A 72089-nucleotide genomic window follows, 5' to 3' on the forward strand; every position below is an offset into this window, starting at 1 on the left:
TGACATTTCTTCGAAGAAAAGTGACAGTTCAGCAATACTGGCAATATACAAGAGCTGCAGTACCGCTTGAAGACAAAAGGTGGAGATACTTCTCCAAACTACTGTACTGTATTCTTCCAAATCTTCCAATCTTTGTTACAAACTATCCACTCTAAGTTTGTAAAACGAATTACGAAATATAAGCTACGTCAATAACTTCCGGACTTTTTTGTCTTATTTAGTTTTGAATCTTTTTGTTTCTATATGCTTTTCTTATCTTGGGCTCCTATTAAGGATAAAAATGACACTCGCAGACAGAGAAGACACATGCTTTTTATGTTACAATCCTTTCTCAGGTAAAAAAAAAGGATCCTAATAAAATGAGTGAATTCAGTGAAAGTCCCCATATCGCAGTGCAGCGAAGCAGGCAATGACATACAAGCCACTGTGCTATTTAGCACCTGTTGACAAAACTTTCTATGTGTCCTGGAACAAATACATGCAACAGTGCAATTCACTGAGCCTGTCTCCAAGTTAAATGCCCTGTAACTATCTCCCATTGTACTGCTGGGAATTACAGTGCTCCATCTGTCATTCAGAATTGCTGACATGACAGAAACTGTCTGGGTCACTGAGTCAACTGGCACCACAGGTAATAGCTTTTTAATTTGCAGGGAACGGCTATTTATTACAACTGGAATTAAATCCATGCTGAGAGATGACAGGAAAATCCCATGGTGAAAATTGGGAAATGCTTATAGTATTAGCTACAGAAACTTGTTGCCAATTGTGGTCATATAGGTAGTTACACTCATTTCTGTAACACCGTCCCTTGTGCACTTTGCACCTTTCAGCTAAAATGCAGTACCTGCTTCTTTCTTTATATCCATATTGTAGATGTAATTAGTCATTGATAGAACTATTAAGAGTTTTAATAGCAGGCTAGTAAACCTATGTGTCCTCTAACTGTATACAAGACGTAAAGCTTTAACATAACCTAGTAAGTGGAAGTGCTGCTTCCGATAGTAAGATGTTTACAATTATATTTTTTTCCAAATCCCTCTTCCTCCTCTCATTTTTGTCCCTCTTGATGTGGTCTACAAAGCATCCGGGGGGCAAAATTACTCTCGTCCTGAGAACATTTATAGAGGAGCCACACTCTTTGGGAGAGGAGATCGCTTTTATCCACTACCAGGAGGAATGGAAAACAATTCCGTCTATTAAATGAGCCATTGATGCAGGTTTGGAGTTTTAATAGAGGTTTTATTAATATAATCATTTCCAGCGATGCCCAGTAGCAAACTCTGAAGTTTTATGAGTGTTCAAAGGAACAGACGTAAGAATGCAAATCTCACTGCTACTTCCTCTAGAACAATATCTTATAGGGAATCTGTCATCGGTAAATAATCTATTGTTTCAATAAACCATTTATGTTAAAATATTTTACTCATAACTTTGGTGTGTTTCTTCTTGTATTTACCTTGTAGACGTGATTCTATATTTTCCCATTCTGCCCCTGTTGGTAAGCTTCAGAGCCCCATTTTAATGTAAATTGCCGTTTTAAGCACATGAATAAGCTCAGAAATCTGGAACTGAGGCCAAAGGCCAGGGAAACTAAGGCGTGCCCAAAAGCACTTTACCCTCATTTGCATATGAATGAATACTTACATGAAGACTTACATTTACATGAAAATGAGGCTCCAAAGCTGAATTACAGAGGTATATTGGGCAAATGTAGGATCACCTTTACAAGGTACTAGGATTAGCTAATTTTCTGAATACTGAAATATTGTTTTTATTTCTTTGTTTCCTTGTAAGGATCATTTTACTTTTCATTATCATCACAGGGCACAATTACATAGAAGGTAACACCCATAAATTATATAAAGTACAGGTTTGGTTTGACCCAAGGAAGTTTAGTCAAACACTATGTATAATCCTATTCTTACTACTAGTATGTATACTTTGCTTACAGTATGTTATCTAAATACTGGAATATTTTTAGCCTAAGGGGCTATTCACATCAAGTTTTAAGCATCCATTTAGTATATTCATTTAGTATAGTGTATGCAGCAAAAAATGGGTAGAAACTATATATAAGTGAATAGCTTTCGTTCGAGTACATGTTCGATCGGATATCAGGATGTTCGAGATGTTCAATTTGAGTCGAACACCAGGTAGCAAACTCACTAAAAATTCGATTCCACTCCCACCATCCCTGGTGCTTTTTTTGCACCAATAACTGCGCAGGGGAGGTGGGACAGGAACTACGACAATGGAGGCATCGAAAAAAAAATCTGAAAAAGTAATTGGCTGCCTAAATTAGGTGACCTCCAATTTATACGAACAGTGGATTTAATATCCGGGTCATATGAGACTGTGACTGTGAGACAGGGATAGATGTACAGGCAGTAGAGATGAGCGAGTACCGTTCGGATCAGTCGATCCGAACAGCACGATCCATAGACATGAATGGATGCACCTGGTACTTCCGCTTTGATGGCGGCCGGCCACTTAACCCCCCGCGTGCCGGCTACGTCCATTCATTTCTATGCGAGCGTGCTGTTCGTATCGGCTGATCTGAACAGTACTCGCTCATCTCTAATAGGCAGGGTTAGCTAGGGATTAGCTTTATTTAGGTGGGAATGTCACTCACCCAGCTCTTTTGGGCTCTATCTGGTCAGGATCCCTGTCAGCTTGCGATATGCGCGAGCTGACTTTTTCCCATAGGAATGCATTGACCAGCGTTGATTAGCTGAATGCCATACGGAGTACAGCATTCGGCCAATCAACGCTGGTTCTGCTGGAGGCTCATCTGTGAGGAGGCGGAGTCTAAGATCGGACCAGAATGGAGACTGCTCTGGACCAATCTTAGACTCCACCTCCTCCGGCAGAACCAGTGTTGATTGGCCGAATGCTGTACTCTCTATGGCATTCAGCCAATCAACGCTGGTCAATGCATTCCTATGCCGAAATGTAGCAGTGCTGGAAAGAGGGTTTATACATACCCACAAGTGTTATAGACATATAGCAGAATAAATGAATGTGAAGTTTCTTTAGTTTGCCATCATTTTATAGATTTTCTTGTCTTATATGTATGTAACGTTTTTGTATTGTCATTTTGTTTCTCTTTTTTTTTTATTTTTGACATGAATTTAGTTTATTTTACTTCCGGTTCTGTCACAGGTGTAGGATCAATGGGATCCATATATAAAGAGCACACTATGGAGATCAGGCTATGAGTAAGGGGTTGATAAAGGCACTGAAATGTGTCAGCCAGACGGTCCCTTTTTTCTGTCATCATGGGCTACCAAATTTAAAGTTTTACGAACTGTATGATGTTCCGAGATTTAAAATAAAAGCTAAGTTTTAAACGACGGGATTGACTGCTGGATACGCCTGTTTTTTTGTGGATTTGACCTCAGGCCGAGAGGCTGCTATATCCGTGCATCTCCCACCCACATGTGACCAACCACAGCAGAAAAATACGTACCTCGACCAGGATACGTGAGTGAGCTGTCACACAAAAAAAAAATTTTTTTCTTGTACATAGTTTTAGTTATTGGCCCTTCGGATAAGTTGAGCATTTAACCAGCAGTGTTTTTGGCCCTTGAGGTGAATTTAGCCTTTTACCAGCAGAGTTTTAGTTTTTGGCCCTTTGGGTGAGTTGAGCCTTTAACCAGCAGTGTTTTTGGCCCTTTGGGTGAATTGAGCCTTTAAACAGCAGAGTTTTCGTTTTTGGCTCTTGGGATGAATTGAGGATTGTAGGAGCATATGGATAAATAGAGCCTTGTCGGAGCATAATATTAGGCCCTTGAGGTGAGCCTTAATGAGGTGATTTAAAATTTTGTTTTTCAACTGTGATGGTGGAGGAGGAGGAACTGAAGACCTGAAGCACACACATCCAACTTCATGTTGGGGTGCTTGACACTGGCGGACATGCAAATGATGTGTCAATCCAGTGGCAGTTCTTTTTGATCAGCATCAGCCGGTCAGTACTGTCAGCTGACAGACGGCTGCGCTTTCCGATAGAACACTGGTGGCAGGGCAGGACAGCACCTCCAAGGCGTAAAGCGCAAGTTCCAGCCACAAGTCCAACTTTGACACCCAATAAGTGTAGGGCGCAGAGGGATCGGAGAGAACAGGGCTGTGGTCGGCCAGGTATTCCCGCAACATGCGCCTATACTTGTCCCTCCTAGTGACACTAGGCCCCTCAATGGTGGTAGTTTGGCAAGGGGGTGCAATTAAGGTATCCCAGACCTTGCAGAGTGTGCCCCTGCTGGGTGTGGACTGGATGGCAGTTGTTAGGCTCTTGGAGGAACTCTCCTCTCTGCCACCAACAAGAGTTGATGGAAACATTTCCATCATATTTTGCACAAGTTGCTTGTGGCAATCATTAATGTGAATGTCCCTCCCCTCTACCAGAATGAAAGACGATATATTATTTTTATACCAGGGGTCGAGGATTGCAAAAATCCAGTATTGATTGCTCTCTAGGATTTTGACAATGCGTTTGTCATTGGAAAAGCAGCCCAACATAAAGTCAACCATGTGTGCCAGAGTGTTACTTTGCATGACTTCAATGCCCCCACCGGAAGGGTCACTCTCCATTTCCTCCTCTTCCTCCTCCCCTTCGCCCCATCTGCGCTGGAACAATGAGACACACCGAACTTCCCCGCTAGCCTCCAGTGTGACAATGATCTCATCTGCCACTTCATCCTCCTCCTCCTCTTCCTTCATCATTACAGGCTGAGACACTGATAGGAGTGTGCACTGACTATCCTGCTGGAATGGATCTGCTCCTATCCCGACTCCTCAGTGTGTAATGCGTTATCCCTGATAGTGATGAGGGATTCTTGCATAACACACAGGAGTGGGATGGTTACACTCACTAGTGCATCGTCACAGCTGATCCTCTTGGTGGACTCCTCAAAGACACATAGTATCTTGCATAAGTCTGCCATCCATGGCCACTCATAGTGCAGAAACTGTGGGAGTTGACTTTGAGGAACCCTTGGGTTTTGGAGATGGTACTCCATCAAGGGTCTCTGCTGCTCACACACCCTGCTCAACATATGGTACGTCGAGTTCCAGCCTGTGGGGATGTTGCACAACAGCCGCTGTTCGGGCAGATGTAGGCATTGCTAGAGGGTTTGGAGGCTAGCAGCAGCTACTGTCAACTTACAAAGTGGGCGCACAAGCGCCGCACTTTCACCAGTAGCTCATGAACATTGGGGTACGTTTTTAAAAACCATTGCACCACTAAGTTGAAAACGTGGGCCAGGCATGGAGCCGCTACCAGGTTCCGGCCATTATCGCACACAACCATGCCTGGGCCCAGGTGCAGCAGCGCAAACCACATTGCCGTCTCATTGAGGATGGCATCTCTCACCTCGGAGGCAGTGTGCTGTCTGTCCCCCAAGCTGATGAGCTTCAGCACGGCCTACTGACGTCTCCCCACGCCAGTGCTGCAGCGTTTCTAGGTCGCAGCTGGGGTGGAGGAGGGTGGTTCAGAACCCCTGCCAGGAATCTTGGGCGGGGAGAGGAGGTAGGTCGCCCCACTTTGCGATCCGGTCCCAACCTCCATTACATTCACCCAGTGTGCCGTGAATGAGATTTAGTGTCCCTGTCTGCATGTCCATGCGTCGGTGGTCAAGTGGACCTTAGTTCGAAGTGCTAAGGGCACGCCTGATGTTACGTGACACGTGCTGGTGCAAGGCGGGGACGGCACACCGGGAAAAGTAGTGAAGGTTAGGAATGGCATAGCGAGGTGCTGCAGCTGCCATCAGGTCACGGAAGACCTAAGTCTCCACAAGCCTGAACGGCAACATCTCCAGGGCCAGCAGTTTGGAGATCTGCCCGTTTAAGGCTTGGGAATGTGGGTGGGTTGTGCTATATTTTTGCCTGCGCTCAAACGCCTGGGAGATGGTGGGTTGCTGGGAAGAGACACATGATGGTATAGGAGAAGGAGCAGAGGCAGGAAAAGGGGAGGATGAGGGTGAAGTCCACAAAGTGATAGAGGCAGAGGCAGATGTGGAGGTGTCCTGGCTGGTGGTCTGGACTGCAGCGACAGCACTGGACATAGTAGAAGAAGCAGTGGCGGCAACGCCGGACAACGATTGTCCTGCATTTGCCCTCTCCCACTGAGCCCAGTGCTTGCCTTCCAAATGACAACACATGTCTGAGGTGGTAAGGTTGCTCTTTTCAGAGCCCCTACTCAGTTTAGAGTTGCACAGTGTGCAAACCGCACTAAATGTGCCCTCATTTGCATACATTGAAAAATCTCCACACCATCGAGGAACATGGCCTCGATGGGGGAGTTTTTCGCGAGTGGTTAGGACAGGGAACATCTTGGGCCTTGCTGGGTCTGGCCTGGCTTCTGTGAAGCAGCTGTCCTGTGCCTCTTGACATGCCTCTGCCTTTAGCCACCTTTTTGGTGCTGCGCTTGCCTCCATATCTATGCTGCTTTCCCCACTAGACATCACCCCTGCCCAGTTCGGGTCGGTCGCCTCGTCATCCACCACCTCCTTTTCCAATTCCTCAATCTGCTCCTCCTCTTGCACACCGCACATGACAACAGCCTGCCCTGATGGCATCTATGTCTCATTATCATCACTGATGACGGATTGCGGGTCCACAAGCACAAAATCACCAGGAGATGGCGGATGTTCCAGTGTTTGGGCATCAGGACACAGATAGTCGTCTATTAGCTTCTGGGATTCGGGAAGTGGTTGAACAGAGTGTGAGATGGTAAAAGGACCCAAAAACAGCTCCTGGGAGGGGGAAAGATTGGGCATTTTGGGACGAAGGAGGGGCAGACTCTTGGCTGGGAAGACAACTGGAGGTAGTGGCTGACTGGCTGGTGGAAAAGCTTCTGGAGGCGTTATCCGCTAGCCACTGCAACACCTGTTCCTGGTGCTTGGGCCTGGTTAGTGTTGTACCCTGCACCCTGCTTAATGTATCCATCAAGCCAGGGATTGTGGAGAAGCACGATGCTGGCTGCCCCTCACAAGTAGCCTTTGGATTCGCTGTAGCTTGACCGCAACCTTTCTCCCCAGCTGCATTTACATGTCCCCGGCCTCGTCCCCGTTCCTTTGCGCTAGTCTTACGCATTTTGAGATGTATACAATTTTATTTTTTTTGGTATACATAGAGGGTAGATATATTGAGCGTATATGCTGCCGTATATACCAGATGACAGTATACAAGAATGAGTGAGTTCACAAACTGATGTATTGTATACAATTTTTTATTTTTGTATACACAGAGAGTAGATATTTTGAGCATATATACTGCCGTATATACCAGATAACAGTACACAGTTTTCTTCTCACCCCTATGGGACAGTTAGAATGTATACCAGTGGTAGGGAATTTGAGCCCTAAAAAGGGCTTTTGTGTAATTTTGGCAGGTTAAGTCTGTATACTGCAGGTGTATATACACTCTTCCTGCAGTGTAGCTCTGAAAAGAGCTGTTGGTTTTCAGTTTTCCTGCCTAGAAGAAGCTACAATCTCTCTCTGACCCTGATCACGATGTCTCCCCCTATCTCACCAAACCGCATCTGACACGAATATGGCTGACACTATTCTTATAAATCTGAGGTCACCTGATTTAGCCAGACAATGACTTTTTCCTATTTTTTTTGATGCCTTCGTTTTCCTGCTTCTTGTCCCACCTCCCCTGCACAGTTATTGGTGCAAAAAAAGCGCCAGGTAAGGTGGGAGGGGATTCAAATTTTTACTGCGTTTACCGAGTGGTATTCGATTAGAATCGAATATCTCAAATACCGTAATATTCGATCGAATACCTAGTTGATCGAACGGTATTCGCCCATCTCTAATTGTAACAGCTCTGCCTGTTTGGGTCTCTGCACCACTCTCCACTCGCACACTACGACACAAGAGGCGTGTTCAGTTTGATTCATTGCTTAGTGTTTTTCGTTGCACTGTGTGAACACTGTTCTCTCAGTAATTGAATTTCCACCACAGTCATCTCCTGCACCTTGTTTCCCTTTTTTCATGAAATGGTTAATTCTAGACTTGCCTGTGTGATTGACAGACTGTCTTCCAATCAAGTCTAGGGTTGTTCCTGGGCTTTCTGTATACAGGAGATTTGCCCACACTGACTTGCTGACTATTGAGACTCCATCCTTTGACCTTGTCCCTGCTAGCTCCTCTGTCTGCTGCTATTGTATTACTGACCTATGACCTCTGGCTTACCCTATTGACTATTCTATTGGATTTTGTTGTTGTTTGTCTTCATTCTGTGTTGTCACATATATAGGAAGGGCCCGTCAACCAATTGCCAACTATTTCTTAGGATAGGACCGGCAAGCAGGTAGGGGCAGTGGTTGGGTCAGGTTAGGGCTCACTGTCTATTTTGCCCCTCCCCCAGGGTTCTCCAGCAGCTACTGGCAATTGCTCCTATTGCAATTCCCTTACGCATAGTTACATAGTAGATGAGGTTGGATAAAGACATCAGTCCATCAAGTCCAACCCATAACCCTACAATCCCCTACAGTGTTGATCCAGAGGAAGGCAAAAAAAAACCCCATGAGGCTCATGCCAATTTCCCCATTTCAGGGGGAAAAAATCCTTCCCGACTCCAATCTGGCAGTCAGTATAAAAATCCTGGATCAACGTGTCCTTAAAATCTAGAGACCATAACCCATTATATTTTTCTCTTCAAGAAAGGCATCCAGGCCCTCTTTGAACTTGTTCAGTGAATCCGCCATCACCACTTCCTGGGGCAGAGAGTTCCAGAGCCTCCCTGTTCTTACTGTGAAGAATCCCCTTCTATGTTTCTGGTGAAACCTTCTCTCCTCCAGACGTAGAGGATGTCCTCTTGTCACTGTCACTGGCCTAAGAGTAAAAATATCCTTAGAAAGTTCTTTGTATTGTCCCTTCATGTATTTGTACATTGTTATTAGATCTCCCCGTAGACGTCTTTTCTCTAAACTGAATAACCCCAAGTTTGTTAATCTATCGTTGTACTCCAATCCACCCATTCCCCTAATCATTTTGGTTGCCTGTCTTTGCACTTTGGGCCCCTTCACATGGCTGATACGCTGGCTGCTTTAGAGCGTGTAAACGTTCCGTAGCAGCGGCGTCTAAAGCAGATCGCATTGTTTTCTATGGGAGCCGGCAGATGCGCGCTCGCCAAAGAAATGAATGGGCTGCTTTTTCTATTCATTTCTATGGGGAGCACACGTATGCCGGCTCCCATAGAAAACAATGGGAACTGCTTTAGACGCCGCTGCTACGGAACGTTTGCACGTTCTAAAGCAGCCAGCGTATCAACCATGTGAAGGGGCCCTTTCAAGTTCACTTACCGTATATAATCGAGTATAAGCCGACCCGAATATAAGCCGACCCCCCTAATTTTACCACAAAAAACTGGGAAAACTTATTGACTCAAATATAAGCCTAGGGGGAAATGCAGCAGCTACTGGAAAATTTCAAAAATTAAAATGGCCGAGTTCTTGGGTGCAGTAAGTGCTGGGAAAGGGGAGGGGCATCTCTGCTGTAAGCATTACAGCGGAGGTGCTGGTTTCTGCAGAGCGGCGCCATTACGTTTACAGCCCGGCATCCAGACACCGCGGCGGGTGCCGGGGCCCACAGCATCGCCACGCTCATGCCAGGACATGCTGTACATTAAAATCTGCAGAAGTACTTACGGTACTTCTGCTAGCAGGGCAGGAAGCAGACATGCCGGGTGCGGGCCTGAGTTTACGTGGCTACGTCACCCGGCGTGTGATGGAGCGGTGGGGGGGTGGAGTCTGCTATCCTGGCCTGCTAGCAGAAAATTACCGTAATGACCCAAATATAAGCCGAGGAGCACTTTTTCAGCACAAAAACTGTGCTGAAAAACTCGGCTTATACTCGAGTATATACGGTATGTCATTCTTGTATATTGGGGCCCATAATTGCGCACAATATTCTAAGTGTAGCCGTACCAGTGATTTGTATAGACGCATAACTATGTCCTTGTCATGAGAATCTAGACCTCTTTTGATGCATCCCATAATTTTATTTGCCTTGGCAGCAAGCTGCCAGACACTGGTCATTAAAGGTAAGCTTGCTGTCCACCAAAATCCCTAAGTCTATTTCATTGGCAGTCTTACCCAGTAATTTACTATTTAGTACATAGTTATACATGTTATTACGTCGCCCAAAGTGCATTACCTTACATTTGTCAACATTAAACTTCATTTGCCAAGTCTCCGCCCATGCTTCCATTTTCCTTAGATCCCCTTGTAATATTCTATTATCCTCCTCATTATTAATTACCCTACAAAGTTTAGTATCATCATGATTTGTAAACCCTCTACCAGGTCATTAATAAAGATATTAAACAAGAGAGGACCTAATACTGACCCCTGTGGCCCCCACTGGTGACTGTGGCCCAGTCTGAATATTTACAATTGAGGGTCCATTCACACAGAGTAAACATGCGCTGCCGGGAAAATGGCGCCTCCAGAGGCGCCATTTTCTTGGGGACCGATCGGAGACATTAGCACCGGTTGTCTACTGCGTAAAGCAGTAGACACCCGGCGGCTATGGCGCTCGCCATACTTACACACCTGGCATGTGCCGTACTATTACAGCGGATGACGGGAAAGGGTTAATATAGTAGGTTTTAGTCAGTAGCAATTAGGGTTGAGCCAATCTTGAGATTTCAAGATCGTTTTTAAAATCCGATTTCTGATAATTTTCCATCTGAACCTGATCCAATTTCCGTTCCTAATGCAAGTCAATGGGATTTTTTAATGATCGAAGATCGGATTTTAAAAACGATCCTATTCGCTACACAGCATGGAGTCCAAAAATTGAACACTTCAATTTTTGAACTCCACGCTGTGTAGTGATTAAAAAATCCCCCGGCTACTTAGTCCCCCCCCCCTTACCTGCACAGAATCGGTGCCACTGCCGCTCCCTGTTGGTCTTGTTCCTCTTCTCTCTACTTCACATGCCTGCAGAGCACTGTGCGTGCCCTCCTCTTCCAAGGCTAATGTTACTGATGCTGGGAGTAAGCGGGGCTTGTTGTGGCTTAGGAGAGTGTGGGCAAGTACAGGGCAGGGAGACGTGAGTGATGCACTCACATCTCCCATCCCAGTACCCACCCATACTCTCCTATTTCTGATCATTTTTCCATCTGAACCCGATCCCATCTCCGATCCTAATGCAAGTCAATGGGATTTTTAATGATCGAAAACCAAATTTTTAAAAACGATCTTATTCACTATACAGCGTGGAGTCCAAAAATTGAAGGCTTCAATTTTTGGACTCCACTCTGTGTAGTGATTAAATAATCCACTGGCTACTTATTCCCTCCTGCTGTCTGGTTACCTGCACAGAACCGCTGCCGCTCCCTGGAGCTCCCAGTTATTGTTCTCTGTCTTCTCCTCAATGGCCAGGAGCTCTGGGGAGTGGCAGCGGTTCTGTGCAGGTAAGGTTGAGCAATCGGCATCGGAATTCCGTTCCCGATCTTTTTTAGGCAGGATCAGAACCCAATCGTGATAGTGAAATTTACTCGATCGCCAATCGAGATGTGATCTTTTCCGACCCCGATCGCTCAACTCTATATAACACACACATTGTATCCACCCTTAACTGACACAAGCTATCTCTAGCTAACTAACTGGCTACAGAAGAGAACTCCAGATGGTAGATCCAAAAGATTCAGGAAAAGCAACTTTAATGGGAGACTACAAGACTCAAAAACATCATCATCAATGAAACAGCTAATAGGTGCAATTAGTTTCATCATCACACCACCCTCTTTCCTAGATCAAAGATGCTAGATCGAAAGCAAAATGACTCAGCAGCAAAATAAAACAATGATAGCACAAAATGCTAAAATTGTAAAGAGTCAACACAGGTAAAGCAGTGCAAACAAATATACAGAAATACAACTCACCGTTACATTGTACAAACAGAACATATGGATCATAACAGCACATAAAACGTAGTCTTCCACAAGTATGGAAGGTGGTGGTTTCCATCCTACAAATCCATACCCATTTCTCAAGATGCCACACCAAATTTTTTTAATGAGTTTTAAGAATTTGTTCACAAACTCGATGCATCAAAATGCACCAGATTTGTCTCATTTTATGAATCTTAACTTCAAAAATCTCCTCCAGGGAGTCTCATAAAGCACTTATGGAGATATTTCTAGTTCTAAAAGATGCCAAATAGACTCCATGTAGAGGGATCTGTCATGTACATGAGCCATAAAAATCACAACCAAATGAGACTGTTCTTGTGTTTTCATTATAATTCTCCCATCTGTATACAATGACTGTCTTCCAATTAAAAGGTTCTCTATCCTGATTTATCTTCCGTATTCTGAATCACTCCGGAATCTGGAGAGAAAGGACCGGAGCTGAAAGACTTGAGTATGTATAGCAGTCTGTGATGCACTAATAGAATTATAACATTAAAGAAGGAGAGGGTTACTGCCTCGGGAGAGGTCACTTCACTTTGCAAATCTTTGACTTTTTTAAACTAGCAAAGTCAGCGTCCCATGTGTTTCATATTAGTCTTTGTCTATAGATAACTTTTGAAACTCAAGCAGGTATTGATCAAGGGCATTTTCGCCTACATACTCTGCGGGGATGTGAGGATCAGCACTTTTGATATAGCCACTACCTGCAGAGAACTAATTATTTCAGGAGCTTTTTAAATGTATTCTGCATTTTAAGTTTTTTTCTTTTGTCGTTTACAAGTGGCTGTCCAGTTGAAGTCTAGAAACCAAAAGTCAAACTGGAGTTCATGTTTTAGAGAACAACAGGAGGCATATGGAGGGGTTAATGGTACATGAATGATTTCTGCTGAGAACATATCTCCATAAAAAATGTACGTAGTATTGAGTTACAGACTACCTCCTGATTAAAGGAAGTAATAGAAGGATGATATGGTTTTCCATCGGGATCAAGGGAAATTAGAATGTAGCCTTGGTGTGTAATGGTATGTACGGAATGATGGAAAATGTAGGACATCCCTCTCAGTCACTGCATTCCTTCATGATAGCTTGTGAAGTTATGATTTCATCTATTTTTTATTTTTTTTTAGATAATTATCACATACACTGATATCTGTACTTAATTATATTACAATATGTTATTTATTGTGTGGAAGCACCTAGTGAAAAGACTCTAGTGAAAAAAGACCCTAAAAAGGGCAACCTTCCCATGCCATGTATATAGTAGATGAAGATGACGTTGGATTACATAGGTCTATGAAGTCCAACCTACAGTGTTGGCCAAAAGTATAATACTCAGTTTCTTCGAGAAAATGATTGCAATCATAAATTCTTTGGTATTATTATCTTCATTTAATTTGTCTTCAATGGAAAACCACAAAAAGAATTGTCAAAAAGCCAAATTGGATATAATTCCACAGCAAACATAAAAAAGGGGGTGGACAAAAGTATTGGCACTGTTTGAAATATCATGTGATGCTTCTCTAATTTGTGTAATTAACAGCACCTGTTTCTTATCTGAGGCACAACAGGTGGTGGCAATAACTAAATCACACTTGCAGCCGGTTGAAATGGATTAAAGTTGACTCCACCTCTGTCCTGTGTCCTTGTGTGTACCACATTGACCATGGAGAAAAGAAAGAAGACCAAAGAACTGTCTGAGGACTTGAGAAGCAAAATTGTGAGGAAACATGAGCAATCTCAAGGCTACATGTCCATCTCCAAAGACCTGAATGTTCCTGTGTCTACCGTGCGCAGTGTCATCAAGAAGTTTAAAGCCCATGGCACTGTGGCTAACCTCCCTAGATGTGGACGGAAAAGAAAAATTGACAAGAGATTTCAACGCAAGATTGTGCGGATGGTGGATAAAGAACCTCGACTAACATCCAAACAAGTTCAAACTGCCCTGCAGTCCGAGGGTACAACAGTGTCAACCCGTACTATCCATCGGCGTCTGAATGAAAAGGGACTGTATGGTAGGGGATGGTAACAAGGCACATGTTCACAGGAAATTCCAGCCAAGCAGCTATCTTCCAAGCTTAAAGGGATCCTTTCTTTTAAACACTATTTTTTCTACCTAACATGTCGGAATAGCCTTAAGAAAGGCTATTCGTCTCCTAGCTTACCTTTTCTTCTATGTGCCGCTGTTCGCCTGCAATTCCTGTTTTTCTCTGTATGTAAATAAGCTCTCTTGCAGCACTGGGGGCGGGCCCCAAACAGCACTGGGGCGTCCCCAAAGCTGCCAGAGAGTTCTCCAGCGCCGCCTCCATCTTCTTCTGCAACGAGGTCTTCACCACGTCTTCTTACTTCTAAGCCTCGGGCCCAGGACAAACCGACTGCGCATGCCCACGGCCACAAGAAAAATGGCCGCTTCCACAGTATTGTAAGCGGCCATTTTATCGTGGCTGGCGGGCATGTGCAGTCGTCTTGCCCTAGGCCTGAAGCCTAGAAGTAAGAAGACGCCGCCAGAAGAAGACACGGTGAAGACCTCATTGCAGAAAAAGATGGAGAGCTGTAGAGCTGTAGAGCTCTCTGGCAACATTGGGGACACCCCCAGTGCTGTTTGAGCACTGGGGCCCACCCCCAGTGCTGCGAGAGAGCTCATTTACATACCGATAAAAAACAGGATTGCAGGCAAACGGCAGCACGGAGAAGAAAAGGAAAGGTAGAAGACGAATAGCCTTTCTTAAGGCTATTCCGACATGTTAGGGAGAAAAAATTGTGTTTAAGAGATAGGATCCCTTTAAACAATATTCACAAAGAAAATAGTCTGCAGGTTCTTCCATTCAATATAGTTAGCTAATTCACAGTGCTAGAAAAAAAATGCTAGCAGGAAAAAAAAACAAGAGACTCTCATTGAAATGAATGGGAGGTCTTTTTGCAGGCAGATTTTGAGGCAGATTCCACGTCACAATCCACCTGCAAAAAAGTCAGTGTGAACTGACCCAAACAAAGGTAATGTGGTAATGATATCTTTATTTAACATTAAAACTGTTGTTTTTGGATTACATATGTCCTTAAAAAAACATCCATCCATCTAGTTCTGCTTCTGAAATAGAAGGGAAAGTAGCAAACAGAAGTCAATTTCCTTACATTAAATTTTCACTAAAACTTGGCTGCCAAATTTAGAACTAGAGCCCCTAATTACTACTTGAGCCCTTGGCTTATATGCCGCAGTTTGGCTGCGACTAAGCTGCAACATTTTACACTCACTGCAAATGGATGGGATTCTAGTGAATCCCATCCACATATTGCAGAAAAATACATGGAGCAGAAATTGCAGCATGTCGATTATACCTATGGAAACAATGACAGTTTCCCTATAGACATAATGGAAGTAGAAAGTCCACAGAGGAAACCAATGTGGACTTTCTGTGAAAAACTCTATGGGGAAAAAAATGTGATGCGTTGCAGTCGTGGTTTTTTTTGGCTACATGAGACCTTAGCCTAAACCTGAGACCCCACATTGCAGTACCAGCAATACGAATGAGATTTCCTTAACACATTGTCGGAAAAAGGTGGGAAAAAGCGGCAAGTACAAAAACACGTGTTCTTGAAAGATACAGCTTGTTAAGTTTAACTGCAGTGGCTCAGTGGTTAGCACTATTACCTTGCAGCACTGGAGGCCTAGGGTTGACTCTGACCAACATCTGCAAGAAGTTTGTATGTTCTTCCCATGTTTGCAGGGGTTTCCTCCCACACTTCAAAAACATACTGATAGGGAATGTAGATTTGAAATCCCTATATGGGACAGTGATCGACAATGTTTGTAAAGCTCTGTAGAATATCACGATGCTATATAAGTAAGCTAATAATAATTGCGGTAAGGCAAATTGCCAGTGTATTCATTAATTTCTAATAAGATAACAGGGTATGGCAAAACACAGAGCTATAGAACTGATATGTAATATAAATATCTGGGAATGTATTTACTAAAACAGACAATTTGGCAATGTGCTTATCCACTTTATCATGTTAGTATGATTGGTGTATATTTGATTTCATGTCAGCACTACTTGTGTATTCAAGTATTATTTATTGGTTTGCTCATCTATTTTATGGTTTGGGATCAAGAAGACCTCATTCACACCTTCATTTTTTTATTGTTTCATTTTCTATGTTCTGTATGTGTCACTGAAAATCGGATGGCATCAGCATCCGTGAAAAAAAGGAGTTTGCAGGCTGAAGGGGGTAGTCGAAATTATTGTGGCGATCCCTCGAGCGTAGGGTTTTGCGCGACGGGCCCATCGCTCTAGCAGGGCGGGTAGTGCGGCGTCCAGGGGCTGCTCTGATTAGCGTACTAATCTCCTTTCTTCTGAGTCTTCTTCTTCAGGGAGCAGTCCTCACCACCACTATCGTTGGCGTCGGGAGAAGTCTTCGCGTCATTCCCGCAGTCGGAGGCTCCACCGCAGGAAACGCCGTACCCCGCCAAGCCGTTCGTCCTAAAAATCCAGGCAGAGCCATGGCCAACGGACCGGAGGCCCTCTGGTGGGTCACGTCATTGTTCCTCATCTTCTCTGTTCAGCCGTGGTCGCGAGACGTCCACCAAGGGGTTGCCTAGGAGGGCTACCTCTTCTGCTGCAGCTCGTTGCCCGGAGCCACAGTCTCCATCCATCCCCCCAGTCGCCGAGCCTCTGCAGGTCACGCCTGGGTCGAAGGACAGTGAGTACGACTGCCTTCCTGCATGGACACCTCTAACCGCACCTTGCACCATCACACAACGGGGATTTTGCATCCGTTTTGAAACACGCCTTAGAGTTAGGGAAGGAAAGAAGATAGCTTCTTCAGAGAGTGTAGCTTCACCTAGGTGGGCGGCCCCTCCCCCGGCTGGAGATCCGCCTTCTAATTTCCTATTTAGGGATTCCATGTTTTGTGGAGTGGCTCCGTTGGGAACACATGTTCCCGCGGAGTTGAGGGAGAAAATATTGAAAAGGGAATACATAGATAAGGAGAGAGCCTTTGAGAGAGGGGCGAATAAAAAACAGAAGGTGGCCAAGACCTTTGGCATTTGGCTATAGGCCTTTGCCGCCTTGGCGTATATAACTTGTCAGGTGTGTCCAGCTAAAGGTCCGGACCTGTTTGTGTATCTGGACACTATTTATAACACCCATAAGTTGCAAGGGGGGTCAGCCTGGTGGCGTTACGACGAGGAGTTTCGTCGCCGCTTGGCTATCACCCTTTCTATCAGCTGGGCCTCTAAGGCTGCCGATGTCTGGATACAGTTGATACTTTCCCAATGGTCGCAGCGCCCCTTTCAAACCGGTACCGCTGGGTCGGGTGGTCAGCCCGGCGCAGCGGTACCAAGACCGAGAGGAGCATGTTGGCTGTATAATGAAGGACACTGCCGCTTCTATGCATCGTGCCATTTCCGTCTGTGGTGGTTCGCACTCCACCTTATGATGCTTTCGCTGTAATCGGCAAGGAGGCAAGTTGGGTGTGCCCGGTGTTCCAGAGAACGCCGGTGAACGTGTGAGTGCTGGGACAGCGGCTCACACTGTACCCCAGGAAGCAGGAGGCAAACCTGCTGCTTGATGGTTTTAGCTTGGGATTTTTTATACCACATGTTCCTTCTTCGGTTTTGTTTTTGTCTCCAAACCTGAAGTCTGTCAGGGATAACGAGGAGATGTCTTGGGAGAAGGTTTCTAAGGAGGTGGCGTTGGGATGGATGGCGGGCCCGTTTTCGGAACCGCCTTTATCCAATTTGAGTGTCTCTCCTTTGGCCTGGTACCCAAAAAGGAGGCTGGGAAGTTCCATCTTATACATCACCGTTCGTACCCTCCCAGGTCATCTGTTTATGACGGTATTTCAAAGGAGGATACGGCCGTTTCATATAAGTCCTTTGATAGGGCCGTGTCTTTGCTCTGTTCGGCCGGTCCGGGTGCTTTGTTGGCAAAGTCGGATATTGAACCGGCCTTCCGGATCCTGAGCCCATGGGATGCTCTATCTCCTGTTATTATTTCGAGTTGTTCAGTTCATTTCTTGAGTAGTTTCTCCGCTTCAAGACGGACATCCCATCGGTTTTACACTACTTGGACAATTTTCTTTTTGTCGTGCCTGGGTAATTTACTATAAATGTGTGTGCTTATCTTTTGTGTACGTTTAAATCCCTGATGAGGCAGTTTGGTGTTCCCTTGTCCGCCGAAAAAATGGAAAGCCAGTCTACGTGTTTGTCTTTCCTAGGGGTCGAAACTAATTCAGTGGACATGGTCTTCCGGATTCCGGCTGATAAGTTGGATCATTTAGTTGGCTTGGTTGCTAAGTTCCTTCGTGTTAAGAAAGTCACATTTCATCAGATGCAGAGCCTGCTGGGCCTGTTGACATTCGCGTGTAGGGTGATGCCAATGGGGTGCGTCTTTTGTCGCTGGCGACAAAGGGGATGTGTTGCAGGCCCACCATTTTATTTGTGTTACGAACCCTCTGAAGGAGGATTTGCGCTTTTGGCAAGTCTTTCTCCAGACGTTTAATGGTCAGACTTTTATGTCAGCAGGCCGAGGTGTGTAATGTTTATCATGCTTTGTTTACTGATGCGGCCGGTGGTGACGGTTTCGGGGATGACTGGTTTCAGAGGGTCGTGGCCGGGGAGTTGGATGTCTTCGGTTTTAGTTAGGAATATGACCCTCTTGGAGTTGTTCCCTATAGTGGCAGCGGTGGTTCTTTGGGGCAACAGGATGGCAGATCATAGGATTTGCTTTTAGTGTGATAACCTTTCTCTTGTGCAGGTGATAAATGGGCAGTCCTCTTCTTCACTCCCGATATTGGCCCTGCTGAGGCACCTGGTCTTGGTGTGTTTACGTAATAACATATTTTTTAAGGCGCGCCATGTACCCGGGGTGGAGAATGGTTTGGCTAACGCATTGTCTTGCTCCCATTTGCAGGTCTTCTGTGCCCTTCACCCTTTGGCGAACCCAGAAGGTTGGAGTTGCTCGGATCTGTTGTGGGAGCTGGTAGAGAGCAATTGTTATTGCAATGCCTGGGCTCTATGGTTATCAGTGTCTGGCGGTGTAGTACCTGCTGTCAGGGTCTGGGGTTGCTATTTGGAGTGGCATGGACACAAAAGTCCAGTTTCTTTAGTCCAAAACTAAGGTAGAGTTTATTTTCACTCAGAAAGGTAGTGCAGCAACAAAAGGAAACAATACCTGACCAGCCATGGGCTTACACCGTGGACAGTGTCATTTTATTGGATGTCTCCCTGCAGTTCTTATTAGTTATGCACCGGCGGGGTTTTACAATATAGTCATTAAAAAGTTGCCTGGTGTGGCTTTTATATTGACGTTGTTTGGCCAGATGGATGTGACTAACCATTTTGTTGTTCGTCAGGTCTTGAAAGGTTGGAAGAAGAAGGGTGGTGGTGATAAGCGTCGTCCTGTTTCCCTTAGGGCTGGTTCACATGTGGGGCGCCCGTGCGGGTTTTGACATAGAGAGAGACGCGTCAAAACCCGCCTGCCGCGACCATCGCGGTCGCGGCTTTCCCCTCCTATGTCGGCTCAAATCAATGAGCTGACATAGGAAGGCGCTGTCGCTAGGCAGAAGCCGCGCTCCAGCGCGCCGCAGCTTCCGCCTGAAGAAAGGATATGTCTGCATAGACCACCATTGTAAAGGGGCAGATTTTGAAGTGAAATCCGCTGTCAAAATCCGCCCCTTTGTTCACGTGTGAACGAGCCCTTAGTCTCTTGGGTCGCCTGTGCGGCATGTTGGCGGTGGTATGTGGTGATGATTATGAGGTGCTTTTGTTGAGGGCTGCTTTTTCTTTAGCCTTTTTGGCGGCTCTCCGATTCCGGGAATTGGTTAGTCCTAGTAAATCTCGTCCCGGGGGTCTTTTGGCTGGGGATGTTGTTGTTTCGGACGATGTGGTTAAATTGTGTATACGTCCGTCTGGTTGATCGGGCATTCGTTTCTTTTGTGGGCCAAACGTAGAACGGAGGTTCGGCCTGGCGGCGTCACTTTGGGGATCGATGGTGCGGAGGTATTCTGGCGTGGCAGCTGTGGGCTGCGATGGCGGCAGGTCCTTCCAGATATTGTGGCGGCCAGTCGGCTTGCCAAAGGCCCAGCGGTGGTCCTAGTCCATGCGGGTGGAAATGATTTGGGTAGGGTGAAATTGGCAGAGCTGATTAGTATTGTAAAACAGGTGGTGAATAATTCATTATTTTGTGTGGTTTTCTATGTTTCTTTTTTATGACGTTCGCCGTTCGGGTTAAATAATGTTTTAATTTTATTGTTCAGGTTATTACGTACACGGTGATACCAAATATGTAATGTTTTTTTCTATTTTTCTTTATTTTATATAATAAAACATTTTATATAGAGAAAAAGGGATTTTGGGGGCTTTATTTGTTTATAATTTATTTTAAACTTATTTAAACTTTTTTATTTTTACATTTTTTTTCTGTCCCCATGGCGGATTGAAGCAGTGATCGGCTGATCACTGCTTCAATAGATATACGCTGCAATACACGTGTTACACGTGTATTGCATTGTATAGGAATCTGTCAGCCTGTGTAGACGCACAGGCTGACAGCTTCCTTTGGGCAGGATCAACCAGGTACGAGGAGGGGGTAAGTGATGGGGCATACCCGGGGTCACTGATCAGACCCCGGGCTGCCCCCTACGAACACCATAATATACAGAAACCCCGGTCATGTTTGACTGCCGGCATCTCAGGGGTTAACACCCGCGATCGGACCCGGTTCCGACCACGGGTGTTACGGGGCATTGTCAGCCGTATGTTACGGCTGACACTCGCAGTGAATGGTGCGCACACAGTTTCTTTGCGGGAGGTCCTTCCCGACAGCGCCGTACTATTACGGCGGATGTCGGGAAGGGGTTAAAGAAAGTTATGAAAATCTTCAACTAATTCTAGACAAGTTAAAGTATCCAGAACATGAATGGGTGCTCTGTGGAGATTTAAAGGTACTATGTAGAGATGAGCGAACAGTGTTCTATCGTACACATGTTCGATCGGATATCACGCTGTTTGCCATGTTTGAATTGAATCGAACACCATGTGGTAAACTGACTAAAAACTCGATTCCCCTCCCACCTTCCCTGGCGCATTTTTTGCACCAATAACAGCGCAGGGGAGGTGAGACAGGAACTACGACAACAGGGACATTGAAAAAAATTAGGAAAAACCCATTGGCTACCGAAAACATGTGACCTCTGATTCAAAAGAACAGCCTAGCCCAGCTTCGCGTCATTCTGAGCTTTCACTTGGTCACAGACGGAGGTCTCCGTCAATTTAGATAGGGATTAGATTCTGCTAGGCAGGGATAGGATAGGATAGGATAGGATAGGAGAGGAGAGGAGAGGAGAGGAGAGGAGAGGAGAGGAGAGGAGAGGAGAGGAGAGGAGAGGAGTGGAGAGGAGAGGAGAGGAGAAGAAAACCAACAGCTCTTTTAAGAAGGGAGAATCAAAAAAAGAATTTCACAGTGTCTACTCACTAACGCTAACATGGGATTCACAGCCTGCATCAGTGCTACCCAGCACCTAACTTGTATACACTGGAATATTCCCAAATGTAAAGCACCATGGAATTAATGGTGCTATATAAATAAATAATAATAATAATAATTCACCTGGGTTGTCAGTGTTAAATCCCCAAATTATTTGGGGATACATGCACCATAAATCTCAGGCTATTGCTATATTCACCCAGGTTGTCAGTGCTAATTTCCCAAATAATTTGGGGATACATACACCCTACATTTCAGGCTCCTGCCATATTCACCCAGGTTGTCATTGTCAATTCCTTAAAGAAATTGGGGCCTTCATACCACCCTCATTTGTTGCTATTGGCATATAGTGCCAGGTTCTGACTGTTAATTCCCCAAATAATTTGGGGATACATACACCCTACATCTCAGGCTCTTGCCATATTCACCTAGGTTGTCAGTGTTAATTCCCCAAATTATTTGGGGAAATATACATACATTTTAATTCTCAGGCTAATGAAGTTTCAGTAAGGTTGTGACAGTGTGTAAACCCCCCACCCCCCCAAAACCTTGGCATACATACATTCTAATTGTCAGGCTATAGAAGCTTTAGCCAGGTTGTGACGGTGTATAACCCCACCAACACTAAGTGGGATACACATTAATTGTCAGACTATGTACGCTCAACCCAAGGGATACAGGTCCAAATTATACACCCAATTAGTGTAATTCATAGAGGGATCGGAGAGGACAGGTCTGTGGTTGGCCAGGTACTCACACAACATACGCCTATACTTTTCCCTCATGATGACACTAGGCCCCTAACTGGCAGTAGTTTGGGCAGGGGGGGGCATTAATGGGTACCAGACCTTGTACAGTGTTCCCCTGGTGGTTGTGCAGCAGATGGAAGTTGTGAGCCTCATGGAGGAAATATTCTCTCTGACACCCAAGAGGGTTTACGGAAACATTCCCATCATAGTCTGCACCAGTTGCTTGTGCCAATTATTTTTGCAATTTTTTTTTTCCTCTCCCCTAATATAACAAAGGAACAGACATTTGACCTATACCGGGGGTTGAGGCTTGCAAAAATCCAGTATTATTTGCTCTCCATGATGTGAAGTATGCGTTTGTCTCTTGAAAAGCAACCAGACATCAAGTCAGCTATGTGTGCCAGTGTGTTACTTGCATGACTTTGCTGCCCCCAACTGTAAGGATCACTCTCCATTTCCTCCATTTTCCACTCCCCTTCACACCATCTGTGGTAAAGCAATGGGATGCACTGAAGTGCACCCTCAAGCCTCGTGTGGGACAGGGACATCAGATGCCACTCCACCCCCCTCGTCTTCCTCCGTCAGCCAACGGTGCGAAGATGAGAGGAGTGTGCTCTGAATGTTTTCTGCCTAGCAGAGGCTACTTCTCACTTACGAAAATGGCCACACTTTGACCAGTATATCAGGCACAATGGTGTAGGTTTCAAAGAACCATTGCACCAACAAGTTGAAAATGTGGGCCATGTGTGGACCGTGTTTGAGTCTGGCAAGCTCCAGATCTGCTACCAGGTTCCGGCCATTATCACAGACGCAAAAATGCCAGGCCCCAGGTGTAGCAGGGAAAAACACATTGCCATCTCAGCCAGGATGGCATCCCTGACCTCGGAGGTAGTATGCTGTCTGTCCCCCAAGCTAATGAGCTTCAGTACGTCCTGCTGACATCTCCCCACGCCAGTATTACAGCGTTTGCTGCTAGCAGCTGGGGTGGAGGTTGCAGCGTAGTAGGCTTTCAGTTAACTCCTGCCATGAATTTTGGGCTGGGAGAAGAGATAGGCCAACCCAGTTTGCACCCCAGGACCAGACTCCACTACATTCACCCTGCCTGTCATTAAAGATAAGCAGCATCCCTGACCACAGGCGCTTGTCCATGTGTTGGTGGTCAAGTGGACCTTGCAGCAAAGTGCGGAGCTCTGGGCCCGACTGATGTTATGGGACACATGCAGGTGCAAGGCAGGGACAGCACACCAAGAGAAGTAGTAACGGCTAGGCCCAGCATAGGGAGGTGCCCCAGCTGCCATCTGGTGACGGAAGGCCTGGGTATCCAGAAGCATAAACGCCAACATCTCCAGGACCAGCAGTTTTGAGATGAGGCCGTTAAAGGCTTGGGCATGTGGGTGGCTTGTGCTGTACTTCTGCCTGCAATGAAATGCCTGGGAGATGGGGAGTGGCTGGGAAGAGGTGCATGATGGTGCAGGCCATGCTGGATGCTATGGTAGCTGCCTAGAGTAGGTTGCTCCAGGGTTCTCTTACAGCAAATTGCCAAGGGAACTCAGATGAACAGCACTGAGGCCAACTCCTCTGAGATCCCAAGGGAACTTCACAGGACATGTGTATTGCAGAAAAACTTATGAGAAAATAAGTGTAGGGCACAGAGGGATCGGAGAGGACAGAGCTGGGGTCGGCCAGGTACTCCCACAACATACGCCTATACTTGTCCCTCCTGGTGACACTAGGCCCCTCAGCCTTTTTGGTGATTTAGCTTCACTCCACATCTACACTGCTTTCACCCCTAGACATCACCCCAGTTTATGCCTCTGTTTCTACCCAGCTTTTTTGTTGATTTAGCTTCCCTCCACATCTACACTGCTTTCGCCCCTAGACATCACCCCAGTTTATGCCTCTGCTTCTACCCAGCTTTTTTGTTGATTTAGCTTCCCTCCCAATCTACACTGCTTTCGCTTCTGCCCCCTAGACATCACCCCTGTCAATGTGGGCTCGGTGGCCTCGTCATCCACCAACTCCTCTTCCAATTGCGCACTGTTCCCTTACTGCAAACCGCACATAACCACAGCTTGCCCTGATGGCAACTGTATTTCATCATCCCCACTGAGGTCCAGAAACATCGGTGGCGGGTCCACAACCACAAAATTGGAAAGAAATGGCGGATGCTGCAGTATTTCTTACACCTGTTCCTGGTGCTCGGGCCTGGTCTGTGTTGTACCCTGCACCCTCCTTAACGCAGCTTCCATATCCGGAATTGTGATGAGCGCATGCTAATGTTTCATGTCCAGTGGAAAGGATAGGAGCTGACTTTGATGAACCCTTGAGTTTTGGAGTTGGAACTCCATCAAAGGTCTCTGCAGCTCACACACCCTGCTCAACATATGGTATCTAGGGTTTCAGAGTGTGGGGGCGTCGCACAACAGCCGGTGTTCGGGCAGATGGAGGCATTGCTGGAGTGTTTTGAGGCTAGCAGCGGCTCCTGTACACTTGCAAAAGTGGGCGCGCAAGTGCCGCATTTTCACCAGTAGCTCGTTTACATTTGGGTATGTTTTCAAAAAACGTTGCACCACTAAGTTAGACGTGGGCCAAGCATGGAACGTGTTGGAGGCTGGCAAGCTCCAGAGCCACTACCAGGTTCCTGCCGTTATCACACATGACAAAAATGCCTGGCCCCAGGTGCAGCAGGGAAAAACACATTGCCATCTCAGCCAGGATGGCATCCCTGACCTCGGAGGCAGTGTGCTGTCTGTCCCCCAAGCTGATGAGCTTCATCGCGGCCTGCTGACGTCTCCCCACGCCAGTAGCTGGGGTCGATTCAAGGGTGGAGGAGGAGGAGGGTGGTGTTTCAGCACTCCTACCAGGAATATTGGGTGGGGAGACAAGGCAGGCCGCCACAGTTTGCGACCCGGTCCCAGCCTCAACTACATTCAGCCAGTGTGCCGTGATTGAGATGTAGCATCCCTGGTCGCATGCACTTGTCCACGCGTCGATGGTCATGTGGAACTTTTGTGCAAAGTGCAGAACTTAGGGCCCGCCTGATGTTATGGGACACACGCTGGTGCAAGGCTCAACTCACCCTAAGGGCCAAAAACACTGCTGGTGAATTTTGTTCATTTCAAAAGGACTCTGTGTTTAGATTTTGCTCAGTCACAGCTCCAGAACATGCCTCTGAAGGCAAGGTTTCCATTAGTGGCTCCATCTCAGCAGGATGATGATGGTGAAGCTTGGTTAAATCTGGTGTCGGAAGGGAAAGTGATTTCAGATCTACATGTAAAGTACTGGAGCATGTTGTTTGGACTATTAACACCTGATCAGAACCCTGTATAGGTATTGTAGAGTCCAATATTAGAGGACCATTACCGCTAGTAGTGGTTGCAGCCAATTCTCCCCCTTTGCGGTCCTCTAAATCAAAGTTACCCCCAGGACTTGATGCCAATATGTTATCAATTTGACAGTCAAAATGAAGGTCAATGTCTGGGTCCTCAGTACAATCCACTGCATCAATCCCACACAATGAGAGTGATGGTTCTGGAACCACTGTTTTAGGGGCAAAGAGTTTTAAAGGGGCTAACACTCTGCTGGTGCAAGGCTTTACTCACTCCAAGGGCCAAAAACACTGCTGGTGCAAGGCCCTACTCATGCCAAGGGCCTCAATCTCTGCTGGTAGCTCAACTTAAAGGGATTCTACCATTAAACTACTTTTTTATCTAATTACTACGTCGGAATAGCCTTAAGAAAGGCTATTCGTCTTCTACCTTTAGACATGGTCTCCGCCGTCCTGTTCCGTAGAAATACCGGTTTTAACCGGTATGCAAATGAGCTCTCTGCAGCAATGAGGGCGGGCCCCAGCGCTGAAAGGCCGATGAGCGCATCACCATTGCTGCCTGAGAGCTCTTTCCTGTGCCAGCGGCCATTTTGGGGTAGCCGCTCTTGCAGTTCAATACAGGAGCTGGCCGGCGGCCATTTTGGGGTAGCCGTTCTTGCAGTTCAATACAGGAGCTGGTCGGCGGCCATTTTGGGGTGGCCTCTCTATGCTTCTGTATAGAACTACAAGAGCAAGAGAATCCAGAAGAGGCGGAGTTGCAGCAGAAGAAGGAGGTGGTGCAGGAAAGAGCTCTCGGGCAGCAATGGGGATGCGCTCATCGGCCTTTCAGCGCTGGGGCCCGCCCTCATTGCTGCGAAGAGCTCATTTGCATACTGGTTAAAACCGGTATTTCTACAGAACGGCACGGCGGAGACCACGTCTAAAGGTAGGAGACGAATAGCCTTTCTTAAGACTATTCCGACGTGGTCATTAGAAAAAAAGGTAGTTTAATGGTAGAATCCCTTTAAGGTCCTGTAACTTTGTTTGGAAGGGCTCATGTTAAGGGCTAGAAAAGTGAATTTTGGAAGGTCTTACCACATCACACACAGACACACACACACACACACACACACACACACATCCACAATGACAGTTGAGGGTGAGGGCTTTTGGAATTCCCATTGTCTATTCCATCTGTGGTTGTCATGGGGAACGTGATTTAAAGGGGTGGTTGTTACTGTTTGTTGAGCTTAAATTGGGGTTTGTGTCCATCCATTTGGGGAGTAAAGAAGGTTTCAGGTATTTTCCCACTTTGATAGAGGTTTTTTTGAATGTGTAAAGTGTGTAGTTGTTAGGCTGTGATGTTGGGGTAATAGAGGGTCTTTGGTGTGTTAGATGCCCCCAGACATGCTTCCCCTGCTGTCCCAGTGTCATTCCAGAGGTGTTGGCATCATTTCCTGGGGTGTCATAGTGGACTTGGTGACCCTCCAGAGACGGATTTGGGTTCCCCCCTTAATGAGTATATGTTCCCCATAGACTATAATGGGGTTCGAAACCCACTCGAACAGTGAGCGGCTGTTCGAATCGGATTTTGAACCTCGAACATTTTAGTGTTCGCTCATCTATAATAAGGGGTAGAAGTCCTCAGAGATTTTGTCAGGCCAGATTAAGATTTCAGAGCGGTTTTGGATTGCAGAACAGAAGGGCTGCACGTAAGAACCCAAAGATCCCACGTTCAAGGCCCTTTGGGGTACAGGTAAAATGTATTTAAAAAAATTTCAAAAAAAGGTATAAACAAATAATGAAATGTTAAAAAAAAAAAAAAAACTCTTAATTTAAAAAACACAATGTAAAAAAAAAATATGGTAGGTATCCCCATGTGTGCAAAAGTCCTCACTGTTCAAACATAGTGCTATTTATCCCGTATAGTGAATGCAGTAAAAAAAATACATACCGCGATGCGCAACTAAACCTATTTTGGTCATCTCGCTTCCCAAAAAAAATTTGCAACAAAAAGTGATGAAAAAGTCATACACACTTCATACCATACCATATAAAACTTGCAACACAAATAAAGAACCCTAACATACCCTGACAACAAAAACAGTAAAAAAGTTCTAGGTGTCTAGGTGCCATCTAAGTTACAATGTGGAGACACATATACATGTAGAAGAAGCCAGCAGAAAACATGCGTTGAGATGGCAGTATCAGCTGCTACTGTATTTTCAACCAAGGTTACAGATACTGTTGAGTGCCATGTGGTTTCATCATGCTTGTGTACTTATGTGTGTTGTGAAATATACACTGATGGTAATATTTTAAGAAACAGAAAAAAAGCTTCATTTTTTGCAGGAGAAAAAGTGCAATGCAATTTCAAAATATTGAAATGTTCTATTTAATATTAGTATAACTAAAGGACAAAGGAATATCACTGCATGGCAGTGAAATCAGCGTTAATGCAAAGCAGAAGAAGATATGGGCCACTCAATATGGACCCCCTCCAAGTTCAAATGGGAGATTTGTGCCTTCAGCAAAAGGCATAAATAAAAAGCAGGAGTTGTGTAGAAACTGCTGTGCATGTCGGAAGGGTACAGTGCTCCATTGTTACAGTCCAGCTACACATTTGCAAACTATTTTTCAATGCACCTTATAAATACTATGCCCTACAACTTGAAGAACTACTGAGCAAGTTATGTCTTTAGTGCTTAGCAATTCTTTCAGCTTTCCTTTGCACATTACAACGCTTAGGAGATGTTTGAGAGTTTCCCTTGCTATTTTTAACTTATATACTCTATATGGCAATTGAAAGATATACACCATACAAGGAAATAGCATAGAAGCATAGTAACAGTTCATTCCATTTAAAAACTGCAAAATTGCAAGTGACTGCAAAAAGTAATATATATGTACAGACTGTGTGAAATTGGAATAATAAAAATTTGCATTTCTGTTTAGATAACTATATATGAAAACAAACAATTGTATTTTATTTAAAGATATCTCTTATTTTATTCAGGGATCTCTCATTGTGCAGCTAGTCAGCTGCTATAGATTGCAATTCAATGGCTGAAAATGAGAAAGAAAGATAAGGCATGAAGAAATAGGGAAATGACAGTTCACCTACAGAGAGAAGTCTTAAGGAGCTTGACAAAGGCAGCAGCTGGCAGGTCAGAAAGTCCAGGCACCCATGGAGAAGAAGAATAAAAACAAAAAAATCTTGGGGACACAAAACAGAAGCAATGTGCCATTGCTGATGTCCTTTCCTCATCTGCTTCTACCCCTATCAAGCCAAAACTGCGCTCCAGAAACAAAGTTCACTATTTAGTCCATTAACACTTAGATTTACGCATTTTGACCCACCATAGAGGAATTATATTTCCCATCTAACACCTGCTGATAATATATACAGCTCTACCATTATTTTTCATTTTAACCCTACTATACTGGCTTTTTAGAACCTAAATGGCCTTACCTAAACTGTTAGATGCCTGTACTGTTATTTTCTGAAATGTATATGTATTTGTATTTGTATTGCCCTTCACTGGTCTTACCCCAAGCCCTGAAAATCAAATCCATGCCATTATCCCTTAAATTCCAAATTTTACAATAGGCGTTCTGTATAGGATTAATGCATAGAAGCAATATCTGTGACCGGCCAACCAAAGATAATGATTAAAATTAGAGATGAGCGAACAGTGTTCTATCGAACTCATGTTCGATCGGATATTAGGCTGTTCGGCATGTTCGAATCGAATCGAACACCGCGTGGTAAAGTGCGCCATTACTCGATTCCCCTCCCACCTTCCCTGGCGCCTTTTTTGCTCCAATAACAGCGCAGGGTAGGTGGGACAGGAACTACGACACCGGTGACGTTGAGAAAAGTAGGCAAAACCCATTGGCTGCCGAAAACATGTGACCTCTAATTTAAAAGAACAGCGCCGCCCAGGTTCGCGTCATTCTGAGCTTGCAATTCACCGAGGACGGAGGTTTCCATCCAGCTAGCTAGGGCTTAGATTCTGGGTAGGCAGGGACAGGCTAGGATAGGAAGGAGAAGACAACCAACAGCTCTTATAAGAGCTAAATTCCAGGGAGAAGCTTGTCAGTGTAACGTGGCACTGACGGGCTCAATCGCCGCAACCCAGCTTTCCCAGGATCCTGAATGGAATACACTGTCAGTGTATTCCCGTATACCCGATATATACCCCGATACCCGTTCCAACGGTGTGCCCCCCCACCTTCACCCCAGAAATACCCTGCAAGTCCCCTAGCAATAGAATTGGGGCTATATACACCCACTATTTTTACTACTGGTATACAGTGCCATTGTCTGACTGGGAATTCAAAGAATATATTGGGAATACAAATACCCTCATTTCTTGCTACTGCCATATAGTGCCAGTGTCTGACTGGGAATTCAAAGAATATATTGTGGTTACGTGCACCCACAATTTTTACTACTGGTATACAGTGCCATTGTCTGACTGGGAATTCAAAGAATATATTGGGAATACAAATACCCTCATTTCTTGCTACTGCCATATAGTGCCAGTGTCTGACTGGGAATTCAAAGAATATATTGGGGTTACGTGCACCCACAATTTTTACTACTGGTATACAGTGCCATTGTCTGACTGGGAATTCAAAGAATATATTGGGGTTATAAATACCCTCATTTCTTGCTACTGCCATATAGTGCCAGTTTCTGACTGGTAATTCAAAGAATATATTGGGCTTACGTGCACCCACAATTTTTACTACTGGTATACAGTGCCATTGTCTGACTGGGAATTCAAAGAATATATTGGGAATACAAATACCCTCATTTCTTGCTACTGCCATATAGTGCCAGTGTCTGACTGGGAATTCAAAGAATATATTGGGGTTACGTGCACCCACAATTTTTACTACTGGTATACAGTGCCATTGTCTGACTGGGAATTCAAAGAATATATTGGGAATACAAATACCCTCATTTCTTGCTACTGCCATATAGTGCCAGTTTCTGACTGGTAATTCAAAGAATATATTGGGGTTACGTGCACCCACAATTTTTACTACTGGTATACAGTGCCATTGTCTGACTGGGAATTCAAAGAATATATTGGGAATACAAATACCCTCATTTCTTGCTACTGCCATATAGTGCCAGTTTCTGACTGGTAATTCAAAGAATATATTGGGGTTACGTGCACCCACAATTTTTACTACTGGTATACAGTGCCATTGTCTGACTGGGAATTCAAAGAATATATTGGGAATACAAATAACCTCATTTCTTGCTACTGCCATATAGTGCCAGTGTCTGACTGGGAATTCAAAGAATATATTGGGGTTACGTGCACCCACAATTTTTACTACTGGTATACAGTGCCATTGTCTGACTGGGAATTCAAAGAATATATTGGGAATACAAATACCCTCATTTCTTGCTACTGCCATATAGTGCCAGTGTCTGACTGGGAATTCAAAGAATATATTGGGGTTACGTGCACCCACAATTTTTACTACTGGTATACAGTGCCATTGTCTGACTGGGAATTCAAAGAATATATTGGGAATACAAATACCCTCATTTCTTGCTACTGCCATATAGTGCCAGTTTCTGACTGGTAATTCAAAGAATATATTGGGGTTACGTGCACCCACAATTTTTACTACTGGTATACAGTGCCATTGTCTGACTGGGAATTCAAAGAATATATTGGGAATACAAATACCCTCATTTCTTGCTACTGCCATATAGTGCCAGTGTCTGACTGGGAATTCAAAGAATATATTGGGGTTACGTGCACCCACAATTTTTACTACTGGTATACAGTGCCATTGTCTGACTGGGAATTCAAAGAATATATTGGGAATACAAATACCCTCATTTCTTGCTACTGCCATATAGTGCCAGTGTCTGACTGGGAATTCAAAGAATATATTGGGGTTACGTGCACCCACAATTTTTACTACTGGTATACAGTGCCATTGTCTGACTGGGAATTCAAAGAATATATTGGGAATACAAATACCCTCATTTCTTGCTACTGCCATATAGTGCCAGTTTCTGACTGGTAATTCAAAGAATATATTGGGGTTACGTGCACCCACAATTTTTACTACTGGTATACAGTGCCATTGTCTGACTGGGAATTCAAAGAATATATTGGGAATACAAATACCCTCATTTCTTGCTACTGCCATATAGTGCCAGTGTCTGACTGGGAATTCAAAGAATATATTGGGGTTACGTGCACCCGCAATTTTTACTACTGGTATACAGTGCCATTGTCTGACTGGGAATTCAAAGAATATATTGGGAATACAAATACCCTCATTTCTTGCTACTGCCATATAGTGCCAGTGTCTGACTGGGAATTCAAAGAATATATTGGGGTTACGTGCACCCACAATTTTTACTACTGGTATACAGTGCCATTGTCTGACTGGGAATTCAAAGAATATATTGGGAATACAAATACCCTCATTTCTTGCTACTGCCATATAGTGCCAGTGTCTGACTGGGAATTCAAAGAATATATTGGGGTTACGTGCACCCACAATTTTTACTACTGGTATACAGTGCCATTGTCTGACTGGGAATTCAAAGAATATATTGGGAATACAAATACCCTCATTTCTTGCTACTGCCATATAGTGCCAGTTTCTGACTGGTAATTCAAAGAATATATTGGGGTTACGTGCACCCACAATTTTTACTACTGGTATACAGTGCCATTGTCTGACTGGGAATTCAAAGAATATATTGGGAATACAAATACCCTCATTTCTTGCTACTGCCATATAGTGCCAGTGTCTGACTGGGAATTCAAAGAATATATTGGGGTTACGTGCACCCACAATTTTTACTACTGGTATACAGTGCCATTGTCTGACTGGGAATTCAAAGAATATATTGGGAATACAAATACCCTCATTTCTTGCTACTGCCATATAGTGCCAGTGTCTGACTGGGAATTCAAAGAATATATTGGGGTTACGTGCACCCACAATTTTTACTACTGGTATACAGTGCTATTGTCTGACTGGGAATTCAAAGAATATATTGGGGTTATAAATACCCTCATTTCTTGCTACTGCCATATAGTGCCAGTTTCTGACTGGTAATTCAAAGAATATATTGTGGTTACGTGCACCCACAATTTTTACTACTGGTATACAGTGCCATTGTCTGACTGGGAATTCAAAGAATATATTGGGAATACAAATACCCTCATTTCTTGCTACTGCCATATAGTGCCAGTTTCTGACTGGTAATTCAAAGAATATATTGTGGTTACGTGCACCCACAATTTTTACTACTGGTATACAGTGCCATTGTCTGACTGGGAATTCAAAGAATATATTGGGAATACAAATACCCTCATTTCTTGCTACTGCCATATAGTGCCAGTGTCTGACTGGGAATTCAAAGAATATATTGGGGTTACGTGCACCCACAATTTTTACTACTGGTATACAGTGCCATTGTCTGACTGGGAATTCAAAGAATATATTGGGAATACAAATACCCTCATTTCTTGCTACTGCCATATAGTGCCAGTTTCTGACTGGTAATTCAAAGAATATATTGGGGTTACGTGCACCCACAATTTTTACTACTGGTATACAGTGCCATTGTCTGACTGGGAATTCAAAGAATATATTGGGAATACAAATACCCTCATTTCTTGCTACTGCCATATAGTGCCAGTGTCTGACTGGGAATTCAAAGAATATATTGGGGTTACGTGCACCCACAATTTTTACTACTGGTATACAGTGCCATTGTCTGACTGGGAATTCAAAGAATATATTGGGAATACAAATACCCTCATTTCTTGCTACTGCCATATAGTGCCAGTGTCTGACTGGGAATTCAAAGAATATATTGGGGTTACGTGCACCCACAATTTTTACTACTGGTATACAGTGCCATTGTCTGACTGGGAATTCAAAGAATATATTGGGGTTATAAATACCCTCATTTCTTGCTACTGCCATATAGTGCCAGTTTCTGACTGGTAATTCAAAGAATATATTGTGGTTACGTGCACCCACAATTTTTACTACTGGTATACAGTGCCATTGTCTGACTGGGAATTCAAAGAATATATTGGGAATACAAATACCCTCATTTCTTGCTACTGCCATATAGTGCCAGTGTCTGACTGGGAATTCAAAGAATATATTGGGGTTACGTGCACCCACAATTTTTACTACTGGTATACAGTGCCATTGTCTGACTGGGAATTCAAAGAATATATTGGGAATACAAATACCCTCATTTCTTGCTACTGCCATATAGTGCCAGTTTCTGACTGGTAATTCAAAGAATATATTGGGGTTACGTGCACCCACAATTTTTACTACTGGTATACAGTGCCATTGTCTGACTGGGAATTCAAAGAATATATTGGGAATACAAATACCCTCATTTCTTGCTACTGCCATATAGTGCCAGTTTCTGACTGGTAATTCAAAGAATATATTGGGGTTACGTGCACCCACAATTTTTACTACTGGTATACAGTGCCATTGTCTGACTGGGAATTCAAAGAATATATTGGGAATACAAATACCCTCATTTCTTGCTACTGCCATATAGTGCCAGTTTCTGACTGGTAATTCAAAGAATATATTGGGGTTACGTGCACCCACAATTTTTACTACTGGTATACAGTGCCAATTTCTAACTAGGAATTCAAAATGCGCAAGGCTCCCGGAAAGGGACGTGGACGAGGCCGTGGGCGAGGTCGGGGGAATGGTTCTGGGGAGCAAGGTAGCAGTGAAGCCACAGGGCGTCCCGTGCCTACTCCTGTGGGGCAGCAAGCATTGCGCCACTCCACAGTGCCAGGGTTGCTTGCCACATTAACTAAACTGCAGGGTACAAACCTTAGTAGGCCCGAGAACCAGGAACAGGTCTTGCAATGGCTGTCAGAGAACGCTTACAGCACATTGTCCAGCAGCCAGTCAGACTCTGCCTCCTCTCCTCCTATTACCCAACAGTCTTGTCTTCCTTCCTCCCAAAATTCCGAAGCTTTACAGAACAATAACCCAAACTGTCCCTGCTCCCCAGAGCTGTTCTCCGCTCCTTTCATTGTCCCTCAACCTGCCTCTCCACGTCACGATTCCACGAACCTAACAGAGGAGCATCTGTGTCCAGATGCTCAAACACTAGAGTCTCCTCCATCTCCGTTCGATTTGGTGGTGGATGACCAGCAACCCACCCTCATCGACGATAATGTGACGCAGTTGCCGTCAGGGCATCCAGTTGACCGGCGCATTGTGCGGGAGGAGGAGATGAGACAGGAGTTGGAAGAGGAAGTGGTGGATGATGAGGACACTGACTCGACCTGGACAGGGGGGATGTCAAGCGGGGAAAGTAGTGTGGATGTTGAGGCAGGTGCAGCACCAAAAAGGGTAGCTAGAGGCAGAGGCAGAGGTCAGCAGCTTAGGCGAAGCCAGGCCACACCCAGAATCTCCCAAGATGTTCCAGTTCGTACCCAGCCCCGAAAAACTCCCACCTCGAGGGCACGTTTCTCGAAGGTGTGGAGTTTTTTCAAGGAATGCGCCGAGGACAGATATAGTGTTGTCTGCACAATTTGCCTCTCAAAATTGATTAGGGGCTCTGAGAAGAGCAACCTGTCCACCACTTCAATGCGCCGTCATTTGGAATCCAAGCACTGGAATCAGTGGCAGGCAGCAACGGCAGGACAAAGGCCGCCTGCCGTTCACGCCACTGCCACTGCCTCTGCCACTGCCTCTGCCTCTGCCACTGCCACTGCTGACTGTGCTGGCGATGCACTCCAGAGGACGAGCCAGGACACCACTTCATCTGCCTCCGCCACTTTGTTGACTTCTACCTCATCCTCCCCTGGTCCTGTCTTATCTCCTTCTCCTGCACCATCAAAGGCACCATCAGGCGTTTCTTTACAACAACCCACCATCTCTCAGACATTGGAGCGGCGGCAGAAATACACTGCTAACCACCCACACGCGCAAGCCTTGAACGCCAACATCGCTAAACTGCTGGCCCAGGAGATGTTGGCGTTCCGGCTTGTTGAAACTCCCGCCTTCCTGGACCTGATGGCAACTGCGGCACCTCGCTATGCCGTCCCTAGCCGTCACTACTTCTCCCGGTGTGCCGTCCCCGCTTTGCACCAGCACGTGTCACTCAACATCAGGCGGGCCCTTAGTTCCGCGCTTTGCACAAAGGTCCACTTGACCACCGACGCGTGGACAAGTGCATGCGGACAGGGACGCTACATTTCACTGACGGCACACTGGGTGAATGTAGTTGAGGCTGGGACTGCTTCCCAAACTGGCCCGGTGTACCTCGTCTCCCCGCCTAACATTCCTGGCAGGGACACGAGAAGAACACCCCCCTCCTCCTCCTCCTCTACCGCCTCCTCCTCCGCCACCGCCTCCTCCTCCGCCACCGCCTCCTCCTCCGCTGTTAGATTGACCCCAGCTACGAGTTGGAAACGTTGCAGCACTGGCGTTGGTAGACGTCAGCAGGCTGTGCTGAAGCTGATCAGCTTGGGGGACAGACAGCACACTGCCTCCGAGGTGAGGGATGCCCTCCTCGATGAGACGGCAATATGGTTTGAGCCGCTGCACCTGGGCCCAGGCATGGTCGTTTGTGATAACGGCCGGAACCTGGTAGCAGCTCTGGAGCTTGCCGGACTCCAACATGTTCCATGCCTGGCCCACGTCTTCAACCTAGTGGTGCAACGTTTCCTAAAGAGCTACCCCAATGTTCCAGAGCTACTGGTGAAAGTGCGGCGCATGTGCGCCCACTTTCGCAAGTCGACAGTAGCCGCTGCTAGCTTAAAATCTCTCCAGCAACGCCTGCATGTGCCACAACACCGGCTTTTGTGCGACGTCCCCACACGCTGGAACTCAACGTTTCAGATGTTGAATAGAGTGGTTGAGCAGCAGAGACCTTTGATGGAATACCAGCTACAAAACCCTAGGGTGCCACAAAGTCAGCTGCCTCAGTTTCACATCCATGAGTGGCCATGGATGAGAGACCTTTGTGACATCCTACGGGTCTTTGAGGAGTCCACAAGGAGGGTGAGCTCTGAGGATGCGATGGTGAGCCTTACAATCCCGCTCTTGTGTGTTCTGAGAGAATCCCTGATTGACATCAGGGATAACTCAGATCACACAGTGGAGTCAGGGATAGCATCCGATCCGTCACAGCTGGAGAGTAGGTCCACACATCTGTCCGCTTCACTGCGTTTAATGGAGGAGGAGGAGGAGGAGGAGGAAGAAGAGTTGTCCGATGATGTGATGGTGATACAGGAGGCTTCCGGGCAACTTCGAATCGTCCCATTGTTGCAGCGCGGATGGGTAGACATGGAGGATGAGGAGGAAATGGAGATTGAACTTTCCGGTGGGGCCAGAGGAGTCATGCCAACTAACACTGTGGCAGACATGGCTGAGTTCATGTTGGGGTGCTTTACAACCGACAAGCGTATTGTCAAAATCATGGAGGACAACCAGTACTGGATCTTTGCTATCCTTGACCCCCGGTATAAAAACAACATCTCGTCTTTTATTCCGGTAGAGGGGAGGGCCAATCGCATCAATGCTTGCCACAGGCAATTGGTGCAGAATATGATGGAGATGTTTCCAGCATGTGACGTTGGCGGCAGGGAGGGCAGTTCCTCCAGTAGGCAACCAAGTTCTCACCGGTCCACACAAACGAGGGGCACACTGTCTAAGGTCTGGGACACCTTGATGGCACCCCCTCGCCAAAGTGCCGCCACGGAGGGTCCTAGTGTCACCAGGCGTGAGAAGTATAGGCGCATGTTGCGGGAATACCTTTCCGACCACAGCCCTGTCCTCTCCGACCCCTCTGCGCCCTACACGTATTGGGTGTCGAAGTTGGACCTGTGGCTTGAACTTGCCCTATATGCCTTGGAGGTGCTGTCCTGTCCTGCCGCCAGCGTCCTATCTGAGAGGGTGTTCAGTGCAGCCGGTGGCATCATCACTGACAAGCGCACCCGTCTGTCAGCTGAGAGTGCCGACCGGCTCACTTTGATAAAAATGAACCACCACTGGGTAGAGCCGTCATTTTTGTGCCCACCTGTGTAAAGCACCCCAACATGAAACTCCATGTCTGTACTCAACCTCTCCAATTCCTCCGCATCCTCATACTCATCCACCATAAGCGTTGCACAATTCTGCTAATACTAGGCTCCCTCCACCCTGATTTCCCCCAACTCTGCTGGTTAGAGGCTCCCTCCACCCTGATTTCCACCAACTCTGCTGGTTAGAGGCTCCCTCCACCATGAATTTGCCCAAACTGGGCTGTTTAGAGGCTCCCTCCACCATGAATTGGTCCAAACTGGGGTTTTTAGAGGCTCCCTCCACCATGAATTGGTCCAAACTGGGCTGTTTAGCGGCTCCCTCCACCATTAATTGGTCCAAACTGGGCTGGTTAGAGGCTCCCTCCACCATGAATTTGCCCAAACTGGGCTGTTTAGAGGCTCCCTCCACCATGAATTTGCCCAAACTGGGCAGGGTAGAGGCTCCCTCCACCATGAATTGGTCCAAACTGGGGTTTTTAGAGGCTCCCTCCACCATGAATTGGTCCAAACTTGGCTGTTTAGAGGCTCCCTCCACCATTAATTGGTCCAAACTGGGCTGGTTAGAGGCTCCCTCCACCATGAATTGGTCCAAACTGGGTTTTTTAGAGGCTCCCTCCACCATGAATTGGTCCAAACTGGGGTTTTTAGAGGCTCCCTCCACCATGAATTGGTCCAAACTGGGCTGTTTAGCGGCTCCCTCCACCATTAATTGGTCCAAACTGGGCTGGTTAGAGGCTCCCTCCACCATGAATTTGCCCAAACTGGGCTGTTTAGAGGCTCCCTCCACCATGAATTTGCCCAAACTGGGCTGGTTAGAGGCTCCCTCCACCATGAATTGGTCCAAACTGGGGTTTTTAGAGGCTCCCTCCACCATGAATTGGTCCAAACTTGGCTGTTTAGAGGCTCCCTCCACCATTAATTGGTCCAAACTGGGCTGGTTAGAGGCTCCCTCCACCATGAATTGGTCCAAACTGGGTTTTTTAGAGGCTCCCTCCACCATGAATTGGTCCAAACTGGGGTTTTTAGAGGCTCCCTCCACCATGAATTGGTCCAAACTGGGCTGTTTAGCGGCTCCCTCCACCATTAATTGGTCCAAACTGGGCTGGTTAGAGGCTCCCTCCACCATGAATTTGCCCAAACTGGGCTGTTTAGAGGCTCCCTCCACCATGAATTTGCCCAAACTGGGCTGGTTAGAGGCTCCCTCCACCATGAATTGGTCCAAACTGGGGTTTTTAGAGGCTCCCTCCACCATGAATTGGTCCAAACTTGGCTGTTTAGAGGCTCCCTCCACCATTAATTGGTCCAAACTGGGCTGGTTAGAGGCTCCCTCCACCATGAATTGGTCCAAACTGGGTTTTTTAGAGGCTCCCTCCACCATGAATTGGTCCAAACTGGGGTTTTTAGAGGCTCCCTCCACCATGAATTGGTCCAAACTGGGCTGTTTAGCGGCTCCCTCCACCATTAATTGGTCCAAACTGGGCTGGTTAGAGGCTCCCTCCACCATGAATTTGCCCAAACTGGGCTGTTTAGAGGCTCCCTCCACCATGAATTTGCCCAAACTGGGCTGGTTAGAGGCTCCCTCCACCATGAATTGGTCCAAACTGGGGTTTTTAGAGGCTCCCTCCACCATGAATTGGTCCAAACTTGGCTGTTTAGAGGCTCCCTCCACCATTAATTGGTCCAAACTGGGCTGGTTAGAGGCTCCCTCCACCATGAATTGGTCCAAACTGGGTTTTTTAGAGGCTCCCTCCACCATGAATTGGTCCAAACTGGGGTTTTTAGAGGCTCCCTCCACCATGAACTGGTCCAAACTGGGCTGTTTAGCGGCTCCCTCCACCATTAATTGGTCCAAACTGGGCTGGTTAGAGGCTCCCTCCACCATGAATTTGCCCAAACTGGGCTGTTTAGAGGCTCCCTCCACCATGAATTTGCCCAAACTGGGCTGGTTAGAGGCTCCCTCCACCATGAATTGGTCCAAACTGGGGTTTTTAGAGGCTCCCTCCACCATGAATTGGTCCAAACTTGGCTGTTTAGAGGCTCCCTCCACCATTAATTGGTCCAAACTGGGCTGGTTAGAGGCTCCCTCCACCATGAATTGGTCCAAACTGGGTTTTTTAGAGGCTCCCTCCACCATGAATTGGTCCAAACTGGGGTTTTTAGAGGCTCCCTCCACCATGAATTGGTCCAAACTGGGCTGTTTAGCGGTTCCCTCCACCATTAATTGGTCCAAACTGGGCTGGTTAGAGGCTCCCTCCACCATGAATTTGCCCAAACGGGGCTGTTTAGAGGCTCCCTCCACCATGAATTTGCCCAAACTGGGCTGGTTAGAGGCTCCCTCCACCATGAATTGGTCCAAACTGGGGTTTTTAGAGGCTCCCTCCACCATGAATTGGTCCAAACTTGGCTGTTTAGAGGCTCCCTCCACCATGAATTGGTCCAAACTGGGCTGTTTAGCGGCTCCCTCCACCATTAATTGGTCCAAACTGGGCTGGTTAGAGGCTCCCTCCACCATGAATTTGCCCAAACTGGGCTGTTTAGAGGCTCCCTCCACCATGAATTTGCCCAAACTGGGCTGGTTAGAGGCTCCCTCCACCATGAATTGGTCCAAACTGGGGTTTTTAGAGGCTCCCTCCACCATGAATTGGTCCAAACTTGGCTGTTTAGAGGCTCCCTCCACCATTAATTGGTCCAAACTGGGCTGGTTAGAGGCTCCCTCCACCATGAATTGGTCCAAACTGGGTTTTTTAGAGGCTCCCTCCACCATGAATTTGCCCAAACTGGGCTGTTTAGAGGCTCCCTCCACCATGAATTGGTCCAAACTGGGCTGGTTAGAGGCTCCCTCCACCATGAATTTCCCAAAACTTGGCTGTTTAGAGGCTCCCTCCACCATTAATTGGTCCAAACTGGGCTGGTTAGAGGCTCCCTCCACCATGAATTTGCCCAAACTGGGCTGTTTAGAGGCTCCCTCCACCATGAATTGGTCCAAACTGGGTTTTTTAGAGGCTCCCTCCACCATGAATTGGTCCAAACTGGGCTGTTTAGAGGCTCCCTCCACCATGAATTTGCCCAAACTGGGCTGGTTAGAGGCTCCCTCCACCATGAATTGGTCCAAACTGGGCTGGTTAGAGGCTCCCTCCACCATGAATTTGCCCAAACTGGACTGTTTAGAGGCTCCCTCCACCATGAATTGGTCCAAACTGGGTTTTTTAGAGGCTCCCCCCACCATGAATTGGTCCAAACTGGGCTGTTTAGAGGCTCCCTCCACCAAGAATTTGCCCAAACTGGGCTGGTTAGAGGCTCCCTCCACCATTAATTGGTCCAAACTGGGCTGGTTAGAGGCTCCCTCCACCATGAATTTGCCCAAACTGGGCTGTTTAGAGGCTCCCTCCACCATGAATTTGCCCAAACTGGGCTGTTTAGAGGCTCCCTCCACCATGAATTTGCCCAAACTGGGCTGGTTAGAGGCTCCCTCCACCATGAATTGGTCCAAACTGGGTTTTTTAGAGGCTCCCTCCACCATGAATTTGCCCAAACTGGGCTGGTTAGAGGCTCCCTCCACCATGAATTGGTCCAAACTGGGTTTTTTAGAGGCTCCCTCCACCATGAATTTGCCCAAACTGGGCTGATTAGAGGCTCCCTCCACCATGAATTGGTCCAAACTGGGTTTTTTAGAGGCTCCCTCCACCATGAATTTGCCCACACTGGGCTGGTTAGAGGCTCCCTCCACCATGAATTGGTCCAAACTGGGGTTTTTAGAGGCTCCCTCCACCATGAATTTGCCCAAACTGGGGTGTTTAGAGGCTCCCTCCACCATGAATTTGCCCAAACTCTGCTGGTTAGAGGCTCAATCCACCCTGATTTTCAAAACAAATGTTGGTGCCAACCTCAACTTACTACAAGGGCCAAATTCACTGCTGGTGACAAGCTCTCCTCACTGCAAGTGCCAAATACACATGTTTCAAGGTGTTTTCCTACTGTCAGAGAGGTGGTATTGAGTGTGTAAAGTGTGTAGTTGTTAGGCTGTGATGTTGGGGTAATAGAGGGTCTTTGGTGTGTTAGATGCCCCCAGACATGCTTCCCCTGCTGTCCCAGTGTCATTCCAGAGGTGTTGGCATCATTTCCTGGGGTGTCATAGTGGACTTGGTGACCCTCCAGACACGGATTTGGGTTTCCCCCTTAACGAGTATCTGTTCCCCATAGACTATAATGGGGTTCGAAACCCATACGAACATTGAGCGGCTGTTCGAATCGAATTTCGAACCTCGAACATTTTAGTGTTCGCTCATCACTAATTAAAATACCAAAGAATACACATTGGCAACGTGCAGAACTTATTAAACAAGGGACACCATCTGGCAATCATAGTGGAGGAAATGTGATCAGGTGCATTTATCCTATCATAACAAGTAAATTTGCCCAGGAACTACAGCAGGGGTTAATTTATTTAGAACCTAAAGGAAGTCTACCATCACTAATATCAGAATTTACCTCTACCTAAACCAATGTTGATGGACTGATGCGTAGAATAGTGAACATTCCATTATTGTGTTAAACAGCAATCTTGGAAAATGCAAGTTATATTTCATACGCAAATAAGCGCTAAGGAGGGGTCACATGGTGGGATTTGAACCCCGGACTCCAACGCTACAAGGCTGTAGTGCTAGCCACTGAGCCACCGTGTTCCCCCAGGACAGAGATCTTCTGTGACCACAAAATATTATTAGTACTCCAGCATTTGAGGGCCCTAAGTGTAATGAATTGCTAATTTGAATATGAAATAAATATTGCACTAGCTTTAGATTCAGAGGGCAGATACATGAAATGTAGACCTATGGGACAAGCACTACCTGTGGGCAACCATGGATTCATCTGAAGGGGTGCAGGATTTTACTATGCAGGATTCATTGTTGGCATTGTTGGTTATGTACTGTATATGTACTGTTCACTTTTCCTGTATCCTCCTTTTCTTGTTTTGCCCTGTGTATGCCCTGTTACCACTTGTTCACATATGCATTGGTGTTCCGTCCAGGGGAGTCCTATTGGGGACTCCCTGAACGGAATACCAAATGCAATTGCAAGCGCTGTGCAGTAAAAGCAGATCCGCATAGACTATAATGGGGTCCTCATGCTTACAGCGTGCTGCCCGCACAAATCATGTGGACAGGAAAGTAGATTTTGAACTACCCTGTGGAGATCTGGCGGCAAGTACATGGACCCCATTATAGTCTATGGGGATCCGTGTGCTTTTACTGCACAGCGCTTGCAATTGCGTTTGGTATTCCATTCGGGGGGGTCCCCATGCGGACTCCTCAGACGGAATACAAATGCAGATGTGAACCAACCCTAACTGCACTTGAAAAAATTGGTCTCTTAACTTATAACCAGTTTATGATTCAGGGTCTATCATTGGTGTGGTGTCACTGTTGTCTACAGTGGTGTAACTAGGAATGGCGGGGCCCCGTGGCGAACTTTTGACATGGGGCCCCCCCACGACCAACACCGAAGATCTTGACCGACCCCCTTCTACGCATTTCTGCGCGTTCTATAATGCCCCATAGTGGACCCTTAACGCAGTATTATCCCCCATAGTGGCCCCTGCACACAGTATTATCCCCCCATAGTGGCCCCTGCACACAGTATTATATCCCATAGTGGCCCCTGCACACAGTATTATGCCCCATAAGGGCCCCTGCACACAGTATTATCCACCATAGGGGCCCCTGCACACAGTATTATGCCCCATAGTGTCCCCTGCACACAGTATTATCCCCAATAGTGGCCCCTGCACACAGTATTATACCCCATAGTGGACACCCATAAACAATTATTATACTCTGGTGTCTTTTCAGACCCCAGAGTATAATAATCGGAGACCCAGGGGGAGAAAAACATAAAAAACTACTGTTACTTACCTGTCTCCGGCTCCTATGTGGTCTTCTCCGCTGCCTTCGCCTTTGCCGTCCTTGTTTAATGACGTCTGACGTCACATGACGCAGGCTGGGTTCATGTGACGTCAGAAAGGACATCAGGCAGGATCGTGGAATGGTAAGTAACATGTTTTTTATGTTCCCTTACCTCTCCCGGTCCTCTGATCATTATACTCGGGGGTCCGAAAAGACCCCCAAGTATAATGATAGCAGCGGTAGCGGCTGTCACCGGGCCCCTAATGTCCCGGGCCCTGTGGAAGCTGCCTCCGCTGCTATGGCGGTAGTTACGCCACTGCTTACATATTAGATGCCAGGCTGATGCCATGTATATTGAACTACGGTAAGTATAGTAGTAGTTCATTGCCATATTACTCTCTAGGGAATAGCCTGCAATTTTGCATGGGTTTTTATTACAAAGATGCAGCTCTTACCTTACCTCAGAGAGTACATTAACTTGAATCTGCAAAGCCTTCATAGCTGGAATGTCGGCATTAATAACCCTAATGTCACTATTAGTTATACAGACTCTGGGAATGCATCCTGTCTCTGCACTTTCTCCCTGCACAGTCACTGTGCTCCTTCTGGTCCCTGGCAGCCGCACATAATTGACGTTACCCCGCGTGTGTGTCCTATTTTAGCCTTTGCGGGGTGTTCGCTTTCCACCCCGCACAGGCCTGAACAGGAACTTCCGCAGTGTCAGCACTGAGGGAGGAGACACTGTGGAAGGTCCTGTTCAGGCCTGCAAACACCCCGCAAAGGCTAAAATAGGACACACACGCCACAGTACTGCCGTTAAGATCGAACCCCCCTCTACACCCACCGGAGAGGAGGGGGAGGGGGGGCAAGCTTTCAAATTTAAAAAAAAAAATCAAATTGACAGGTCGGGGCCCGGGCCCCGTAAAGGCCCGGGTCGGTCACCACCACACGAGCGCCCTTTACAAGCGCTGAACTCACCCGCCTGTCCTGCCTGCCAGCGCTCACCTGTGCGACTGCTCTGCCGCATCCGCGCTTAAAACAATGGACTCCCCCAGCTCTGCTTCTTCTTACAAAATAAGTCTCCGCCCCCAGCGTCAGGACGCATGCTGAGGGAGGAGACACTGCGGAAGGTCCTGTTCAGGCCTGTGCGGGGTGGAAAGCGAACACCCCGCAAAGGCTAAAATAGGACACACACCACGGTACCGCCGGTAAGACCGCCACCCCCTCCACCCACAGGAGGGGGGGGGTGCGAGATTTCAGATGTAAAAAAAAAAATATATATTTTTTTTTTAAATTCACAGGTCGGGTCCCGGGCCCCTAATGTCCCGGGCCCTGTGGCGGCTGCTACCGCTGCTACCGCGGTAGTTACGCCACTGGTTGTCTATCCTCCAGCTCATCAACCTCAATTTTTGCATTTTCACCTGTATTTAGTCAGGTTTAAGCCTGCTCAATGAAGCATAAAGTATATTGTATCATAAGAAAACAATCTGAAGCTGGAACCCCATGTGGCGCAAACGCTGCAGCAAAAACAACAGCATTTTACAGTCCCTGCAAAGTGGATTGGCTCCTAGCAAATCCCATCTACATGTTGCAGAAAAATTTGTGCAGCGGAAATGCTAGAATTTCCGATACTGTTGCACTATGTCAATAATAATTACGGAAAAGCTGGCGGTTTCCCTATAGGTATAATGGAATGGTATAATGAAACTGATTATGCGATACTACTGTTAGGGAATAGCCAGATGATAATTCCCCAGAAGCTGCTGGTGAACCCTGGAGTAAGGGGAACAAGGGACAGTGAGCCCTAAGCTGAAGCTCCCCACTGTCGCTTCCTATTGCCAGGCCCTATCCTACGTAATAGGCGGCAACCACGAAGACATTCCCTTCCTGTATAAGTGATACACAAAACGCAGACAAGACGAACAACAACAAAGGGAGGTCAGCTAGCCAGGGTTCGGTAACAGTAGAGCAATGCAGTGCCAAATCGGAGTCCAAAAGAATAGTCAGTAGGGAAGGCCAGAGGTCAAGGGTTAGAATACAAGCAAATAAACAGCAAGGGAAGCCAGCAAGCAAGAGGCAATAACAGGTGTGAATGCGAGCAAAGACTAAATAGGGGAGGATGAACCCAACCTGGACCTGACAGGAAGGCAGGCTGTCAATCACAGGGTCAGACAAAATTTAACCACTTAATGGACAGAGGCAACAAGGGCAGAAGACGGGTGTGGTGCAAATACAATCACAGAACTAGAGCCGTGTTCACACAGTGCAACTAAAAACTTTAAGCAAATTATCAAACTGCACCCGCCTCCTACGCTGCAGCATGCGAGCAGAGGGTGTCGCAGAGACCCGAACAGGCAGAGATGTTACAACTACTCTACAGCTTGTGTACATATAAAACATTTCTTCGTAAAGTAGGAATAAATCTGTTAAACACAATAGCCACAGAACCGTTATTTATACAGAGGCTAAACCAAACGTCTGACCACTGTTATTGAAAGAGCATAAAAAAATAGGAGGGGGGATAGCTTTGAGGCAAATGGCTCTTTTAAATTCTTGTACCCTCCGTTCCTTTTTAGCGGTATTATAGTGAGCCCCAGATACAGACAGTTGCCAGGCTCCTGCCTCTCTTCTTCTTTGATTAAGGGTTTACATGGGCTTGAAAGCGCTGAATTCAAACATTATCAAAGACAAGCAGCTTGTCAAAGTAGCTGGTGAGAAAGAGTCAGGACCTCATCTTCCATGACCAATCTTCATTTTGAAGGGTCTGGATAAGCTCTGAAAAGAGTGAAGTGTTCTAAGACATAGTATAATTGGATCAATATTTATTTTCTTGTAAAAATAAGAAAACAGTAAGCAAAAGCAAAACAAACAAACAAAAGGGCACCGTGGTGTAAAATCAACATTGTGAACAGTTAGGCTTAGTTCACGGGGGTGGTGGGGGGGGGGGGGTGCAAGGGTGGATTTTGGCATAGGGAGTGACACGGGGAGCCGTCACTCTCGGGCCAAAATCCGCCTGCCACGACTATCGCGGCTTCCGACAATCGTGGCTTTTCCCTCCAGAGTAGGCTCGACGAGCTGCAGAATCCACCTGAAGAAAGGGCAGCTCGCCTCCATTGACCACCATTGAGAGGGGGCGGATTATAACATGGATTCCGCGCCATAATCCACCCCCTCTGTGCCCGTGTGAATGGGCCCTTAAGGGCTACATAACTGTAGAAATATGGCCTCTTGCATAAAGTCAGCACAAAGTCATAATATGCATTAATTCCATGCATGAACTGTATGTTTACAGTTATGAACATAATAACATTCATTGTGTGAGATTGAAACAAATGATTCAGCAAAGGCTTGTCTTATCTCAATGAAAGGGATATGATTGTACTTTAAGTGTTCAATATAAAACTTCAGCAATGAGCTTTCATACGGTCAAAACATACAAAACCTTCACCAGAAACAGCGCCGCACCTCCCATGAGGCGACCTGAAGCGACCGCTTCAGGCGGCGCTATGCCAGGGCCTCAGGGAGGGTGGCATTTTTGGTTACCTAAGCCAGTCCAGAACAAGCTGTCCTGGACTGGCTTAGCACCGAGCGGTGGTTTGGGGAGGCCACTGGAGCAGCGCTGTTCCAGCAGCCTCCCCTCACGCTCAGGCAGAGAGCAGGTTGTCTCCGTGCCTGCTCTCTGCCGGCGAACGGCGCTAAGCCCTGCCCCCTGTACTTCGCCACGCCCCCTCCGCTCTGCCCCTCCTCCTGGCAGGGAGGGGGCGGCTTTCTGTAGTTCGCCTCGGGCGGCGAAAGTGGCAGGTTCGCCCCTGCCAGAACAGTACAGTACATCTACTTGTTGCTTATTATTTACAGTAAAGGGCTAATCCAGCGATGAGGTCTACAGATGATACAATAGGAACACAAAACATGTTGCCCTCACAACTCACTAAAATGTACAAACTGCACCATAAGTACAGGAAGGAAAACAGAACATGGATTGCAATCTCCTAATCACATAGTCAATGACAAATAAACGTTTGCTAGTTCACTCAGGCACAAGTGTATGCTATCCAGTGACATTATAACTTACTAGCTTCTGCCCAAGACTTCATCTGTGGGTTGTTGTTGGTGATGAGCCGCTTATATTTATCGAAATGTGGTTGGCGATGATCCACCTGCGTCTGCGTCTCCGCTCTGCTACATCTGTGCATATGCGCAGCAGACCCAGCTGTATGTACATCCCTTTGTAGAGAAGGGCAAGCTGTGCTACCACGCTGCTTCAGCTCTGCTACATCTGGCAATTTGGATCAGAAGGGTTGTCTTGTGTGAGTGTCCTAGCAGCGTCTGCGTTAGACACGTCTGAACGGCTGCTGCTGAACTTTGACACAGTTCACCCTCCTCCGCCAGCAGAGCCCGAACAGCACATGCCCCCGTGTTACGCACACAAACTGATACCATGCTGCCTCAGCTCTGCTACACCTGGCAATTTGGATTACAGGGGTTGTCTTGTGTGAATGTTTGAGCAGCTTCTGTGTTACAAACGGCTGAATGGATGTTGCTGAAATGTGCCACAGTTCTCCCCTCTCCCCATCAGAGGCAGAACAACACTTTCCTTGTCGTACTCACTGAAACTGCACACCCGGTATACTCCTCTTGTCCACACACAGACTGCATGTTCTGTAGTCTCCTGATCTTCCATGAGACTCCATTTTCTTCAGCTTTCACACTGTCCGGCTTCATCCTATGTAGCTCCGACCACAAATTAGTGTGTAGCACCGCTCACCACATAGCCTAATCCTATCGGAGAACGGCTCAAGGACCTGTAATGACGTCATCATGGGTCCTTTAGTGTTGTGTGAACCTAAATTTGTTCATAGCGGTCATGTAGGGACATCTTTTACTGGGATAAAAAGTAGCCTATGTTTTTATCAGAGTTCCTATCTATGTACAGTCCTATGAAAAAGTTTGGGCACCCCTATTAATCTTAATCATTTTTAGTTCTAAATATTTTGGTATTTGCAACAGCCATTTCAGTTTGATATATCTAATAACTGATGGACACAGTAATATTTCAGGATTGAAATGAGGTTTATTGTACTAACAGAAAATGTGCAATATGCATTAAACCAAAATTTGACCGGTGCAAAAGTATGGGCACCTCAACAGAAAAGTGACATTAATATTTAGTGGATCCTCCTTTTGCAGAGATAACAGCCTCTAGTCGCTTCCTGTAGCTTTTAATCAGTTCCTGGATCCTGGATAAAGGTATTTTGGACAAACAATTCAAGTTCAGTTAAGTTAGATGGTCGCCGAGCATGGACAGCCCGCTCTCAAATCATCCCACAGATGTTCAATGATATTCAGGTCTGGGGACTGGGATGGCCATTCCAGAACATTGTAATTGTTCCTCTGCATGATGCCTGAGTTGATTTGGAGCGGTGTTTTGGATCATTGTCTTGCTGAAATATCCATCCCCGGCGTAACTTCAACTTCGTCACTGATTCTTGAACATTATTCTCAAGAATCTGCTGATACTGAGTGGAATCCATGCGACCCTCAACTTTAACAAGATTCCCGATGCCGGCATTGGCCACACAGCCCCAAAGCATGATGGAACCTCCACCAAATTTTACAGTGGGTAGCAAGTGTTTTTCTTGGAATGCTGTTTCTTTTTGGACGCCATGCATAACGCCTTTTTTTATAACCAAACAACTCAATCTTTGTTTCCAAAATGAAGTTGGCTTCTCCAAATGTGCTTTTGCATACCTCAGGCAACTCTATTTGTGGCGTACGTGCAGAAACGGCTTCTTTCTCATCACTCTCCCATACAGCTTCTCCTTGTGCAAAGTGCGCTGTATTGTTACCGATGCACAGTGACACCATCTGCAGCAAGATGATGCTGAAGCTCTTTGGAGGTGGTCTGTGGATTGTCCTTGACTGTTCTCACCATTCTTCTTCTCTGCCTTTCTGATATTTTTCTTGGCCTGCCACTTCTGGGCTTAACAAGAACTGTCCCTGTGGTCTTCCATTTCCTTACTATGTTCCTCACAGTGGAAACTGACAGGTTAAATCTCTGAGACAACGTTTTGTATCCTTCCCCTAAACAACTATGTTGAACAATCTTTGTTTTCAGATCATTTGAGAGCGGGCTGTCCATGTTCGGCGACCATCAAACTTAACTGAACTTGAATTGTTTTGTAGAAAGAAATGGTCCAAAATACCTTCATCCAGGATCCAGGAACTGATTAAAAGCTACAGGAAGCGACTAGAGGCTGTTATCTTTGCAAAAGGAGGATCTACTAAATATTAATGTCACTTTTCTGTTGAGGTGCCCATATTTTTGCACCGGTCAAATTTTGGTTTAATGCATATTGCGCATTTTCTGTTAGTACAATAAACCTCATTTCAATCCTGAAATATTACTGTGTCCATCAGTTATTAGATATATCAAACTGAAATGGCTGTTGCAAACACCAAAATATTTAGAACTAAAAATGATTAAGATTAATAGGGGTGCCCAAACTTTTTCATAGGACTGTATATGGCAAATTTCAGTCAAACCCATTCAGCTGTTTTTGCGTGATTGAGGAACAAACATCCAAGCATCCAAAAACACAAACTTTCACATCCTATTAACCCCTTAAGGACCAGGCCATTTTTTGGTTTCGCATTTTCGTTTTTCCCTCCTCACATTTCAAGAGCCATAACTTTTTCATTTTTCAGTTCACAGAGTCACATGATAGCTTATTGTTTGCGGGACAAATTGTACTTTGTAATGGCACCATTCAATATGCTGTGCAATGTACTGGGAAGCTGGAAAAAAATTCAGAATGAGGCGCAATTGGAGAAAAAATGCATTTGTGCCATTTTCTTATGGGTTTAATTTTTACAGCATTCACTGTTTGGTACAAATGACATGTTACCTGTGTTCTACGTGTCAGTACAAACGCGGTGATACCAAATTTATATAGTATTTGAAATTTTTTGATACTTTTAAAAAAAATGATAAACTTTGCAAAATAGAAAAAAAAATTTGTGTCATCATGTTCTAACACCTGTAACTTTTTCATATTTCCATGTATGGAGCTGGTTGTGGTGTCTTTTTATGCGGGACAAGATGACGTTTCTATTGATATCATTTGGGGAAAGATCCGATGGTTTGATCACTTTTTATTAAATTTTTTATAGGAGGCAAAGTGTTGAAAAAAAACGCTTTTTGGCTGTTTTTATTTTTTTTGCAGCTACGCCGTTCGCAGTATGGGATAAATGTTTTAATATTCTAATAGTTCAGGCATTTTGGAGCGCAGGAATACCTAATATGTTTATGTTTAATGTTCTTTAATTACTTTTATAGCTGATCTAGGGAAAGGGGGGTGATTTGAACTTTTATATTTTTTTTATTTTTTTAATACTTTTAAAAACTTTTTTTTTTCTTGTTATACATTTATGATCAGACCCCTTAGGTACCTTGAAACCTAGGGAGTCTGATCGCTCATACTATTCACTGCAATACTACAGTACTGCAGTGAATAGCAGAATCGCAGCACTTCTATTAAACGATGCCTCCGGCATCGTCTAATAGATCTCGTGCAGAGACAAGCCTGGAAGCCTTCAATAGGCTTCCGGCTGTCATAGCAACCGATCACCGCCCTCTTGTGACGTTCAGGAGGGCGGCGATCGGCAAAACATGGCGGCGCCCATGCCGCCGGCGCCGTTTACACACTGCGGTCACGTTTGACCGCAGTGTGTAAAGGGTTAACAGCAGCGATCGGCTCGGGCACCGACCGCTGCTGTTAGTGGCAGGTCCTGGCTGTATTATACAGCCGGCATCTGCCGTGTATGGAGCGAGCTCAGCGTGTGAGCTCGCTCCATACATCCCCATGCGACCCATGACGTACAGTTACGTCAAGGGTCGCTAAGGGGTTAATATTATAAATGTGAAAGTTTGTGAGTTTGGATGTTTGTGGGTTTGTGTGTTTGGATGTTTGGATGTTTGGATGTTTGTTCCTCAATCACGCAAAACCCGCTCGACCGATTTGGCTGAAATTTTCCACAAACATAGTCACTACACTCGATTGCGCAATAGGCTACTTTTCGTCACAACAGCGCACATACGTTTGTGCCAGGACCCCCACAAAACCCAAACTCACACCACCATCTCTGCAATCTCACACACTTTGGACCATAGCAAGCCACAAAATTCATATTACCCTCTGCAGCCTCACCCCTAACCCCACACAATCACATATACATATACTTTACCACTTTGCCCCTCACCTTAACGATACTCCAGGAGGCTCTCTTTAACGCTCCGGAGCAGCCATGTTTGCCGACCCCCACCGCTCTGACAATCCGGGACACCGCTCACCCATGTCAATACCCCTAGGAAGTCTAATAAATGCAAAAAAAAAGTTTAAAAAAAAGCAAAAAAAATATAAAAACAAATAAAAAGGATTAAAAATTAAAATCACCCCCCTTTCCCTAGAACACATATAAAAGTAGTTAAAAACTGTGAAACACATACATGTTAGGTATCCCCACGTCCGAAATCGCCCGCTCTACAAAGCTATACAAATATTTTTCCTGATCGGTAAACGCCGTAGCGAGAAAAATGGTCAAAAGTGCCAAACCGCCGTTTTTTCACTGTTTTGATTCTGATAAAAATTTGAATAAAAAGTGATCAAAGCAATAACATTTCCCGAAAATGGTAGAACTAAAAAGTACACCCGACCCTGCAAAAAATGACGCCCTATACATCCCCGTACACGCACGTATAAAAAAGTTACGGCTGTCGGAATATGACGACTTTTCAAAAAAAAATGTTTTAACACAGTTTTGGATTTTTTTAAGGGGTCAAAATGTAAATAAAACCATATAAATTTGGTATCCCCAGCATCGTAACGAAACACAGAATACAGGGGACAGGTCATTTTGGTTGCACAGTAAACGCCGTAAAACCAAAGCCCCTAAGAAAGTCGCAGAAATGCATTTTTTTTGTCAAATCCACCCCATTCAGAATTTTTACCCTGCTTCCCAGTACATTATATAGAATAAATAATGGTGGCATCATGAAGAAAAATTTGTCCCAAGAAAAATTAAGACCTCATATGACTCTGGGAGCGGAGAAATAAAAAAGTTATGCGGTTTAGAGGGGAGTCAAAAATGAAAAACCAAAATCAAAAAATGCCATCGACGGGAAGGGGTTAACATCAAATACCTCTGTCCCAAAGTCACTATGTAAAGTTTCTCACAACACCGTATAGCAGCTCAAATACAAATTAACTTCAACACAAAAGTCTCACGTATTCTCAGAATTACAACAAAAACAAGATACAAACTTACATTTCATATCCCATCCCTTATACACAGTACAAAACCTTACCCACGCCTGTATATACCCACTGCTACAATCACCGCAGACGAAGTCGTGGGTACCAGCTATTTATAATATTAGTAGGAAGGATAATATCACTAGGCAGTGACCTGGACAGACACACAACCGTCCACAGTGTGTTTTCATGATGCTGCAGAACATACAAGTGAATTCAGTAACTGAATAGACATAGTCATTGAGAGAGATTTAGGAAGACTGTCATTTTCGATAGTAGACTTTATATTTCCTTCCCTAGTGGAGGGTGTGCCTCATTTATGACAATTAGCACATCTGCTCACAAGTGAAGCACAACTTCCACCAGGCCCTGAACCTGGACTGATATCTATTGCACACTTGCAGTGCTGGAGTCCTAGGTTCAAATCCAACCAAAAGAAAACTGAAATGTTTGTATGAGCCTGTGTTTGCATGAGCCTGTGTTTGCATGGGGTTCCTTCCAAAAACATACTGATAAAGTACATTGTGTTCCCTATAATGGGACAGTGACTGACAATACCTCTGAAGCACTGCAGAATATGAAGGTACTGAATCTACGGCAACTCATATCTGGTATAGAATTCCAGCATCATTTATGGCAGTTTTCTGGCCACAGTCAGGTGATAGCATCTTTTGTGTGGCAAAATAACTATAGATCCTAATGTTTAATTGAGTATCCAGGGTAGAGAGTCTTATAAACAAAATCAGGGCTTGTGATATATATATATACATATATATATATATATATATATATATATATATATATATATATAAAACATAACCTTTATTAGGTAAATTTATGTAACATTTTGCCTGTTCGGGTCTCTGCCCACACGCTGTGGTTCAATTATGACTCCTTGCTTTAGATTCTTGTTGCTCTGTCTGAACACTGCTCTATTCCCTCATCTTTGTAATTGTTTTTCCACCACACCTATCTCTTACACCTTTGTTTCCCTTTGCTCCCCCTGTGATTTGATAATGCTTTGTCTCTCTGGCTTTGACCCTTAGCTTGCTGACTCCTCTTCTGTGTTGTGTTGTCTTTGCGTTTTGTGTTTACAATATTTGGAGAAGGGTCTGTCGCCCAGTTGTCCCTGTCATTAGAACAGTGAGCAGCGCCGCACCTCCCATGAGGCGACCTGAAGCGACCGCTTCAGGCGGCGCTATGCCAGGGCCCCGGGGAGGGCGGCATTTTTGCTTACCTAAGCCAGTCCAGGACAAGCTGTCCTGGACTGGCTTAGGGTCACCGTCACCGAGCGGTGGATTGGGGAGGCCGCTGGAGCAGCGCTGCTCCAGCGGCCTCCCCTCACGCTCAGGCAGAGAGCAGGTCCTCTCCGTGCCTGCTCTCTGCCTGCTAACGCCGCTCCGCCACACCCCCTTCGCTCCGCCCCGCCCCCCTTCGCTCTGCTTCGCCCCTTCCACTCCGCCCCTTCTCCCGGGAAGGGGGGGGGCTCTCTGTCATCCGCCTAGGGCGGTGAAAAAGGTTCACCCCTGACAGTGAGGAAAGTAGGTAGGGACAGTGGCTAGGTCAAGTTTAGGTCTAGGCTAGGTCTCTGTCTTTTCCTTTCTTCTAAGTTTCTGCATCAGCACTGGGGAATTGTTCAACTAGCAATTCCCTTACAATTTATGTTTAATCAATTTTATTGAGGAAAAAAATTTGGTTAACAGGAAAGTAAAAAGTAAAGAGGCAATATAATATTGTAAACTGAAGCATATGGCCTCAAAAAGTACAAATCGCCAAAAGCAAGTAAAGCAAATACTATTAAGGAAACATAGGAGACAAATCTAGGAGGTAGATGGGGTCCAGGAACCTGATATGTCAGCTAAATGTAGGAGATGAGCGTTCACCAAGAGAAAGCACAACCGATGCTAAGTAAAAAAGTAAAAGTAAAAAATTTACTTCAATGACATTTTTTACACGTGTAAAAAATGCGCCAAAAAACACGACGCGTTTATATATGAGAGATATAATAAGCATATTACCCCTCGATTGTTGCATTTTTCTAGAAATAAACGTGCAGCTGCACTGTTAGGGTGCATTCACACTACATATACTGAAGCTTATTCTGAACGTAAAACACATTCAGAATAAGCGGCGTATAAAGCAGTTCCCATTCATTTCTATGGGAGCCGGCATACGAGCGCTCCCCATAGAAATGAATGGGCTGCTTCTTTCACTGCGAGCAGTCCCATTGAAGTGAATGGGGAGTGCCGGCGTATGCGGCAAGCTCTGCTCATGCCGAGCCGTACACGCCAGCACTTCCCATTCACCTCAATGGGACTGCTCACAGTGAAAGAAGCAGCCCATTCATTTCTATGGGGAGTGCTCGTATGCCGGCTCCCATAGAAATGAATGGGAACTGCTTTATACGCCACTTATTCTGAATGTGTTTTACATTCAGAATAAGCTTCAGTATACGTAGTGTGAATGCCCCCTTAAGTGGCAATCCAAAAATGCAACAGCTTTTGGAGTTTTTATTTTGACGCAATTCTGCAAAATTGACCGTGGTATTGAAGGGATTAACACCTGTGATCATAAGTTATCTCTGAGTTAAGGTATTATGGCAGGGTACCAACTGTATCCTATAGCTGACATCCACTATAACCATGGCGCCTGCGCTACAACTTCATGGCATACTGTTATGGCATAGTGCAACATAATAGGGTTAAATCTTCCCCTTTCTAAAAATGTGATTAAAAAAAGCCAAAATAGTATCAATAAAAACTATTACATGCTCAGCAAGAACAGGCACCTTACACAGCATTATGCATGAAAATAGGAAAAAGTTACTTGGTTTAGAATATGACGATGGAACAATTTTTTTTATTTCTCATAGTTTAAAATTTCTGTACAGGTGCTAAAACATTTAAAAAAAATACAAATTTATATACCGTAATTGTAGTGACTTTTGTAAGGTGAAGAGGAAAAACACATACACAAAAAGTGCCATGAACATCACCTGTTCAGCTGTCACTATGTCTCCTGTATCTCATTTGTATCTCCAGTTTAGTACACTCAACATGTCATATCACTGCAATAATCAGCTTTTAGGGTCCTTGACCATTTTCATGCTAGAACTAAGCCTTAAAAGCATGGATTTTACACAAGGGCACTCTAAAAGACAACATCCAGGAGACACATACCGTGTTTCCCCAAAAATAGGTCATCCCCTGAAAATAAGGCACGGGGGAAGTTTAATTGCCTAATATAAGGCACACCCCCACCCCCACCCCACCCCCCGAAAATAAGGCATCCCCCAAAAACCATTGCAGCCTGCTGAACACTTTGCGCAATGTTCTGTGTGCACAAGAAAGCCGGTTGCTGCCTTTGCTGTGATACCGTAGGTTGTATCCACTGTCCCTGCTGCTGTAGGATATGCTGGGAGATGCCCACTGTGCATATACTGCGGGGAGTTGTCTCTCCCAGCTCATCCCACAGCAGCCAGAACAGTGGTATCACAGCAGAGGCAGCAGCCGGCTTTCCTGTGCACATGGAACACAGTGCACAGCATTCAGCCGGCTGCAATGCCCACAAAGTGAGGCTCCCTGGCAACTGCCGGCAGCCTCGCTAAGCCCCGCCCACCACTTCCGCCACCGCGATCAACAGCAGCACACCGCTGCTATGAAGTTGGGGAAGGTAAGTAGCCTACCTCCCCCTCCCCTCCCCTAACCTCCTGCATTGTCCCCCGCTCCATAAGACAACCCCCCTGAAAATAAGACATGTCCTATATTTAGGACGAGAATTTAATATAAGATACTGTCTTATTTTCGGGGAAACACAGTAGCAAGGAGTTTCCCAAGGAAAGAATCTGTACCATCAACCACTTAGGCGCAACCCCCTCATCACTGTACTGCTCTTGGCCGTTAAGAAATTTTGGTGTCTAAAACACAGTGAAAAGAGAGTTGAAATTGGCCTCCATCTAGGAACTCACCCATGGCATTCTTTCAATAAAATTAGCCTTGGGATATTCCCCATGCTTGGTTGGGCTTAGGGTTTATACGCACATGTGGTGGAGAATATTAGCTCAAGTCAACAGCTATTTGGATGGCATGAAATATTACGTTTTATCCCTACTTCTGCCAACAGCAGGGATTCGGAACGGTTTTAATTTAAAGTACTGGAAAGTGTGTAATAAACTATACTGCTGCATTAGTGACCTTTCTTTTTACAAAGCAAATCTTTCAGCAAAATATTTAAAGAACAATTGATGCCGGAATCCACAACCTCAGAATGATTACTGGTAAAAGCTTGGCTTGTGTTCCGTACATTTTGGCTCCAACTCTGCAGAACAAATTATCAAATCAAGTTTTGAAAAATGTTTGCTCTAGGAGTCTGTCATTGCAAACTCTGCTTGACACTAATAAAAATGTTTATCTTAAAAATATTGTTATAACAAAAACAGGAATTTTAATATTAAGGAGGAAAAGCTGCAACAGAGTAAGCAAGTTAACTCTACTTTAACATCTTAGTGACTTTTTGACAAGTTTTGCTTCTGTGCATTGCAGTAATAGAAATTTAAAGGGGCTCTATCATCAAAATTATGCCCTAAGAGCCCCATATATGCATGAATAGACTTTAAAAAGGCTATTCAGGCACCGCTAATGGTATTTTAAAAGCTCCCCCATTTTAAACTAAGACTGTAAAAACATATATGCAAATTATACTTATCGTGCACGGTGGGCGGTTCGTGCACTGGTGAACGTCATCTTCGGTCCCGCCTTCCTCTGGTGTCTTCTTCCAGCAATGTTCTCCTGGGCTCGCTCTTCCACGCCTTCTTCTTTTCTTCCGGCGGGTTGTGTTTAAATCCCGCTACTGCGCACACTCCAGCTCCATTTTTGTTGTAGTTCTAAGGGGAACTGAGCATACTGAGCATGCTTTTGGCCAACACTGTAGATACTGATCTGAAGCTAGGACCTAAATTTTGCCACATTTCTAGGGACTAGCAATTAATTGAGACTCCTGGAACCCCACAGTTCATTCCCCCCAGGACCCCAACTGCTCCTGGCTCTCCCCATTATCTCCTGCAGCACCCACATTCTACTTCACTCCAGGGTGAGAAAATACCTGAACTGTGTGCAGCTGCACTACTGACACTGCTCCTGCCCTGCATCTGCCTATAACCTAAGCAGAAACACTCCTAAGCCTCCTATTTTCTATATACTGATATATTAACTACCATCTTAAAGGGCCAGCACTTCTCTGTACCACTTTAGAAGCACAAGCCTATACTGAAGACCTCCCTTTACGCTGCATCATCACAAGACTTGAGTGCATACTGTCATTCTCTGGCCACCAATACACAATCAGCAGGTTGCTGTGCCTGCAGATTGACTTGATTTAACTCACTTTATTCACTGTGTTTAACTGGTATTATCTTGCATAGTTTGTATCTCCAGTGTTCTGGTTAATAGCATCTCAACTTCTCCACTAAGTGCTCACTCTCAAAAAGGTGGGATCATCAATCATGTTTCTTCAAGAAACACACTTCATTGAAGGTAAAATTCTTAACGTACTGAAGTCACCTTACTCAGCTTGGATTCACTCCTGCCATATCAGGAATAAGAAAAATGGAGTTAGCATAGCATTTAAATCAGATACTTCCTTTTTAGAGATGAGTAACAGTAAAATATTCAATATTCGATATTCATTTCGAATAGCCCCTCAATATTCAACTATTCGAACGAATATAGAACCCTATTATAGTCTATGAGGAAAAAATGCTCGTTTCAGGGGAACCCACTCTTCGACTCAGGAGGGTTACCAAGTTCACTATGACACCCCAGGAAATGATGCCAACACTCTGGAATACAACTGGGACAGCAGGGGAAGCATGTCTGGGGGAATCTAACACACCCAAGTCACTGTATTACATCGAGATCCCTGTCAGCTTGCGATATGCGCGAGCTGTCTTTTTCCCATAGGAATATCTGGCTCAACTACTTCAGAGGTCTCTACAAAAACATCCCAGAAGAAGACCTAACCCCAGAACAGCGACAGATAATCACCAAACTGAGGGACATGGAGAAAGTCATCAAAGACTTTCAGAACCCTCCGGACTCACCAATCACCATAAAAGATATACAGGAAAGAATTGCCCTGCTGAAAGGCAAAAAGTCCAGTGGCCCTGACGGTATTCTACCAGAGATGATCAAATACAGCCCTTCAGCAATACACGCGGCACTGGCAAAGCTATTCATCCTCGTGCTCAATGCAGGACACTTCCCCGAAGACTGGAACAAAGGCCTCATAACCCCCATCTACAAGAATGGAGACCAATATGACCCCAACAACTACAGAGGGATCTGCGTCAGCAGCACGCTGGGGAAACTGTTCAACAGCATCATCAATAACAGAATCCTCACCTTCCTCACACAACACGGGGTCCTCAGCAAGAGCCAAGCAGGGTTCATGCCAAACCACCGCACCATATCTACACCCTGCACAACCTCATCAAGACGCACGTCCACAACACCAGAAAAGGCAAGATATTCACCTGTTTCGTGGACTTTGATTCAGTATGGCACCCAGGGCTGCTCCTGAAACTCCTAGAGAGTGGAATAGGAGGAAGAACGTATGACGTCATCAAGAGCTCCAACACCGGAAACCAGTGCAGTGTGAAGGTGAATGGGAAAAGGACAGCATACTTCCAACAGGCCCGAGGGGTCAGACAAGGCTGTAGCCTGAGCCCAATGCTCTTCAACATCTACATCAATGAACTGGCTACAGCCCTGCAGGCCTCACCAACCCCAGGCCTCACCCTGAATGACTGGGAGGTGAAGTTCCTGCTATACGCTGATGACCTCCTATTCATGTCCCCCACCGAGAAAGGCCTCCAAGAAAGCCTATCAGTGCTGGAAAAATTCAGCACCACATGGGCTCTACCCATCAACCACAAGAAGACCAAAGTCATGGTATTTCAGAAGAAGGGCAACAACAAAGCCCCCACCCCACAATTCACACTGAACGGCTCCACACTGGAGAAAACCAACAGCTACACCTACCTGGGGCTGGAGCTCAGCCAATCAGGAAGCTTCAAAGCAGCAATAGAAACCCTGAAAGCAAAAGCCTGCAGAACCTTCTACGCCATCAGAAGACAACTGTACCACCTCAAACCACCGGTGAGGGTCTGGCTGAAGATATATATATATATATATATATATATTTTTTTTTATTTTTTTTTTAAATGTAGATTGTGAGCTCCACATAGAGCTCACAATGTACATTTTTCCCCTATCAGTATGTCTTTTTTTGGAATATGGGAAGGAAATCCATTCAAACACAGGGAGAACATACAAACTCCTTGCAGATGGTTTTATGCCCTTGGCGGGATTTGAACACCAGGACTCCAGCGCTGCAAGGCTGCAGTGCTAACCACTGAGCCACCGTGTGGCCCCCTGGCTGAAGATATTTGACGCAGTCATCTCCCCGATCCTTCGCTATGGCAGTGAGATTTGGGGCCCAGCCACCTACCCAGACCAGTCAAAGTGGGATTCCAGCCCAACAGAGAACTTCCACCTGGAGTTCTGCAAGTACCTGCTCCATGTCCATCACAGCACCTCCAACATGGCCTGCAGGGCAGAGCTAGGCAGACTCCCCCTATGGCTCACCATGCAGAAGAGGGCGCTATCATTCTGGACACACATACAGGACAGCAGTCCTGGCTCTTACCACCACCAAGCCTGGCTGAGCCACAGAGCCCCGAGAAAAACTGATACCCCCCCCCCCCAACCAAGCATCAGTCATCTGCCAAGCCAAAACCCCCAACACTTCCTGAACAAGGCTCAAATAAAAGGAGTCATTGAGAGACAGAGAGCGGTACATCGAGGAATGGAGAAGCGCAATAAATAACTCCAAGAAACTCACTGTGTACCAGTCACTGCAAAGGGACTAAACCATGGCCACCTACCTGGAGAGAATACGTCCCCCAAACACAGACAGACCCTGAGCCGGTATAGACTGAGCGCCCACAACCTGGAGACGGGGTGACACAGGCAAACGTACAAGCCATGGGAGAACAGACTGTGCCAGCACTGTGACCAGGGGGCACTAGAAGACGAGACCCACTTCCTGCTACACTGCACCAAATACTCAGCTGTGAGGGCTATCTACTACCAAAGACTCTCTGCCCACATCCCAGATTTCATATCTGCAGATGAGAAGAGGAAACTCTACATCCTACTGGGAGAAGAAGAGGCCACTGTGGAGATCGGTGCCCAATATGTGTTCAGCTGTCACCAAACAAGAGGAAGATGAGACTCCACGGACTGTTATACCCCAAACCACCTGCCCCACCCCACCTCCCCATATAGCAGTCACCAACTAAGAGGAAGATGAGACTCCATGGACTGTTATACCCCAAATCAGCCACCCCACCCCACCGCCCATACTCTCCCCCTCGACTCCAACTCCCCCCCTACTCCAGAGATGAGCCGAGCTGAGCGCACGGCCAGCACTGCTACACTGGAAATTAAGCAGAGCTGGCCATGCGCTCAGCTCGGCTACTCCAGAGATGCAGCCAAGCTGAGCGCACGGCCAGCACTGCTACACCGGAGAACCGCTACTACACTGGAGAACCATTGAACCCTGCTGCACACTCAGCTCTGCTGCATCAGAGATGCTCTGAACCTTGCTGCACACTCAGCTCTGCTGCATCAGAGATGTAGCAGAGCTGAGTGTGCGCTAAACCCTGCTGCACACTCAGCTCTGCTGCATCAGAAATGTACGCTGAAGCCTGTTGCACACTCAGTGCTGAGTGTGCGGCAGGGTTCAGCGCATGTCTGATGCAGCAGAGCTGAGTGTGCAGCAGGGTTCAGCGGTTCTCCGGTGTAGCATCGGTTCTCCAGTGTAGCAGTGCTGGCCGTGCGCTCAGCTTGGCTGTATCTCCAGAGTAGCGGAGCTGAGCGCACGGCCAGCTCTGCTTCATCTCCGGTGTAGCAGTACTGGCTGTGCACTCAGCTGCATCTCCAGAGTAGCACTGCACTGCTACATCTTGGCATAGGAATGCATTGACCAGCGTTGATTAGCCGAATGCCATACAGAGTACAGCATTCGGCCAATCAACACTGGTTCTTCCATTGGAAGCGGAGTCTAAGATTGGTCCACAGCAGTCTCCATTCTGGTCCGATTTTAAACTCTGCCTCCTCACAGGCGAGCCTCCAGCTGAACCAGCATTGATTGGCCAAATGCTGTACTCTGTATGGCATTTGGCCAATCAATGCTGGTCAATGCATTCCTATGGGAAAAAGTCAGCTCGCACATATCGCAAGCTGACAGGGATCCCGACCAGATAGAGCCCCAAAGAGCTGTGTGAGTAACATTTCAATCTAAATAAAGGTAATTCCTAGCTAACCCTGCCTGTACATCTATCCCTGTCTCACAGTCACATAGTTCACAGTCTTGAATTAACCGGATGTTAAATCCACCATTCGTATAAATTGGAGGTCACCTGAATTAGCCAGCCAATTACTGATTTATTTATTTTTTTGATACCTCCGTTGTCGTAGTTCCTGTCCCACCTCCTCTGCACAGTTATTGGCGCAAAAAAAGCACCAGGGAAAGTGGGAGGGGATACAAATTTTTAGTGCGTTTGGAATCGAATACCTCGAACAGCCTGATATTCGATCAAATAGTGTTCGCTCATCTCTTTTCCTTTTCCTTCACCTCCTGGTTAAGTGATGACTTTGGCAGATTCTTATTCCTAATCCAATTGCTATTGCACAGGTCTCTATTTAGGCTCCCAATGTGGGCTAAATTCCATGTCGTCTGAGTAACCTGGATAGGCTTTCTATTTTTGCTGAAAGTCTAATATTATTGAGCTTTACAATATCTGCAGGATTCCTCTACCAGCACATCTTCCCAGAACTTTGCAGCGCTTCGTAGACTCTCCAAACATATCTCTTCTTTAAATCTAATAGATACTTGAAGGTTCCTTTATCCAGCTGCCAGAGACCTTATATTTTATTCTGACCCCCATCATTCATATCAGCAACTACTTTATACTATACTTTAATTTACCAATGCCATTTATCATTATCTTCTGCACCCAACATAGGAAATATCTGACCAATTACTTGCAACTCTTCACTCATCCTACAAAACTATGATTGAAGACTTAAAGGGGTTATGAAGGCAATAATAGATAACCCTTTTAATGGCATTTCACTCTGACAGATGGTGCTTCCTACAGCTGGAAGATCTAGAAGCCAGGTAAGTAGTGTGTGCCGGCTTAACAACGCACTACGCATTCTGGTGACCTGGCACTATTGCACATGCCTAGAAGCCAGCACATACAAAGAAGAGGAGGCTGTCTTCACAGGATAACACGTGGGCCAGGGTCCAATGGAAATGGTAAGTACATTAGGGTTTGGGGGGCAAGTCCTTCACACTGACATAACGGGTCAGGCTATGGATTAGACCGAGGACCTGTTACGTCAGGGGAAAAGGTAAAAAAAAATGTAATATATGTAGGTCACATGACCTAAAATATATTACTGAAAAAGTATTGATAAGATCTGTCAGGAAATAACTACCCAATCCCCAGGTGGCATTGATTCCCTCACCTACCATAGTACTGATCCCCTCACCAACCACACTTCAGACCGTCCATTCTCATCTTTTGAACCTGTTATAGAAGAGGAAGTCTCTCAGCTACCTTCTTCATCTCGCCCTACAACTTGCAGTAGTGACCCCTTCCCCTCACACCTTTTCCAATCTGTTACCTGCTGTCACAACTTACCTTACTAAAATATTTAACCTCTCTTCTCTTCTAGAATTTTCCCATCCTCTTTAAAACTTGCTGTCATAACCCCGCTATTGAAAAAAATCCTTCCTGGGCATGCCCATAGGTCATGAGAAAATGGCCACTTGCACAGTATTGTAAGCGGCCATTTTCTTGTGGCCTGTGAGCATGTGCAGTCTGCTCTACCCAAGGCCCAAGGCCTAGAAGTTACAAGCTGAAGATGACGCTGCTGAAGAAGATGGAAGCGGCACTGGAGAGAGTTCTGATAGTGCTTTCTGAGCACTGTTGCCCGCCCCCAGTGCTACGAGAGAGCTAATTTGCATACCCATTATTGTAGGTGAATGGGTAGCTACAGGAGAAGACCAAGAAAGGTAGGAGAAGAATAGCCTTTCTTAAAGCTAGAAGTCCACAGGTCCTTTAGTATAGTGTGAACCTAAATTCCTTTACTGGGGTCGTGTAGTGACGCCATTTACCAGGATAAAAAGTAGCCTTTGTTTTAATCGGGGTTCCTATCTATGTATGTGACAAATTTCATGCAAATCCGTTCAGCTGTTTTTGCGTGAATGAGGAACAAACATCCAAACATCCAAACCCAATATTAGTAGGATTTGTGATATTTAACCCCTTATGTGCTCAAGTATCCCATCACACCTTATTAAAGCATAGCAAACTCTCATTTATACTCTTCGTTTTTATGGTTTCTGTATGCTGTGAGACCCTGCGACCTCCACTCATATTGATGCGATATTCTGTTTTTATTATTTTTAGGCTGCATTCACACGGAGTAAACGCTGGCGTTTTTTGTGTGTTTTTTGCACATAGCGCCGCGTTTACGCCGCGTAGCGTCGCGTTAACGCCGCGTATACGCCGCGTTAACGCCGGGCAACGCCACCGCTAAATAGCGCGGCGTTAACGCGGCGTATACGCGGCGTTAACGCGACGCTACGCGGCGTAAACGCGGCGCTATGTGCAAAAAACACACAAAAAACGCCAGCGTTTACTCCGTGTGAATGCAGCCTAAGGCTCCATTCACACAGAGTAACGCCAGGCGTCATTTGTGTGTAATTTGTGTGTCTTTTACGGCCGTCATAAAACGTTTACATAGAGTTCTATAGGAAAAGACGGCCGTCATTTACAGCCGTCATTTACGGCCGTCATTGTAATGACGGCCGTAAAAGACGGCCGTAAATGACGGCCGTCTTTTCCTATAGAACTCTATGTAAACGTTTTATGACGGCCGTAAAAGACACACAAATTACACACAAATGACGCCTGGCGTTACTCTGTGTGAATAGAGCCTTAATGTGGTTTGCTCTTCTTTGATATTTTGCCATAATAACATTTATTGATGATTAAATTAATCTCTTGTTGGGTGATGATTTTGTAATCTTTAATACAGATACCGGATAGGTTTTTTTCATGATTTTTTGTTAGGTATCATGTATGCATGACACCCTAGTGTTGAGGTTAGGTAGGTTTAAGAATTTGATGTAAGCCCAGAGTAGTAACTGCACTGGTAGTATTTTTTTGTGTATTCACAAAATGTGGTCAATTCCTGTTATTGCCATGATGTTCATTAAATATGGCTAGAGATGAGTGAACAGTAAAATATTCGATGTTCGTTATTCGTTTCAAATAGCCGCTCAATATTCGACTAATTGAACAAATATCGAACCCCATTATAGTCTATGGGAGAAAATGCTTCATTTCAGGGGATCCCACCATTCGACTCAGGAGGGTCACCAAGTCCCCTATCACACCCAAGGGAATGATGCCAACACCTCTGCAATGTAACTGGGACAGCAGGGTAAGCATGTCTGGGGGCATCTAACACACCCAAGTCCCTGTATTACCCCAACATCACAGCCTATCAACTACACACTTCCCACACTCAAAAAAACCTTTATCAAAGTGGGAAAATACCTGGAAACCTTCTTTACTCCCCAGATGGATGGACACAAACCCAAATTAAAGCTCAACAAACATTAACAAGCACCCCTTTAAATTACATTGCCCATGACAACCACAGATGGAATAAGCATTGGGAAATCCATCAGTACCCACCCTGAACTGTCATTGTGTGTGTGTGTGTGTGTGTGTGTGTGTGTGTGTGTGTGTGTGTGTGTGTGTGTGTGTGTGTGTGTGTGTGTGTGTGTGTGTGAGAGAGAGATGTGGTAAGACCTTCCAAAATTCACTTTTCTAGCCCTTAACATGAGCCCTTCCAAATTAAGTTACAGGCCCTCAAGCTGAGCTACCAGCAGAGATTGAGGCCCTTTAGATGACTTCAGCCTTCTACCTGCAGAGTTTTAGGCCCTTTAACTTAGTTCAGCCTTGCACCAGCATAGATTTGTTGTTTCATTTTTTTGGCCCTTGGGGTGACTAGAGCCATGCAGCAGCAGTATATTATTTTTTGGCCCTTGGGGTGACTAGAGCCATGCAGCAGCAGTGTATTATTTTTTGGCCCTTGGGGTGACTAGAGCCATGCAGCAGCAGTGTATTATTTTTTTGGCCCTTGGGGTGACTAGAACCTTGTAGCAGCAGTGTTTTATTTTTTGGCCCTTGGGGTGACCCCTAAAAATTAGATTTCAGGCCCTTGGGGGGAGCCCTAAAACATTAATTTTCAGGCCCTTGGGGGGAGCCCTAAAAAATTAGATTTCAGGCCCTTGGGGGAGCCCTAAAAAATTAGATTTCAGGCCCTTGGGGGTGAGCCCTAAAAAATTTAGTTGCAAGCCCCTGGGGGGGTATACTGTAAAAAAAAAAATTTTAGAAAAAAAAATAAAAATAATAATAATAATAATAATAATATATATATATATATATATATATATATATCACATTCAGGAGTAGGGGCTGGGGTTGTATAGGAGAAGGAGGATGATCAGTATGAGGAGGAAGAGTAAATTGGGTGCTGGCAGCTTCTCTCTAGTACCTGGACCCTGGAGTGGATACCCAGCTAGATATCCACGTCCTCGCCCATGTCCCCTGCTGCTGCTGGCAGCCCCTCTCCAGTACCTGGACTGTGGAGTGGATATACAGCTGGGTATCCACATCCTAGCCCACATCCCCTTCTTATACTAATGAAGGACACTGCTGGCAGCCCCTCTCCAGTACCTAGACTGTGGAGTGGATATCCAGCTCGGTATCCATGTCCACGTCCTCGCCCACGTACCCAGCTGCTACTGATGAGAGGCAATGCTGGTAGCCCCTCTCCAGTACCTGGACTGTGGACTGGATATACAGCTGGGTGTCCACGTCCTCGCCCTTGTCCCCTGCTGCTACTGATGAGGGGCACTGCTGGCAGCCCCTCTCCACTACCTGGACTGTGGACTGGATAACCAGCTGGATATCCACGTCCACGTCCTCGCCCACCTCCCCTGCTGCTACTGACGAGGGGCACTGCTGGTAGCCCCTCTCCAGTACCTAGACTGTGGAGTGGATATCCAGCTCGGTATCCACGTCCACGTCCTCGCCCACGTACCCTGCTGCTACCCTGTATGATTTGCAGATTGATTTTATATTAAGCTCTGAAAAGAGCTGTTAATTCCTGCCTAACCAAAGCTAAATGGACTGTATCACCCTGAGATCAAGCTCTCCCTATCACTACAAAACGAAAATGAGACGAAGATGGCCGACACTATTCGATGAATCAGAGGTCACATGTTTTAGGCAGCCAATGGGTTTTTCAATTTTTTTCACTGCCTACGTTGTCGTAGTTCCTGTCCCACCTCCTCTGCACAGTTATTGGTGCAAAAAAAAGCGCTAGGAAAGGTGGGAGGGGATATGAATTTTTACTGCGTTTGCGGCCTTGTATTCGATTGGAATCGAATATCCCGAACGGCCTGATATTCGAACGAATACCTATTCGATCGAACGGCATTCGCTCATTTCTAAATATGGCAAATGACTCTAGTTTTCCTGTGTGGCATCAATTGTGGTACCAAAGTTAAGAAAAAATACATATCCAAGCATATAATACCATGCTATAAAATATGTAACCCATGTCAAATTCATTCCAGGGTAATCTCATATTAGTGGGATATTTTGGCAAAAGTTGTAATAAAGTATTACTAATAAAGTAGCATATGCTTGTAAAATCACACAGCCAGCCAGTATTTGTTCCATTTTCTCTATAATTTATCCATTTCCTAAGGGATTTATTTTTCCAAACATTTTGCAAGACTATAGGTTGCCGAGCCAAGATGAAATTCTCAGATCATATGTGAAAGATTTGCATATAATAAGAGACTTAAACAGTGTGGCATCATATGTTATTAATAAGTAGTTACATGTGGTGTTTGCTATATACAATACGCTTTGCTGCCTGTGATGTTTATAAAAAAATCTGTTTTTTCCTTTTGTATTAAGTTATAAAAAGTAGTTGTGATCAGATATGTCAAACAACCATATTAGACCATAGAGACAGAAGATGAATCTCACAGCAGATCTCTACTAATTTTAAGTTTCCAGCTGTGAACGCAAAATACGTGATGCCCAGACTTGACCATATCTGTTCACCCTAGTGACTAGCTCTCCATGTACATGACAATGGGCTGGTGCACGGACATTCCCGATGTCACTGACAACCCAAAGTTACAGAGGAGAGACCTTCCATTGAATATTGGACAGACAATAATGTAATGTATGTATGAACTGTATACAACATAGAAAATAAATAAAATAAATAATAAAATAAATAACAGTTTAAGTTTTCTAATGGACCTAAAAAAGTTAGAGTAAAAACATTTTATACTAACAATTTCACCAAAAGGTATAAACAATCACCTATCTAATAATGTACAAAGAGTGTAGAAAGAACGATGCATACTTACTTTTAAAAGATAATTCATATTTAACCCATAACAAAGACTAAAATATAACTTACCACACATAAGAAAACAAGTGGTATAGTCATAAAATGTTATGTGCTGAGAAATTTTTTTTAAAAAAACAAGTTTAGGAGCCTGTTCAGACATTGTTAAACGAAAATCCATTTGAGGGTTTACATACAATTAGAGATGGGCAAACCTCTCAAGTTTTGTTCATGTTCAGTGGCTTGGATCACTGGTTCATTTCAGAACAAACAAGTTTTGGTGCAAACTAAACTTTAAAATGGTTTAGAAGTTGTAGAAGTTTTTCAGCTGGTGATTGTTGTGGTGGCAGTAGTGTTATTGAAGGTTGTAGGCCTTCCTGAAGATAAGGGTCTTCAGGTCCTCTTGAAGGTTGTGATTGTGGGGGACAGTCTTGTGTAGCGAGCTCCAGAGAATAGGTGAGGCACAGGAAAAGCTTTGGAGACGGTTGTGTGAAAAGTGGGTAAGGCTGGGTTCACATTAGTGTTGGCTCTACATATGGGATTTCCGTTCCCCTCTCCACTTGTAAAATACAAGCAGGGTTTTCTCTCTGCATTTTTTACCCTTTTCGGAGGGAAACCGAGCGGAAACCACACGGACCCCATTATAGTCAGACAGTAAAAAAGGGCAGTAACTGACAGTAAAGGACACTAAGTAATGCTAAGTGATACTAAGGGATCCTTTTTTTTAAATTGATCAGTTAAAAAAAGGAACACATTAATATCAGTTACCCCTGGTTCACCCCTGTATGTATGGATCTGCATGGATTTCCCCTGGACAGAATATAATTGCAATTGCAAGTGCTGTATTGTAAAAGCACACGGACCCCATAGACTATAATGGAGTCTATCTGCTTGCACAGCGCTTGCAATTGCGATTCTATTCCGTCCGTGGGAACTCCATGCAGACTCTAACCAGACTGAATAAATACACTAATGTGAACCGACCCTTAGTGTCTGTTATGATAGGTGTCCTTTTTTTTTTTTTTTTTTTTTTTTTTTTTTAACAGACACCTTCATAACGGAATCCACCATAGTGTGAACCCTGCCTTAGCCTCACTGAAGAACAAACTACATGCAGTTTGTTTTTTGTTTTTATTGCAGTAATACCTGGCATGTGTTACTATGCATTACATCTGTATTATAATGTTCTGTAAACTAGGGGTTTATAATTTACAGGTGAAATGTATAATGTTCTGGGCATTACTGCAATAAATACTGCAGTGGATCTTTTATAAGAACAGCACTGAATAAACCCAGTCTTACAAGTGAAATATAAACTATTTCTGTATACTTTACCATATTCCTGCATTTGGTATTCCCTTAATATAAGTGTCCACAATTACTATAGGAGAAACTGTAGATAAATGAAGCAAAAAATTAGCAATTAGCAATGACGGATATGTAGAAAAATCCTTGTAAATACACTTATGTGTCATTATAAAGCCATTCTATAGATAGATATCGATAGATGTAACATCATGGAACTATTAGTAATATGTACATATATTTGTAAAATCATTCTAATCCTCACTATGCACCGATAATCTATTATCCGATACTGACAATCCCATATCATATACATCATGTTAATATTATCTGTATACCTGTCATGTACATACTAAACAAGTATTCATGTGCTACACAATCCATTGATAAGTTTTACTCAGTTTTTATTTATTCATCCGTTCTCCATTTAACTGGTTAAATCCACCACAATAGATAGATATATAGAGAAAGGTAGAATATTGCCCAAATCTCAATCTAAACTATACAGGGAGTTGTAGCCATAACAAGCAGCAGCCCCAATGACTTACAGATGAGGGGCCGGGGTATGGAGCAGCTCGGTGCCGGCCACTGACAGTGCCAAGAATGTGACGTCCTGCTGATCCATAAGAGGAATAATGCAGCCCCTTGTGCCAAGAAAAAGGGAGGGATAGGAGCACATACCGAACATACAGGAGCCCCACATATTAGAGAACGTGTATCACTTATAGATCCATTATTACACTGACCAGATAGAGTTTTATTCAATATATTGATATATGGACGCATGAAAAGAACATTATAGGTCACACCATATGCAATTTAAGTGTCATACCATAGAATTCAGAAATATAAAACAATGAAGTAACCAAATAGTGAAATATAGTTAAAATAGACAGCCATGTGGTGAATTTTTGTTTAAAGGGATTTTCTATTATTTATTTTCATTGTCATAAAGTATTCTGTTGGTTAACCTGGGTGTGTGTGTATATATATATATATATATATATATATATATATATATATATATACACACACCCAGGTTAACCAACAGATTACTTTATGACAATGAAAAAAGAAAAGAAAAAAATTATACATATATATATATATATATATATATATATATATATATATATTATATATATATATATATATATATATATATATATATATATATATTATGTAGTTGACAGCATGATCATATGCTAGATGTGACTAGGTATATAGGAATATATTTTACTTGCATATAAAAATCCCTTTATATTATTGAGATAGTATGTTTTTTTATTTACGTGGATGCTGGACCTTTCTAACTTCTATATTAAATATAGTAAGAATACAGTACATATTTATATTACACACACTAATAGTAATAGTAATATTGTACTTAGTATGTGTACATGTAAGCAAATTGATGCAAGGAATAGCTGTGGAAGGATAGCTGTGTATTACAATTTCATACATTTTTAGGTACATATGTATAGCATGCATTTGTTTCATTGAAAAACGCACTGAATGAAATGTAGTTATACACAGTGATCCTTTACCAAGTACATGCCAAGTCCTGAATGGCATTTTGACCCTTGATGTCAAACATGGGAAAATAGAATAATATGTGTGATACAAGCTTTATATCTATAACCCCCCTCCCCCCATACAACAACCCCACCCTCCATACTAACATTTATCTAATTGAATTTCCTTGCGTTAAGTGCTTACAATAAACGCATTATAAACTCTGCATTTAATGTCAGGAGTCTCACAAAACCCGACATCTGGCCAGAAAGTGGACTAGAGAGGCGACTTAGGGGAGGGGGTTCAGGGGGAGATCGGTCAAATATCGTGTAATATCGTGTAATAAAAGGAGCACAGGTTATGTAATATTAATGTTACACATAAATAATAGCATGTCATTGCCCTTGAGTCTGTGTGTAGGTGGTGTACATAGGCTATGGTGGTGAAACCATTAGACTCCATGTTCCCTATCTTCTCTGATAACATTATTTCTACTATTGGATGGCTGTAATATTGACATGAATAATAGGATACAGAGGGATACATTACACTCCCTACAGCAGACATACCTTATCTCTACATGATCAGCAGATGGGGGGGGGCACTGATACAGTCACTTCTGTACTTATACCTCTGTGGGACGTGTACAATATGCTGAACAGCTGTACAAATGGGCGCTTTGGAAGGAACATGAATAAATAAATTATAAAATCATCTCTATATTTCCTATGTGCCTTTGTGGTTACTCTATTTATATTTATTATCTGTATGCCTATGATCTATTAATTTGCTATATTATAAATTATTATTATTATTATTATTATTATAGATCATAGGCATACAGATAATATCTATCAATAGCCACTATACACAAATATACACTATCTATTGCTATATATCTTTCCATATAGCATATTAT

Source organism: Leptodactylus fuscus, chromosome 10 (genome assembly GCF_031893055.1).
Source record: "Leptodactylus fuscus isolate aLepFus1 chromosome 10, aLepFus1.hap2, whole genome shotgun sequence".
Lineage (NCBI taxonomy): Eukaryota > Metazoa > Chordata > Amphibia > Anura > Leptodactylidae > Leptodactylus > Leptodactylus fuscus.